The sequence below is a fragment of the Rana temporaria genome, chromosome 1 (genome assembly GCF_905171775.1).
Source record: "Rana temporaria chromosome 1, aRanTem1.1, whole genome shotgun sequence".
Classification (NCBI taxonomy): domain Eukaryota; kingdom Metazoa; phylum Chordata; class Amphibia; order Anura; family Ranidae; genus Rana; species Rana temporaria.
Window position 1 is genome coordinate 615,520,775 of NC_053489.1, and position 72,089 is coordinate 615,592,863.

Sequence of the window (72,089 nt, forward strand, 5' to 3'; positions counted from 1 at the left end):
ATCAGCTAAGTGGGAGTAATCAGACATACAATCCAACAATGATGTATAAATGTATTGAACCAATGTTGTTATGTTATGCCACTGGGAGGAATTATGTGGTACCAATTGAATACCAGCCCTGGCACAAATATAATAAAAGCATGGATGATTTCCAAAAAAAGTAATCTACAGGGAAGGATGTATTTGATAAAATCCTGCTAAAGAGTGGGAAAACTCAGAAGCTAGGCACATATACACCGATGAATCCAAAGTAATGTAAATAATGTTGACACTAAAGATGCTGCTAATGTAGATAAGTCATCTTTATTAAACAAATACAATGAATAACAAGTGTGACACATCCGAAAGACCATCCGAAAGACCATCCCACTCCTCTCCAGTCACAGTGGACTGGAAGTAATGTCACCGGACAAGGTGTCACCAGAAATTACATCCTGCTGCAGGGACCAGCACACAGTGGGGATGCTTCTGGATGATACAAACTGTCTCATTTCGAGTCCTCCACCTCTTTGTCAAGGGCTCTATCCTTCCTCGTAGACTACTTTATTTGGAAACCATCCATGCTTTTAGCATATTTGGGACAGAGCTGGTGTTCGTTTGGTACCTAACATAACGCCACCCAGTGGTCATTATATTGCATTACATCAGTTTTGTACATTGATACATTATTGTTGGACAGTATGTCTAATTGCTCCCATTAAAGTGGAGTTCCACCCAAAAATGGAACTTCACTTTCGGAACCCTCCCCCCTCCGGTGTCACATTTGGCACCTTTCAGGGGGGAGGGGGGAGGGGGGAGTAGATACCTGTTCAATACAGGCATTTGCTCCCACTTCCGGGCATAGATAGGCGGATTATTTGTGGGTATCTATGCCCCGTCTAGCGCCTCCTCCATCCCTCCCACTTTCTTCTGTGAGGCACACAGGTCCCAGAAGACAGCCGGGACCATTCGGATTGCGCAGCGCGACTCGCGCCTGCGCAGTAGGGAACCAGGAAGTGAAGCCTCAAGGCTTCACTTTCTGATTCCCTTAGCAAAGATGGCGGTGGCAGCATCCGAGAGCTGAGGGTGAGATCGGCTTTCGGTGCAAACATTGCGGACGCACTGGACAGGTAAGTGTGCTTATTTTAAAAGTCAGCAGCTGCAGTATACAAAAGCTGCTGACTTAAAAAAATAATTGGCATACCTCCGCTTTAAGTAGGATGTGTCCTAAAGATCTCATGGTTTAGGCACTCTCCAGGACTCCATGGTGGGGTGTAGAGTGACACTAGTTTATGCAGAAAGTTTTATATTACATGGACTATTCTATTACATGAACTATTCTTTTTTAACACTTATCATTTATTATCTATTATCATTTAACATTATTGGGATATCCTTTAAAGACTTTAGCCGACACATCCAATTTTTGGCACCATCAAGTTATTTGTAATCTTATATTGGGTATATTCTATGTCTATGATGTGATATAAGACTTCTAAATATAGGGGGAAAATATAGCAAATAAAAGAAAAATAACCATTTATTGACCACCTATTGACCCTCAGACCCCAGGCATTTTATAGACCCCTTGGATAATCCAATAGATCTTTGCGAGGGTCAATAATGACCACTTTGGGAAAACTTGAGTCCGTTGAAGGGTGATATGCAAAGTACAGCTACCCATTAGTAGGGATGAGCTTTGAGTTCGAGTCAAACTCAAAGCCAGGGTGGCTTTGGCCAATTATGTCTCAGGGGGTTTAGTACACGCTCCCACACTATATAAGGCAGCCTGCGTGGCGGCCTTGTGTAGTGTTTTGCGGTGGTGGTTAAAGACAGACAGAGAGAGAGACAGTGTAATTTCATCTGAGTTAGAGTCAGGCAGGCAAGTCAGTTAGCTTCAGTTACAGTGTGTAGAGGATATATATGCATCCCAGGTGTTGTATATATTTTTATACACTGTATTGAGTTTAGCTAGATCCGTTCCTGTTATTCTCTTCATAATATACTGACAGGCAGGCAGGTGATTGTGCTAGCTGCAATATTTTCACTTAGTGTACTGTGTCCTTTGCACAGTGTGCACCTAAAGCTTACCTGAATACAATTGCTGGTGTTCTCATACAAATACAGGCAGGGACCTCCAGTATTTTGTTTTAGTGTCCTTTGCACAGGACCAGACATTACATTAAAGCCGCAAGCAGTTTTAAATTACTTTTTTCCTATAGAAATTTAATTTTGTTCAGGGACAGTTCTAAACATGGGAAACACGTGCCACTTCACAGGCATACTATAGACACCCAGCAGGTACAGTATTTAAAGGAATATTTCACTTTTTTTTCACTTTAAGCATCATTAAAATCACTGCTCCCAAAAAAACGGTAGTTTTTAAAACTTTTTTTTACATTGATACATGTCCCCTGGGGCAGGACCCGGGTCCCCATACCCTTTTTAGGACAATAACTTGCATAATATTTAAAATGAGCACTTTTGATTTCGAACGTTCAAGTCCCATAGACTTCAATGGGGTTCTAAAGTCCGCGCAAACTTTCGGTCCATTCGCAGGTTCTGGTGCGAACAGAACCGGGGGGGGGGGGGTTTGGCTCATCCCTACCCATTAGCAACCAATCTAAACTGAAATCTCATTCTGGTTGCTATAATTTACCGCAATTTACACAAATCTTTTCACAAGCTGGCAAGGTTACATAATCCAAAAAAATACGTTTATTCAGATTATTGAACCTTCAATCTGACTGTATAGCATGCTGGAAGAAGCTGTAATTATTTCCATCCCGTATGACCATTTTAGTTTATGCCTATATAAGCAATGTGCAGAATGAAATGATCAGGCACAGCAATGACAGAGAAAGGTACATGATATCTGGTTAATTAATGTATGCCTTCTTCTGGTACAACGGATTTAATTGTCATTTAGAATCACAACTCATCATAGATGTGTGCTCAGGAAGTTACTAGTTTTGGGCAGCTTTGCACTTTATTATATAGCGGATACGTCAGGTACACTTGGCCCACCACCAAGAAGACCTCCTTTAATCTGAAAACAAAAATCTACCCAGTGATATAAATTTTCAATAAAAACTCCATGTATAAAATAAATACTGAACAGTGATCTCTAATAGATTATGATGACTATTCACTAAAAACTAAAATGCTAATTTTTAATGTTTAATGTTTTCTTATACTGAATCTGTTGTGAATTCTCTGCTCTTGAATTCCAAGGTTCCTGCAGCCATTACAGGGGGTTCCGACTCTTCCTATTGGATTTGAAATGTGTTTTATATTATGAAGACTGGAACAGTAGGGACATCCATGAATGGAGAAATACCCATAACTGGTAGGTGGGCAGAAACCATGCCAGGAGCTACACTATATTGTCAACAGTATTGGGACACTTGCCTTTACACGCACATGAAGTTTAATTGCATCCCAGTCTTGGTCTGTAGGGTTCAATATTAAATTGGCCCACCCTTTGCAGCTATAACAGCTTTAACTCTTCTGGGAAGGCTGTCCACAAGGTTTAGGAGTGTGTCTATGAGAAAGTTCGACCATTATTCCAGAAGCACATTTGTGAAGTCAGGCACTGATGTTGGACGAGAAGTGCTGGCTTGCAGTCTTCACTCTAAATCATCCCAAAGGTGTTCTATCGGATTGAGGTCAGGACTCTGTGCAGGCCAGTCAAGTTTCTCTACCCCATACTCGTTTATCCATGTCTTTATGGACCTTGCTTTGTGCACTGGTGTGCAGTCATATTGGAAGAGCAAGGGACCATCCCCAAACTGTTCTCACAAAGTTGCAAATACCCTTGTTCACCCATTGGGATCACTTGCTTATGAATATGTGTCCACTGTGGATGCTGCCTTGTGCTGGGTTGTTGTTGCAGATAGTCCTGGAAATGATGCCCCCAGAGGGCATCCAGTTCTCAGCACCATGCCTCCAGTACACAGCTGCTTTGTAAGTAATTCTAGGGGGGCTCCTTATCTTATCCTTTTTGGTTTCTTTTATTGATTATGCCAGACTATATAGGAATTGTTGTATTTCAGTACAGATATACAGTACAGACCAAAAGTTTGGACACACCTTCTCATTCTAAGAGTTTTCTTTATTTTCATGACTATGAAAATTGTAGATTCACACTGAAGGGATCAAAACTATGAATTAACACATGTGGAATTATACATTCCAAAAAAGTGTGAAACAACTGAAAATATATTTCATATTCTAGGTTCTTCCACCTTTTGCAGCAGACACATCTCTAGAACTGGTAAGAGGAGACTGTGTGAATCAGGCCTTCATGGTAGAATATCTGCTAGGAAACCACTGCTAAAGAAAGGCAACAAGCAGAAGAGACCGAAAAGAAAAAAAACGTGCGTCCCATGCAGAAAAGGCTTATGATGTATGGTAGCGGCTATACTGAGTAGACACTCCCCCAAGTAGAGGGTTTTTACCGTAGCCAAAAATACAAGCACAAAAAACAAAAGGTACCTAGTAGGAAGACCCCAGAAATGGGGTTTCGTATGGGTAACAAGGGGCTACTATATGCAAAAAGGGACTATACTCAAATTATAAGAAATTTACAAAATATTTAATATTGAAAAAGGTCGCTACAAAACATAATATACATAGCAGTAAAATTGCATGTGCAAGTGTGTGCATGCGATTGAACTGAATGGATGAACAATAATGCACCTATGGATATAATATGTGCAGATATTAGACATACAAAAAAGACAATGACGAACATACAACAAATATAGACAAACAGTCCAGACGTGAATTTCACATCTGCTGTAATTTCCAATCGGAAAAACCGAATTGATCATGTAAATAAGAAAAGTAACAATAAATACTTCGGAAAAAACAGCAGAGGTGACCCCGCGGGGAGGGGAGGAGAGGGCTGGTATCACGGGGAACAAAAGAAAAAAAAATATATATATGCTGTGGTGTATTTAAAATGAAAAATGGACAACGTTAAAGCGGTTGTAAACCGCATAAACTTTTTTTTTTTTTTTCAAACCTGCAAGGCAAAAGGCATAATCGGCTAGTATGCACCGCATACTAGCCGATTATGAAATACTTACCTCGGAACGAGGTGAACACCACTTACCTGGTCCACGCTGAGCAGGATGTCATCTTGCTCCGGCGTGTCTTCCGGGTATCGCCTCTCCAGCGCTGTGATTGGCTGGAGCGGCAATTATGACACTCCCGCGCGTGGAGATTTAAAATCGTCAGGGTCCAGCGGATGCCGGTCCTTTCGCCGTGGATTCCCCCCTGCGCATGCGCCGCCCGCATTGCGAGGGGAATATCTCCTAAACCGTACAGGTTTAGGAGATATTCTTTATACCTACAGGTAAGCCTTGTTATAGGCTTACCTGTAGGTAAAAGTGAAAAAGTGGGTTTACAACCACTTTACGGAGCCCGCCCAATGGGGTGAATTATGCTCTGTGCTGATATCCTTTGTCCTGTTAATAGCATATATATGTGCCCCAATGATAAATAGATGTGGAACTACTATAGAGAAGGAAAATTCCCTGAAATCAAAATCAAAAATAGAAAAGACCCGGGAGGTCAAAATTGTCTATGTAGTTTCATGGCCATGGATAGTTGAATTTGAACAGTTCCGATGGAGATAATATGCTCCTCAAATAAATATGATAATGAAGCCAACTAAGGATTGGACATCAAAGATGTGATTTTGGAACAATCTTACCATATCCGTGGTTAAGGTCTTGGCAGCGCCAGCATCCAGAGGATGAAAAAATGAGAAACACCTGAGGTGTGGAAGGTGGTGTCAATCTTATCCTTTTAGGAAATCATGCCTGAACCTGTACAGCATTCGAGTGTGTGGGATCACCTGCACTGAGGGGTGCCACTCGTGTGTCCTTCGGATTCCTCTAAGACTGGCGTGCTGACATGCTGGCGCGTGCTGGCGTGTGCTGGCGTATAGAGCCGTATCCTCGTACCAAGCCGACGTGCTTCCGACCCGAACTGACAGGGGGTGTGTCAAACGTCCGGATACTGTGACGTCAACGCTTTTTCGCAACAGAGTCACGTAGCTTCGTCTGGACGTGCAGACGAAGCTACGTGACTCTGTTGACGTCACAACATCCGGACGTTTGACACACCCCCTGTCAGTTCGGGTCGGAAGCACGTCGGCTTGGTACGATTTATCATTGGGGCACATATATATGCCATTAACAGGACAAAGGATATCAGCACAGAGCATAATTCATTGGGTGGGCTCCTTAACTTTGTCCATTTTTTATTTTAAATACACCACGGCATATATATATATATTTTTCTTTTGTTCCCCGTGATACCAGCCCTCTCCTCCCCTCCCCGCGGGGTCAGCTCTGCTGTTTTTTCCGAAGTATTTATTGTTACTTTTCTTATTTACATTATTAATTCGGTTTTTCCGATCGGAAATTACAGCAGATGTGAAATTCACGTCCGGACTGTTTGTCTATATTTGTTGTATGTTCGTCATTGTCTTTTTTGTATGTCTAATATCTGCACATATTATATCCATAGGTGCATTATTGTTCATCCATTCAGTTCAATCGCATGCACACACTTGCACATGCAATTTTACTGCTATGTATATTATGTTTTGTAGCGACTTTTTTCAATACTAAATATTTTGTAAATTTCTTATAATTTGAGTATAGTCCCTTTTTGCCTATAGTAGCCCCTTGTTACCCATAGGAAACCCCATTTCTGGGGTCTTCCTACCAGGTACCTTTTGTTTTTCGAACAAGCAGAAGAGACTTGTTTGGGCTAAAGAACACAAGGAATGGACATTAGACCAGTGGAAATCTGTGCTTTGGTCTGATGAGTCCAAACTTTGGTTCCAACCCCTGTGTCTTTGTGCGATGCAGAAAAGGTGAACGGATGGACTCTACATGCCTGGTTCCCACCATGAAGCATGGAGGAGGAGGTGTGATGGTGTGGGGGTGCTTTGCTGGTGACACTGTTGGGGATTTAATCAAAATTGAAGGCATACTGAACCAGCATGGCTACCACAGCATCTTGCAGCAGCATGCTATTCCATCCGGCTTGAGTTTAGTTGGACCATCATTTATTTTTCAACAGGACAATGAGCCCAAACACACCTCCAGGCTGTGTAAGGGCTATTTGACCAAGAAGAAGAGTGATGGGGTGCTGCGCCAGGTGACTAGCTCTTGAAGCTCATCAAGAGAATGCCAAGAGTGTGCCAAGCAGTAATCAAAGCAAAAGGTGGCTACTTTGAACAACCTAGAATATGAAATATATTTTCAGTTGTTTCACACTTTTTTGTTATGTATAATTCCACATGTGTTAATTCATGGTTTTGATGCCTTCAGTGTGAATCTACAATTTCCATAGTCATGAAAATAAAGAAAACTCTTTGAATGAGAAGGTGTGTCCAAACTTTTGGTCTGTACTGTATACCATGTGGCTGCTTCTGAAGAGTGGATAAATCCACAAAATGTGTTGAGCTAGTTCAATGTCGTGTTACAACCAATCATGTGTTTATAAACTCCCTATGCAATTATTTTATCAGTTACAGGTGAAACTCGAAAAATTTGAATATGGTGCAAAAGTTAATATATTTCACTAATGCAACTTAAAAGGTGAAACCAATATATGAGATGGCATCTTTACATGTAAAGCAAGATAGTTCAAGCTGTGATTTGTCATAATTGTGATGATTATGGCTTACAGCTCATGAAAACCCCAAATCCACAATCTCAGAAATATAGAATATTGTGAAAAGGTGCAATATTCTAGGCTGAAAGTGTCAGACTCTAACCAGCTAATTAAGTCATAACACCTGCAAAGGGTTCCTGAGCCTTTAAATGGTCTCTCAGTTTGGTTCAGTAGGAATCACAATCATGGGAAAGACTGCTGACCTGACAGTTGTGCAGAAAACCATCATTGACACCCTCCATAAGAAGGGAAAGCCTCAAAAGGTAATTGCAAAAGAAGTTGGATGTTCCCGCAGTGCTGTATCAAAGCACATTAATAGCAAGTTATGTGGAAGGGAAAAGTGTGGAAGAAAAAGGTGCACAAGCAGCAGGGATGACCGCCGCCTGGAGAGGATTGTCAGGAAAAGGCCATTCAAAAATGTTGGGGACTTTCACAAGGAGTGGACTGAGGCTGGAGTCAGTGCATCAAGAGCCACCACACACAGACGGATCCTGGACATGGGCTTCAATTGTCGTATTCTTGTCAAGCCACTCCTGAACAACAAACAACGTCAGAAGTGTCTTACCTGGGCTAAAGAAAAACAGACCTGGTCTGTTACTCAGTGGTCCAATGTCCTCTTTTCTGATGAGAGCAAATATTGCATCTCATTTGGAAACCAAGGAGCTGGAGTATGGATGAGGAGAGGATGGAGAGGACAGGAAAGGAAATGGAGAGGCACACACTGCAAGATACTTGAAGTCCAGTGTGAAGTTCCACAGTCTGTGTTGATTTGGGGAGCCATGTCATCTGCTGGTGTTGGTCCACTGTGCTTCATTAAGTCCAGGGTCAACGCAGCCATCTACCAAGAGATTTTGGAGCACTTCATGTTTCTTTCCACAGACGAGCTCTATGGGGATGCTGACATCATTTTCCAGCAAGCTGTAAGCCATAATCATCACAATTATGACAAATCATGGCTTGAACTTTCTTGCTTTGCATGTAATTGTCACAACACTGGTGAACGGGAGTGAACCACAACTGCTGTTAGCAAGGATTTCAATGCACTTCTCTATGTTATGTGAGAATTCAGTATTGGACCCCAGGCGTCACAACAATCAGAAAACAGGAGTTTGGGGGTTCTCTACATCATCTCTCTCTCTCACATATAGGAATGCGCTGAGCTACTAAGGGTGGACATATTACAACAAGCGTCCAACCCCTAGCCTTAAAAGATTACAATGTACGTGAAGATTCCAATGCACTTCTGTATGCAAGTGATTATCAGTACGGTCAGGGCCGCCATCAGGGGGGTACAGGCATTACACCTGTAAGGGGCCCGGAGGTCCCCAGGGGCCCGGATGGCAACCCCCTTAAAAAATTTTTTTTTTTTTTTTTTATGGCCCAATTTTTTTTTTTTTTTAGGTCCGGAGGTCCCCAGGGGCCCGGAGGCCCCGGGTGGCAACCCCCCTTTTTTTTATTTATTTTTTATAAAAAAAATATTTTTTATATATATTTTTATTTTATTTTTTAATAAAGAGCCATTTTTTTTTTTAGAGGTCCGGAGGTCCCCATATATATAATATTATTATTATTATTATTAAAGGGCCCAGAGGTCCCCAGGGCCCCGGATGGCAACCCCCCTTTTTTTATAAAAAAAATTATATTTTTTTTATATATTTTTTTTATATATATATTTTTTTGTCTATATATATATATATATATATAATATCATTATTATTATTATTATTATTATTAAAGGGCTCAGAGGTCCCCAGGGCCCCATGTGTTTATTTTTAATTTTTATATATATATATATATATATATATATTTTTTTTTTATTATTAAAGGGCCAGAGGTTTCTTTTTTTCATTTTTATTAAAGGGCCCAGAGGTCCCGGATGGCAACCCCCCTTTTTTGTAATTTCTTTTTATATATATATATATATATATATATATATATATATATACACACACATACATTTATATATATATATTTACAGGGCCCCAGATGGCAACCCCCTTTTAAAAAAAAATATATATTTTTTATATATATTTATTTATTTTTATTAAAGGGCCCAGAGGTACCCAGGGCCACCGGATGGCTACCCCCCTTTTTTTATATATTTTTTTCTTTATTTCCTCTTTTTTGCCCCCCCCCGCTTCTCAATCCGCGGCAGCCCCCCCCCCCGCTTCTCAATTTCAGGTGGCAGCACCCCCCCCCGGTTCCCCGGTTCTCTGCTCCAGGGGGCCCATGCCTGAAGCTGTGTAAGGGGCCCCATAATTCCTGATGGCGGCCCTGAGTACGGTACCCCAGGCGTCATTCCAATCAGACAACAGGAGTTTGTGGGTTCTCTACATCATATCACTTTAACATAAAGAAATGAATTAGGCCACTAAGGGAGTAGGTATGAAATACCATCAAGCCTTAGCATAGAAAAGTTTAGGCAAACATGTTCAGTAACTTAGGGCACGGGCCCATAAACAAGTAATAACTTATGTCAAGCACGTAGTAATTAGGAATTGTGTTTGCAACTAATAGTTGCATAAAAGAGGCAAATATAGCTCAGCTAATTTGAGGGAGTATGTTCCTTTAAGATGTACCACAGCAAACAGTCATAGACACAACAGGCAGTCCCAAGCAGTATGTTGTTATTTAGCAAGCCAGAGTTATATACAGCAAAGTTTAGAAGCAATATATGAAGCAGGTCTTTCAGAGGCATTACAAATGAAATAATTGCGTTTGCAGGGCTTGAGCTTAGCAGCAAGGAATTCCATAGTGTAGATTTCTTAGGGTGTCTCCAACAATGGCAGCATGGACGTAGGAAAAGGATTTGTTACATGGCCATGATGTTCCAGCCTGACTCGATGACCAGCGTGGGAGCGATGGTACCAATATTGTAGCGTGGTCAGTACGGCTGACAATAATAGAACGGCGTGTATATCTATGCCGTTCTGTTTATACCTAAAAGGCATGTGTGCCGAATGCAGCGCTGATTGCATTCGGCACTTCCGCGTTCCAAGCTGGAACGCACACGGTGCCGGGCGATGACGTCATCACGCGGTCGCCAATGTGTTCCAGCGTGGAACGCAATACGGCGAATGCCGCCGTTTACAGTAATGAGACTATCTCATATATTAGTTTCACCTTTTTTAAGTTGCATTAGTAAAATAAATTAACTTTTGCACGATATTCAAATTTTTCGAGTTTCACCTGTATGTGTTTACAGATCATGTCATTTTCATACAAATCATATGGTATGGATTCAGAGATCCTTTAGGTCACCTATTCACAACCCTTTCCAAAGTGTTTTATGTCATCATGTGATATAGGACTTTATATGGGGATTATGGTGTGGGGTTGTTTTTTTAAGGGTTGGCCCCTTAGTTCCAGTGAAGCGGTTGTAATATATGAATTTTACCTACATACTTATCATTATGTATTACTGTTCTGTACCTTGACATACACAGATATATATATAGCATGAAATTGTCCTAAATGTCTTGGTATGCTGATCCTTTAAAATGGAAGTAAAGTTCGATCAGTAAATCTTTCCAATGGGTAAGCCTATAATAAGGCTTACCTATAGGTAGTGTAAATATTTACACGCAGCCAGGCAAATCACTGGCGCGTGTGCTCTGAAGGAACATGCTTTTCATTCAAAGCCCTGTGCTGTAATCGGTAGCATGCACAGGGGTGACGTCATCGCGGCTCCGGCCACTCACAGAGCCGAAGTTTGCGAACCCAGAAGCAAGACAGAAGAAGATGGGAACCCCTAAAGCACTGACATCTTGGCACTTGAAGAGCTTCATTTTAATGTAAGTTTCACACCACCCGTATGTCCCTTAGATAAGCTTCCGAGAGCTGGAGGGTTGTACTCGGAAAGCCTATCAGAGCCGCTGGCTCTGATAGGCACTTCCGCACAGCCAACCAGCTGCTGTTATTCAGGTGGCCAGTGCTCGCCGTCCAGCCATCTGAATAGTCGGCGGCAGCGGCCGGCAACAATAACATAGATTCATGCAATGCATGAATCTATGTTATTTCAGTGGCAGTGCGAGAGCCAGAGGGGGCCGCCCTCCAGCGGCCACTATAGATGCACTGCCACTGATACTAAACCCTACGGACTAAGACTGGGATGCCATTAAAGTTCATGTGTGTGTAAAAGCAGGAATCCCAATACTTTTGACAATATAGTGTATCTTACCAATGGATCAACCTACTCCTGAAGTATCACTTTGGGCTGGACTGACATTTTAACAAATGCAGTGTACAGCAATCCATAACAATGAATCATAGGTCCACTAAGTAAACAACACTGAACAATGAGAGTATATAATATTTTTGTATACATTTATGTCTTCATTTTATTTAGGGTGATACATACAGTATTTGTTAAAAAAAAAACAGATATATACAGTATATTCCATGTGGAGAAGTATAGATGAAGCTACTTTGGCTATACTTCTCCTATGGATCACAGGAGTGCAGTGATGAGCCAATTTCCTCCACAGCCAAGTGCTCCAGTGAGCGCTGGAGGGGCAGAGCAGCGAGTCAGAGAAGATGGAGAACTGAGCAATCAGCGATATTTGATCCCTCAGTTCCCACTACAGAGCCGACGGGGGACATTTGTTTATTTAAATCTGCTGGTCCATCTAACACTCCCCTCCCCCTAGACTGGCAATGCTTTTGTCCAAATGTGTCTCTGCTGCTCCTTCATCAAGGATGTATTCACACCTATGCATTTTTTGTGCTTTTTGCATTTTGCAGATTTGCACTATAGAACGTGTTCCATAGAAATCCATGATAAATGAACTGTAGTGCAAATCTGCGAAATACAAAAAGCACTAAAAATGCATAGGTGTGAAATCCAGCCTTAGGCCCCTTTCACACGGGGCGGATCAGTAATGATGGCCTCCGTGTGCTCCGTAAGCTCAGCGGGGATTGCTCCGTAGATCCCCGCTGGGCCGGCGGATGACAGGGCGGTCCCCGCACACTGTGCAAGGACCGCCCTATCTTTTCTCCGCTCTCCCCTATGGGGGGATCGGATGAACATGGACTGTATGTCCATTGTACAGGACGCCGTGGCTGGGTCCTGGAAGGACGTTATATTTCCCCTCTGTGGCTTAAAGTAAGACAGGAAGTTGTAGGTGAGAGTGGAGGAGTGTAGTAGAGACTATGCATGGTGAATGATGGACAAGGAAAAGCTGTGAAAGCACTTGGCAGTGTCCTGCCTGGAAGCCTGCTACCTGAGAACTTACCTGCAAGGACTGTTTAACTGCGATAGCAGTTCTGAGCTCTACAAGTCGGTGAGACTGATTATTTATTTTGTTTTTGCTGCTGTGAAGCCATTTGTGTTTAATAAACCTCAGTTTTGATTTAAAAGCCTGTGTCCTGCTATCAAGCTGGTCCCCCCAACTTTACACCATGTTCATCTGATCCGCTCTGCAGACGGAAGAAAAAATAGGGTTTTCTTCCGTCTGCAAAATCGGATGTTTGCAGAGGCGGACGATTACGGGTGTCAGCGGATGTTTATCCGCTGACACCCGCAATCTCATTGGGACCAATGTACGGTATGTCCCTTTTTCATCCACAAACGGATGGATGAAAAAGCGTACATACGGTCCGCACGTGTGAAAGGGGCCTAAGAGCGTAGGTGCTCTAATACAGGAGGTGTGTTACTGGCCATATCACCAGAGAGAAAAAGATCTAAAAAAAGAAAACCAATGTAGCCACCAGGCCCGGACTGGGACAAAAAATAGGCCCGGGCATTTTTGATTGAGCAGTCCATGACATGCTAACCGGCACCTCCGGCTGAGAACATGCGGGGAGGTGGAGAGCACTGGTGGGTGGTTGAGAACACTGGAGGGTGGCAGAGAGCATGGAGGGAGTTGGAGAGCACGGGGGGGGGGGTGGCAGAAAGCATGGGGGTGGTGGAGAACACTGTAGGGGGTGGCAAAGAGCACTAGGGGGGTGGCAGAGAGCATGGGGGAGGAGGAGAGCACTAAGGGGTGACAGAGAGCACTAGGGGGTGGCAGAGAGCCCTGGGTGGTGGCAGAGAGCACTGGGGGGGTGGCAGAGAGCACTGGTGGGGAGGTTGAAAGCACTGGGGGTGTGGCAGAGAGCACTGGGGGGTGGCGTGGCAGAGAGCACTGGGGGAGGCAGAGATCACTGGGGGGAAGGTTGAGATCACTGGAGGGGAGGTTGAGAGCACTGGAGGGGGGTGGCAAAGAGCACTGGGGGGGGTGGCAAAGAGCACTGGGGGAGGCAGAGAGCACTGGGGGAGGCCGAGAGCACTGGGGGCGGCATAGAGCACTGGGGGGTGGCAGAGAGCACTGGGGGGTGGAAGAGAGCCCTGGGGGTGGCAGAGAGCAATGGGGGTGGTGGAAAAGAGCCCTAGGGGGTGGCGGAGAGCCCTGGGGGGAGGCAGAGAGCCCTGGGGGTGGCAGAGAGCAATGGGGGTGGCGGAAAAGAGCCCTGGGGGGTGGCGGAGAGCCCTGGGGGGTGGCAGAGAGCCCTGGGGGTGGCAGAGAGCAATGGGGGTGGTGGAAAAGAGCCCTGGGGGGTGGCAGAGAGCACTGGGGGAGTCGGAGAGCCCTGGGGGGAGGCTGAGAGCACTGGAGGGTCGGTTGAGAGCACTGGAGGGTGGCAGAGAGCACTCGGGGGTGGCAGAGAGCACTACGGGGGGTGGCGGAGAGCACTACGGGGGGTGGCGGAGAGCCCTGGGGGGTGGCGGAGAGCCCTGGGGGGAGGTTGAGAGCACTGAGGGGTGGCAGAGAGCACTGGGGGGGTAGCAGAGAGCATGGAGGGAGGTGGAGAGCACTGGGGGGGAGGTTGAGAGCCCTGGGGGGTGGCAGAGAGCAATGGGAGGGGTGGCAGAGAGCACTGCGGGGGGTGGCAGAGAGCACTGGGGGGTGGCAGAGAGCACTGGGGGAGTTGGAGAGCCCTGGGGGAGGTGAAGAGCACTGGGGGGAGGTTGAGAGCCATGGGGGGTGGCAGAGAGCACTGGGGGGGGTGGCAGAGAGCACTGGGGGGTGGCAGAGAGCCCTGGTGGGAGGTTGAGAGCACTGGGGAAAGGTGGAGAACCCTGGGGGGTGGCAGAGAGCCCTGGGGGGGTGGCAGAGAGCACTGGAGGAGTCGGAGAGCCCTGGGGGAGGCTGAGAGCACTGGAGGGTGGCAGAGAGCACTGGGGGGTGGCAGAGAGCACTACGGGGGGTGGCGGAGAGCCCTGGGGGGTGGTGGAGAGCCCTGGGGGGGAGGTTGAGAGCACTGAGGGGTGGCAGAGAGCACTGGGGGGGTAGCAGAGAGCACGGAGGGAGGTGGAGAGCACTGGGGGGGAGGTTGAGAGCCATGGGGGGTGGCAGAGAGCACTGGGGGGTGGCGGAGAGCACTGGGGGGTGGCGTAGAGGACTGGGGGGTGACAGAGAGCACTGGGGGGAGGCAGAGAGCCCTGGGGGGAGGTTGAGAGCACTGAGGGGTGGCAGAGAGCACTGGGGGGTAGCAGAGAGCATGGAGGGAGGTGGAGAGCACTGGGGGGTGGCGGAGAGCACTGGGGGGTGGTGGAGAGCACTGGGGGGTGACGGAGAGCACTGGGGGGAGGCAGAGAGCCCTGGGGGGAGGGTGAGAGCACTGGGGGGAGGGTGAGAGCACTGGGGGGTCTTGGAGAGTCCTGGGGGGGTCTTGGAGAGCCCTGGGGGGGGTCTTGGAGAGCCCTGGGGGGGTCTTGGAGAGCCCTGGGGGGGGTGGCAGAGAGCACTGGGGGGAGGTGGAAATCACGAGGAGGCAAAGAGTATGGGAGGTGGAGGAGGAGCAGTGGGGGCGTCTGCATATAAAAATCTTTTTCTCTATCGTCTCCCTTCTGCAGTATTGGAATGCCTGCTGCTTTTACTGTACCTCTCGCAGCCTCAGGCATTTCAATACAGCAGAAGGGAGATGGAGAAAAAGATTTTTGATATGCCGCTGCCCCCACTGCTCCTCCTATCCAGGTTACAGGAGCGGGGGGGGCTGCACTTACGTTTTCTGGAATCCGGTCCGGTGTTGTAGCAGCAGCCAGCAGGTGTCGGCTCTGGCTCCTCCCCCTCACAGTCACACCCCAGGGCCGTGGAGAGGCCGAAGGCTTCTCATCTAGCTCCTCCCCCTCTGTGTTTACGTCCACCCGGGCGGCCGCGGAGAGGCTAGATGAGCGGCAAAGCTTGTGCCCCGCGGCTTGCAGCCTGGCGGCATCTCGGTGCCCGCGGCCCACCGGGCGTATGCCCGGTTTGCCCGATGGCCAGTCCAGGCCTGGTAGCCACCATATCTAATGATTGGCAAGCTGCAATATATTACATTTATGTTTTTGAGTTTAATACCACTAATTACTGTTATGCTGAACAGGGACTTTGTATATAGCTCTAAATAGCTGAAGCTCAGATTATACACACAGATGAATTAGTCAGGGGAGACATTTCCTGTCCCTTATGATTCCATAAAAAGGGAGGCAGCCTAAAGAGAAAATAATGTTGATTTGCTTTTAGTTTGGAAAATTCATAATGCGCTACAAAGCCAGTGTTATGGTGGTTATATTGTGTATTAGGCCTCATGCACACGCAGTGTTTGCCCCGCTCTTCTGAATACCTTCTCCTGGCAGGAGAAAAGCAGTGTTAAAAACAAGCCTAAATACAATATTTGTTTTTCATTTGTTTAGGCGCATTTAAACGCTTTCCCCCGACTTGTTCATTTCCTGACTTAGTTGGGGTAGGTGATACACTTTGGTGGGGGTGGGTCAGCCACGTCCCATGACCTTTGACCTCTGGGAACCTGCCTTCTGACCTTTGACCTCTGGGGGAGGTCCCTGTTCCAAGCATTTTGGTATCCATTAATTCCATTGGCCAGAATGTGAATTTATATAATTTATATTTTTATACTACTGTAACTTCAAGACTCTACATGGGATACAGTGGATTCTGGTCCATCAGTACATCAGTCCATCAGTAGACACCCCCCCCCCATAAAAAGTAATTTCCTGCTTGTGTGATTGGCTTAGACCCCTTTCACACTGCGGCTGTTTGCAGGCGCTATTGCGCTAAAAATAACACCTGCAAACCGACCTGAAACAGCAGCTGCTGTTTCTCCAGTGTGAAAGCCCCAAGTGCTTTCACACTGGATCAGTCCTGCTAGCAGCATCTTTGGAGCCGTGAATGAGCGAGGTGTTTACCGCTCCTCCACCGCTCCATCCCATTGAAAGCAATGGGAAACCGCGGGTATACCTCCGGCAATGCGCCTCTGTAGAGGCGCATCGCGGGCGTTACTAACCCTTTTTTGCCTGCTAGCGGGGTTACAACTGCACCGCTATCGGCTGAATACCGCCCCAATTCCGATGGCAAAGCGTAGCTTTACCGCCACCGCACCTCCCGCCCCAGTGTGAAAGGGGCCTTACTGATTAATCCTAAAATACAAATCAGATTCGGGGCATCCCCTGCAACAAAAATTTAATTTTCTCCCATCACCTTCCAGGACAGCACCTGAGAGATGATGGCTCCTCCCTGCAGGAAACACAATCACATGACAGATTAAAAGGCCCCACCCATCCCCTTGTTCCCCAGTATTGATTGTGTTTCTCCAACACAAAGACATGTTTTTTTTTCTAAAACCTAGAGACCGGGGAGGGTCGAAGGTACCCCTGTGAGACAGGTCTAGGGAGGCCAGGGAGGGCTGAACTAACCTGTAGGCCTTCGGGTCCACTCGCAGGTCGCCCCAAGGGAGCATCAGCGCTCTGTGCAGCGGGGAGGCAAGCCATCGCTGACTGCTCGATACCGCCGCCACTTTCAAATCGCCCGGGTGAACGCCGCGCTCCAAGCCTCGTTCTGAGAAGGGAACCGCGTCACAGGATCCCAGACCTGCCACTTCGGGTTGGCTTACGCCTTCCCACCTGTGACTCTTATTCCGCGGGTCCTGCAGAAGCTCAGCAGGTCTCCCGGAAAAATTATTCTGATAGCCCCATGGTGGCCAAGAAGAACTTGGTTTGCAAACCTAAGATCCATGGCGGTAGTAGAACCGCAAAACTTCCGTACAGGGCAGATCTCCTCAGGCAGGGCCCAGTACTTCATCCAAAGCCGGAAATCTTTCAGCTGGCAGCTTGGTTACTGAGCGCCAGATCCTGAAACGTAAAGGCTGCTCAGAGAAGGTCATCAGTACGCTTCTCCTGAGCAGAAAACCAGTAACTAGAATTTTTTTTTTAAAAATCTGGAAGACCTTCTATTCCTGGGTTAAGGATAGACAGGTCACCGCAACTTCTATCCCAGTTATCCTGGACTTCCTCCAGGAGGGGGTAGACCTGGGCTTGAAAGTTAGTACCCTGCGGGTCCAGGTAGCGGCCCTCTCAGTCTATCTCGATAGAAGATTGGCTAAAGAGGACCTCATTAAACGTTTTTTGTTAGCAAGTGAGAGAGTCTCTCCAGTCAAAACATTTAGTTGTCCGCCTTGGGACTTGACAAGGGTGTTAGAGGCGTTATCTATTCACCCATTCGAACCTATTGAAGAGGTTTCACTTAAATGCCTAACCCTAAAATTGACTTTTTTGTTAGCCATTACTTCGGCCAGGAGGGTAGGGGATTTGCAGGCGCTATCCATGAAAAAACCCTTCCTGAGGGTACAGGCATATAGGATCACTCTCAGAGCAGACCCCCTGTACCTACCTAAAGTGGCATCCTTATTTCATAGGACGTAAGACATTATATTGCCGTCCTTTTGTTCTGAACCAAAGAACATAAAAGAAAGAAAGTTTCACTGTCTAGATGTTAGAATGTGTCTTCTCACTTATCTGGAGAGAACTAAGAGCTTTAGGAGGTCTAATCATCTATTAGTTCTACATGATGGACCCAGGAAGGGACTGCAGGCTTCAAAAGCCTCAGTCGCCAGGTGGATTAGAGAAGCTATAGCAGGGGCATATGTAGGCACGGGAGTGGCAGCTCCTACTAATATCAAGGCTCATTCTACCAGATCCTTAGCAACTTCCTGGGCTGAAAAAGCAGGGGCCTCCTGGGAACAAATCCGCAGCGCAGCCACCTGGTCCAGCCATCATACATTCCTGAAGCACTATTGTGTGGAAATGTTGTCACAGCAAGACTTAGCCTTTGGTTGAAAGGTTCTACAAGCTGTGGTCCCACCCTGAAGGTAGGCCTGTGTTTCCTTGATCATCCTCTCAGGTGCCGTCCTGGAAGGTGATGGGAGAAAACCTACTTTAGACTTACCGGTAACGGTATTTCTACGAACCTTCCAGGACGGCAGGCCTACTTCCCGCCCTAAGTGGAGGGAAAAGGTAAGTACCTATAAGGAACTACGTTCCATGTGAACCAGTTTAGGATTACTCTAATACATACTGGGGAACAAGGGGATGGGTGGGGCCTTTTAATCTGTCATGTGATTGTGTTTCCTGCAGGGAGGAGCCATCATCTCTCAGGTGCCATCCTGGAAGGTTCGTAGAAATACCGTTACCGGTAAGTCTAACGTAGGTTTTTGGTGAGATACATGGAAATCATGTCTAAAGGGATGCAGACCCTGACACTTTCCTCATTAGAGCACCGTAAGTGCAGCACCTGATTGATAATAATATAATAACTCCTATTCACTCTCCCTGTGCACATGAACACAGACAAGCAAACAACTATTTCTACAAAATAACAAAGGGTAGGAATCAGAGCTGCACAATTCTGGATAAAATGAGAATCACATATTTTTTTTTGCTTAGAATAAAGAACATGATTCTGAAGATTTTTTTTTATTTTAAAGATTTACAACCCCTGAACATTAGGTTATCAAACAAGATGGCAATAAAATAGGACATAATACTCTTTGCTTCAATCAAATTTAAAGAAATGTAGTGAAAAATAATGTAATGTGTTAAGAAAGGAAAAAAAAATTAACATTAAGTTATTTTAGGGTCTTTTTTTTTAGTGCTTGCCGAAACCAATTACTGATACTTACCACAACTTTTTTGTTGACACGTCTGCAATGGAACAAAACATTGAAAAGTTATTTTACAGATTCCTAGTGTGGCTGTCACTGATCGTCTGTTCCCTGTGTTAGGGAACAACGATCAGCGATGTCACACGCACAGCCACGCTCCACCCACAGTAAGAACACTCCCTTAGGACACACTTAACCCCTACAGCGCCCCCTCCTGGTTAACCCCTTCACTGTCAGTGTAATTTTTACAGTAACCAATGCATTTTTATAGCACTGTTCGCTGTAAAAATGACAATGGTTCCAAAACATTTTCTAAAGTGTCCGATGTGTCCGCCATAATGTAGCAGTCATGAAAAAAATCGCTGATCGCCGACATCACTAGTAAAAAAAATGTTTTTTTATAAAAATGCCATAATACTATCCCCTATTTTGTAAACGCTCTAACTTTTGCGCAAACCAATCAATAAACGCTTATTGCGATTTTTTTTTAATCAAAAATATGTAGAAGAATATGTATGAAATGTTTTTTTTATATATTTTTTGGGGATATTTATTATAGCAAAAAGTAAAAATATTGCATTTTTTTCAAAATTGTCACTCTATTTTTGTTTAAAGCGCGAAAAATAAAAACCGCAGAGGTGATCAAATACCACCAAAAGAAAACTCTATTTGTGGGAAAAAAAGGACGCCAATTTTGTTTGAGGGGCACGTCGCACGACCGCGCAATTGTCAGTTAAAGCGACGCAGTGCCGAATTGCAAAAAGGGGCCAGGTCCTTTACCTGCATATTGGTCTGGGTCTTAAGTGGTTAATAAAAGCAAGAAAAAAATACTTTTTTTTTTTTACTTGACAAGGTTGCGTTAAACTATTTACAGACAGGTGTTCATCCCCTTGATCTGTAAATGAACAGAAAGATACAATGTTTCTTTTTATCTCTCTTTCAGCGCTGAGCAATGTTGTTGATAAACATTGCCGCTGCCTCTGCACTTGTTACTTAAATTGTGAAAATGCTGGATTAAGATGGTGTGGGGGGGTTTGAATCGAGATCACAATCTTTTTATGATTAATTGTGCAACTATAGTAGGAATCTGCAACAACGTTTGTTAAAATCCTTGCAATGTACATTCATCACCCATAGGGGAATGCATTTTTCTCAACAATAGTGTAGTTACTTTTTAAACTTCCCGAAACTCACATTTAAAATAATCAAAAAGCAAATGAAGGAAAACCTAATATTAGGAAAATGGGCTAATGAATTATCTGTTGTATGAGTTTTGCATTTATACCCCCAAGATTTGCTAATTAAAGGTAAAAGGTTTTATTTTGCATTAAGGGCCTCTGATATATTTCTAACTGTAATCACAACCCCTGGTTCTAGACACGACATAAATTCACTTTATGTAAATCAAGTGTTAATTATCCGGCATTTCTGTGGAATATCATTTTTTTAATTAGAAGGCTGCGAGTGAACCTGCGCGCCTGTTGTGGAGCCAATTATCATAAATTGCCCTGTAACAATTAACAATATTGGTGCTGAGTTGCATGTATTTAAATGTTATAATTATGCTCAGCTCTTTTGTTAATTGGGCTATCTGACTCTTTATTTTTATGCTGCTCATCTGCTCATTACCGCAGCCATTTAATTCAATTAGCACCTTAATTAGAGGAACAGCCATGTCGAATGTAGTAGGTCTTGTCGTTGTGTGAAGCTTGATTAACAAAGACAAACATACCATGCAAATCAGGATGAAACACTTGGGGGCGGTGGGGAGAGGCGCCGGCGGGCCGTTGGAGTGGAAAGATGGCATGTCTTTATTTTGTAAATGACTACAACCAAGACAACAGATAGGTGGCATGCAGTAAAAGTTATGGGCGGCTGAAACTTAAGTTAGCAGGACTTGTGGTCTTCAACCGCCATAAATTATGGATGTGTCCTTTCATCTCCATATGTAGGCCCGGATTCAGATACGAGTTACGACAGCGTATCTCCGGATACGCCGTCGTAACTCTGAGTTGTGAGGTCGTATCTATGCCACTGATTCATAGAATCAGTTATGCATAGATTTCCCTAAGGTCTGACCGGCGTAAATGTCTTACACCGTAGTATCTTAGGCTGCATATTTACGCTGGCCGCTAGGTGGCGCTTCCGTATATTTACGCAAGGAATATGCAAATTAGGTAGATACGCCGATTCAGAAACGTACGTCCGCCAGACGCATTTTTTTTACGTCGTTTACGTTAGGCTTTTTCCAGCGTAAAGTTACCCCTGCTATGAGGCGTATCCTATGTTAAGTATGGACGTTGTTCCCGCGTCGAATTTTGAAAATTTTACGTTGTTTGCGTAAGTCGTTCGCGAATAGGGCTGGACGTAATTTACGTTCACGACCAAAGCAATGACGATTTGCGGCTTAATTTCGAGCATGCACACTGGTATTCTTTCACGAACGGCGCATGCGCCGTTCGTAAAAAAACGTCAAATATGTGGGGTCACAATTAATTTAAATAAAACACGCCCACATCATCCACATTTGAATTAGGCGGGCCTACGCCGGACCACATACGTTACGCCGCCGTAACTTAGGGCGCAAGTTCTTTCTGAATACGGAACTTGCGCCCTAATTTACGGCGGCGTAACGTATCTGCGATATGTTACGCCCGCCGATAGATAGGCAATTCTATCTGAATCCGGGCCGTAGTGATTTTTTGTGCAACATTTTCCCCAAAAAAGTGGAAGGTTGTTCCCTTCCTTTTGCTCCTTGGATGAATTAATCCCATTAAACTTCTGATCCATTCCAGTTTGGGGTCTAAGAGGACATTTTTTTTTAAAGTGTGTTCATTGTGGTTTGTATAAATTTTTTTTTTTTGTCAAGTCATGGTGATGCAAAAGCAGCTTGAAGAAGGTTGATGCAGTTTAGATATGTGCAGTTCCTTTCGTTTCAAATTGAAATTCAGACAAATTTTTACAATATTTGAAAACTCGGATGTATCCAAATTTTCGAATTACAATAGTAAAAAATTTAAATGAATCCGAAAAAAATGAAACAACATTTTGGATAAAATTCGAATTTGAATGTTTTTCAAATCAAATTTGTATTTTCAAATTTGATTATTTTTCAAATTGAAACTCGAATTTGGGTTTTCAAAGAGAAAAAAAAATTGTATAGAAAATAAAGGGATGAAAAAAGAAAAGAATAAAACAGAAAATTAAAGAATATAATATAATAGAGTAAAACAGAACAGAATAGAAAATAAAAGAATAGAAAATAAAAGGAAAAGAAAAGAGTAGAAACAAATAGAATAGAAAATAAAAGAGTAAAACAGAACAGAATAGAAAAAAAATGAATAGAAAAAAAGTAGAATATAAAATAAACGGATAGAATAGAAAATAAAATAAATGAATAGGGATAGAATAGAAAATAAAAGAATAGAATTAGAATAGAAAGAATATAACTATATTCTGAAGTTCGAATTTCAAAGAGAATAAATTCAAAACAATAGAGAAGAATAGAATATAAAAGAATAGAATCGAAAAGTATAGAGTAGAAAAAAAGAATAGAACATAACATTCTTTCGAAATTCAAGTTTCAAATAGAATAAATTCAAATTTTAAATGGAATAGAAAATAATATAATAGAAAATAAAAGGATAGAACAGAAACCAAAAGAATACTATAGAAAAAAACAATAGAATAGAATGGAATAGAAAGAATTCAACCATCTTTCAAAATTTGAATTTAGAATTGAAAATATTAAAATATAGAAAACAATAGAACAGAACATAAAAGAATAGAATACAACAGAAAAAACAATAGAATGGAATAGAAAACTATAACCAACTTCCAAAATTCAATTTTGAATAGAATAAATTCTAGGATGGAATTCAATTTGAATGCAATTCAAAGGGAATTGGAGACACATTCGAATCTGTTAAAATTTTCTGAATTTGGTCAACTAAACAAATTCCTAAAACAAAATACATTTATTTAACTAAAATAATTTTTGTAAATAAAGAAACACAACAAATGTTTTCGCTCTGTGCCTGTCTAATGCAGTTTAACCACTTCAGCCCGGAATGTTTTACCCCCTTTATGACCAGGCCATTTTTTGTGATAAGGCACTGCGTGACTTTAAGGCCTCGTACACACGGACGGACTGTCCGCTGAAAAAGGTCCGCCGGACCGTTTTCAGCGGACATGTCCGCCCGGAGATTTCTGTCTGATGGTTGTACACACCATCAGACAGAAATATGCGCATACACGATACGCGGTGACGTGGCCGCGCCGTCGCCACGATGATTACGCGGCGACGTGGGCGGCCCTGGAAGGTCAATGCTTCCACGCATGGGTCGAATCACTTTGACGCATGTGAGAGATGGCGGCCGAGCGGACATGTACGGTGAGTCTGTACAGACGACCGAACATGTCCGACAGACAGGCTTCCAGCGCACATGTTTCTTAGCATGCTAAGAAATTTTTGTCCGCTGGAAACCTGTCCGATCCGCTGGAAAATTGTCCGGTCGGCCGTACACACGACCGGACATGTCTGCTGAAACTGGTCTGCGGACCAGTTTCAGCAGACATGTTCGGTCGTGTGTACGGGGCCTAAGCTGCAGCTGCACGTTCATGTGAAATTGTACCCAAACAATATTGATGTTCTTTTTATCCCACAAATAAAGCTTTCTTTTGGTGGTATTTGATCAACTCTGAGGTTTTTATTTTTTGCACTATCAACAAAAAAAGACTGTCAATTTTGAAAAGAAAAACAAATATTTTTTACTTTTTGCTATAAAACATATCCAATAATTTTTTTGCGACATTATGGCGGACAAATTGGACACTAAGTGACACTTTTTGGTTGGCGAACAGTGACACCAATACAGTGATCAGTGCTAACAAAATGCGCTGTCACTGTATAGGAAAGGGAAGGGTTTAACATGAGGGGTTAAGTGTGTTACTAGGGAGGTGCTTCTAACTGTGGGGGGGGGGGGGTGAGGGGTGCTGTGACTGGAGGAAGAGAGACTGTGTTCCTGATTAGTAGGGCTGTGTTTCTGATCTGTCAGTGTGAGCAGAGAAGCTGATCACATGAATAAAGAGCCACGTCATCGGAGACGCAGCACGCCAATCGCTGTGCTTGCATCATATGACATCGTCCCAGAACAGTAGAGCCACCCCACTGCCATCATGTCATTTGCCTATATGGTGGGCTGGAGGTGGTTAAAGTGGTCCTAAAAGTAGAAGCTTTTATACCTTAATGCGTTAATGTAAAAAAATATTTTGTGTGCAGTGTCCCCCCTTATACATACCTGACCCTCATCCTGATTAAGTGATGTGCGTAAGAGCACCGGTTCAACCGGGTCTCTCTCTCCTTATTGGTCCAATGTCGGGAGCGAGGTTGCTCGAGTGCCCCATAGTAGGAGGCTTTCTATTGGGGGCACTCGACAGGGGGAGGAGCCAGGACCACCGACAGGGGACCCAAAAAGAAGAGGATGGAGGTCAAACCATTGCACAGAGCAGGTAAGTTTTTTTTTAAATACAACCTTTAGAATTACTTTAAATAACAGATGTTATTGCAAAAGTAGATGCATGGAGAGGCCTTGAACTTCATCGAATGACGCACGATTACTGAAAGGCTGAGTGATGGTTGCCTGCCAGTTCTGAATTCACAAGTTTATTCAAGAGAGATCCGGTGCTTAATCCTGTGTGACACCCTGGCTGCTAGGCTGGTGAGAGAGGCCTATCCAGGTGCACAATACCCACTCTGGGTAGAGTGGCAACGAAAGTTACATTGCTGGAAGCAGGATTGTTTCCGAAAAAAAGTTATACACCTGAACCTACTATCTATTACCCCTCCACCTCTTCAACTACTACTTTTATTCTATTACCCCGTTGGGGATTAAAGCACAGAAAAAGAAACCTAAAGTGTGGACATTGCAGTTCTTCTCAACTCTCAACCTATACCCTAGACGGCAAAGGAATAGAGGTAACATGCCACCCAAAACAAACTAGCAGCTCCTTCGGGGGTAGTGCTACCCCCGTCTGTGAAGCCGACAGCCACATTGAAAGAGAAGCTGCTGATTGAGCCAGTGAGCCCCCAGGACCATCCAATGAGTAAGCACTGACCAGTCCCTGCCCCCTCTCTCTCTCTCTGCCCCCCTCTCTCCCTCCGTTTTGTCCCCACTCACTTTCCCGACCCCCCTCTTTCTCTCCCTGCCCTCTTTTATCTCTGCGCTCTCCCTTCACCCTCTCTCTATCTGCCCCCCTCTTTCTTCCCTTCCCCTCACTCTTGATCAACCTGCCCCCCTCTCTCCCTCCCCTTCTCTCTCTCTCTCCCTGCCCCCTCACTCTCTCTGTCTTCCTGCCCCCAACACTTTCTCTTTGCCCCCTCTATCTCTCTCTGCCTCTCCCTCTCTCTGCCCCCTCTCTTCCTGACACCTTTCTCCTGCTCCCTTTTTCCCCTGCCCTCCTCCCTGCTCCCCCTCTCCACCCCCTCTGTCCCGCAGGTTGCAAAATTAATGACGGAGGGAGGGGGGTGACACCAGGCTTTACCACGCCAGGTGACACCTACCCTAGTGATGCCACTGACTGAATGTGAAACTTAAAATAAGGTTAAACAAAAAGTATGCAGTGTTATGCACTAAAACGTGCATTGCACCACTTCCTGCCAGGGTGGAAACTGACATTCACCCTCTGCGTTTCACTGTGCAGGCTAGTGTTAACCCGGCCCAAAGCAATGCGTTTCTAATGCTGCAATTATGCTATAGTCAATGAGTTCCCTCATTTTAACCTCAATCCAAGTTCTGTGCAATCCACTGCAGCCAGAATCAGATAACCTTCTAAAACAGGTATGAATGTGATTGTTGGCGTTGGGAAAGTTTTTATTACTGACGATTTAGACTTTTCTGCATATGAGAGGCAATAAGTATCCTGCAGTGGGTGTGTTTAGGAATATCTTTCCTGCATCACAGGCAGGGGTTCTCAGATTGCAAGATTATTGATAATGGCAGTGGGGTGGATTTATGCAGCAGCCATGCAACAGCAATGCCTGGATGAGAAAATAACTTGCATTCCCATATATTAATCTTCAGGTTTAATTTTTAACCTTGCATGTACCTTTTAAATGTTATATCTAAAGATGACAGATTTGTTTAAATACCTGCTCCTCTCCAAAACGTAAAACTTGCAAATTTGTTGCTTTAGTGTGAATTGCAACTTGTCATGGATTTGACACTATTACTTGCTCACTCCTATTATCTTCTAAGAAGAGACACATGTTTAAATATCACCCCAAATAAAAAAAATTGAATATAACATTTTTTATTTTCATCTTCACAAACCAGCCTATGATCTCACTTTGACTGAGGGATTAAACATTCAGAATGTAACCAAGCTGATTTCAGCACCCTCTGCTGGTGGAAATGTAACTGACATCTACAGGCAAAGACCATTAACACTAGTAACCAAGCCTCTTTCTGAAATTTGGTGTTTACAAGTTAAAAACATTTTTTACTAGAAAATTACTTAGAACCCCCAAACATTAAATTTATATATATATTTATATATATATATATATATATATATATATATATATATATATATATATATATATATATATATATATATATATATATATAATGTTTGGGGGTTCTATATATATATATATATATTTTTTTTCTAACACCCTAGAGAATAAAATGACGGTCGTTGCAGTACATTCTGTCACACCGTATTTGAGCAGCGGTCAAGTGCAATTTTTTTGGGAAAAAATTTACAGGTTGCATGTTTTGAGTTACAGAGGGCTAGAATTAGTGCTTGCTCTACCGATTGCAGCGATACCTCACGTGGGGTTTGAACACCCTTTTCATATGCAAGCTTGTGTCACTTTTATTCCTATTACAAGGAATGTAAACCTCTCTTGTAATAAAAAAAAAGCATGACAGGACCTCTTAAATATGAGATCTGGGGTCAAAAAGACCTCAGATCTCATATTTACACAGAAATGCAAAAAAAAAAAAAAAAAAAATTGTCATTTGAAAAAAATAAAATGGCCCTTTAAGAGCTAAGGGCCAGATTCACAAAGGAGATACGACGGGGTATCTCAGATACTCCTTCGTATCTCTCAGAGTATCTATGCGACTGATTCATAGAATCAGTTACGCATAGATATCCCTTAGATCCGACAGGTGTAATGGACTTACACTGTCGGATCTTAGGATGCAATACCGCGGCCGCCGCTGGGGGGAGTTTGCGTCATAAACCAGTGTCGGGTATGCAAATTAGGAGTTACGGCGATCCACAAAAGATTTTTCCCGTCGTTACGTCGTCGCAAGTGTTAGATTTCCGTCGCAAAGATAGGGCACCTTTAACATGGTGTAAAAGTACTCCACCATGTTAAAGTATGCCCGTCTTTCCCGCGTCGCTTTTAATTTTTATTTTTTTTATTTTTTATTTTTCCCAGCGTAAGTGCTTTGTTGACGTCGCGATTCTGAAAACGTCGGCGCGTCGTAATTTCGTGCAAAGCACGTCGGGAAATTTGCGATGGGAGCATGCGCAGTACGTCTGGCGCGGGAGCGCGCCTAATTTAAATGGTACCCGCCCCATTTGAATTGGGCCGCCTTGCGCCGGACGTGTTTACGATACACCGCCGCAAATTTCCAGGTAAGTGCTTTGTGGATCGGGCACTAAATCTGAAAAATTGCAGCGGTGTAACGTAAACGGGTTACGTTATGCTGCGCCGCGGCTACGTGAATCTGGCCCTAAGGGTGGAAGTGACATTTTGACGTTGCTTCCGCCCTGCAATGATATGGAGACAGGTGGGGGCCATCTTCCCCTCACTTGTTTCCATACCAAGCAGCAGAGAGGACCTGATCGCCTCCGCCGCTACCGACAGCTCTGGTAAGCGGCAGGGGGGGGGGGGACAAGGTAGAGCGGTGGGAGGGGGGTCCTCTTCTGCCTCCAATAAAAATGATCTTGTGGCAAATCCGCTGCAGACCACTTTTATCTGAAAGTGGACCTCTCGCTGAAGAAGCAGATTAACGGGGTTATAGCAGTTAGCTGCTGCCATAACAATGGTATTCCTCTTCAAAGTAGTGACGTAAACCTGCGGCGGGCAGTCCGTAAGTGGTTAAGCCCACTTTAGCCTAAGACTACATTCACCTGGCTGCATGCATGCAGGTAGCTAAATGACGCTAAAAGGGAGCAGCAAGAATCTGCTATGGTCTCATAGAAACTGACCTATTAGCTGTAGGCCAGTTTGTATGTGGCTAAAACGTTGCGGCCAGAAAATTTCAACCCAGGACACACACTGTGTTCAGGGTCGGTTGGAAGTCCTATTCTCAAGTACAGTATCTCACAAAAGTGAGTACACCCCTCACATTTTTGTAAATATTTTATTATATCTTTTCATGTAACAATACTGAAAAAATTACATTTGCTGTCCCCTCAAAATAACTCAACACACAGCTATTAATGTCTAAACCGCTGGCAACAAAAGTAAGTACACCCCTACGTGAAAATATCCAAATTGGGCCCAAAGTGTCAATATTTTGTGTGGCCACCATTATTTTCCAGCACTGCCTTAACCCTCTTGGGCATGGAGTTCACCAGAGCTTCACAGGTTGCCACTGGATTTCTCTTCCACTTCTCCATGACGACATCTCAGATCTGTTGATTGTTAGATACCTTGCGCTCCTCCACCTTCAATTTGAGGATGTCTCACAGATACTCAATAGGGTTTAGATCTGGAAACATGCTTGGCCAGTCAATTACTTTTATCCTAAGCTTCTTTAGCAAGGCAGTGGTCATCTTGGAGGTGTGTTTGGAGTCATTATCATGTTGGAATACTGCCCTGCGGCCCAGTCTCCGAAGGGAGGGGATCATGCTCTGCTTCAGTATGTCACAGTACATGTTGGCATTCATGGTTCCCTCAATGAACTGTAGCTCCCCAGTGCTGGCAGCACTCATGCAGCCCCAGACCATGACACTCCCACCACCATGCTTGACTCTAGGCAAGACACACTTGTCTTTGTACGCCTTACCTGGTTGCTGCCACACACACTTGACACCATCTGAACCAAATACATTTATTTTGGTCTCATCAGACCACAGGACGTTATTCCAGTAATCCATGTCCTTAGTCTGCTTGTTTTCAGCAAACTGATTGCTGGCTTTCTTGTGCATCATCTTTAGAAGACGCTTCCTTCTGGGACAACAGCCATGCAGACCAATTTGATGCAGTGTGCGGCGTATGGTCTGAGAACTGATAGGTTGACCCCCGCCCCTTCAACCTCTGCAGCAATGCTGGCAGCACTCATGCGTTTATTTCCCAAAGACAACCTCTTATTATGACGCTGAGCACGTTCACTCAACTACTTTGGTCGACCATGGCGAGGCCTGTTTTTAGTGGAACCTGTCCTGCTATATGGTCTTGGCCACCGTGCTGTAGCTCAGTTTCAGGTTCTTGGCAATCTTCTTATAGCCTAGGCCATCTTTATGTAGAGCATGAGGTGCCATGTTAAACTTCCAGTGACCAGTATGAGAGAGTGAGAGCGATAATACCAAATTTAACACACCTGCTCCTCATTCACATCTGAGACCTTGTAACACTAATGGGTCACATGACACCGGGGAGGGAAAATGGCTAATTGGGCCCAATTTGGACATTTTTACTTAAGGGTGTACTCACTTTTGTTGCCAGCGGTTTAGACTCTAATGGCTGTGTTGAGTTATTTTGAAGGGACAGCAAATGTACACTGCTATACAAGCTGTATACTCACTACTTCACATTGTAGCAAAGTGTCATTTTTCCAGTGTTGTCACATGAAAAGATATAAAAAAAAAATATTTACAAAAATGTGAGGAGTGTACTCACTTTTGTGAGATACTGTAACTGCTCAGATGAACAGTTATATGCAAATAGTAGCCCTTCATTTGTAGAGAGCACACATTTGACTGTCCCAGATGACAGCTTCTGCCGGTCGCACACAGAGTTTGCAGGCAGTGTTTAGTAACACCGATGAGAATGTATTGATTCTCACCAGTGCCTCTGGTCTCGTCCATGAAACCATGTAAATGTAGCCTAAAGTGGCTTAACACAATAAAATATGGCTATACAGTAATGCTATATGAATCTATTTGTTTGTGTTCTTTTACCTGTTAGACATCTGCACACTGAAATATTTTGTTTCGGAATTTCGTTTTTTGTCTGAAAAATAAATTTATTTAGTTACTCCCGAAATTCGTTTTTATTTATTTTAGTTTTTCGTTAAAAAAAAAAAATGCATTCGTCCGAAAATCCAAATTAATTCAGGTCGAATCTATCATTGAAGGCTTATGGTATCTGTCGAATGTTCTAAGAAGATTCGACGGAATCTTAAAGAAAAAAAAAGAAAAGAAGATTCGACGGAGCAACGAAACTGTACAATGCCGCAATCGTACATTTCCGGTCGAATGTTCCGCCTACAAGCTATAGAAGAATTCTAATGTTGTATGACTAATAATAATTATATTTATTAATTATTAATAAAGTCAACCAACATTAGAATTCTTCTATAGCCTATGGGCAGAGCATTTCACCATAAATGTCCGCTTGCTGCGATCGTATGTTTTTAGCTACTTCGTCAAATCTTCATGTCTCCCTATGTCGAATCTTTTCTCTCTATGTCGACTCTTCTTCATGTCTCTATAATGTTGAATCTTTTCTCTCAATGTCAAATCTTTTCTCTTTATGTAGAATAATATTAGACTAATAGAGTTACGGTTAGGCACATTAGACCGCAACGAAAACGAGAATAAAGCATTTGTTTATGTCGGATCTTTCAGTTTTCGTTTTCTGTGCTTTCTTTATCGTTTGTTAAAACGATAATGAAAATACCTGAAATTCGGACGAAAATGCATTCGGACGAAAACTAATGCCTAATACCTGTATGGGGTTTGCATATATTTGGATAAACTACTATGAAGGCTACTAGTAGCCCTTTTAAACAAGATAGCATTTATTTTGTTACTAGCCCTTTAAAATAAAATACATTCCCGTGTTCACAAGGCAGCGGCCATATAGAGAACAAATGAAGTTAGTACTCATTTTGTTTTGTGCCAGTCCATTTGAATCTTTATTCTCTGCCTATTAATTCAGCTAATTAGAATTAAATGAAGCATGGTAAATTGCAAGATTAACCAATAATTAAGCAGGCAGAGCGCTCATGTTTAATACACATGGCTGGCTCTTTTTCTTCTGTGATGGCAGTGTGTCATGACTCTTATTTCCAGCAAAGACATGACTTCTGCACTGGAGCCCATTCCATACATCGCACTTTCCCAGCTAATGTCTTCTGAAATCATTATCATTTTTCCCACTTTTTATCCCCTTTGTGCAATACGTTTTGTGGAAGGATCTTGTCATTATAGAGGCACATGTACAACCATTAGATATGTATTGTTGGAAAAAACAAAAGACGTCATTAAAAAGCCTTTTGGGCTCCTTTAGTCCCCCAGCAAATGGCCATTACAACCAATTAGCATGCTAAATTTCAGTTCTATGCTCACTATGCTACTATAGCTGTGCCAGCCCTGTGACCACTAATATTTCTGACCCTAATATTTGAGTTGTCTTAAAGGCAACTTGTCAAGACAAAAATGTGGGTGCTGCCATTATTGACTTGTTTTTGAAGATGCACAACCTGGAGCTGTTCATATCTTTACTTCACTACTTAAAGGCCAAGTTCACCCTTTTTGTTTTTTCTACATTTTAGCTCCCCTAGGTACAAATATAGCATTAATGTACTTCTTTTGCAAAAAATAAAACAGCTTTCCATGTATTCTACACACACTTACCTCACTGTCTTCATGGATCTTTAAAAACCCTGCTCCATTACTTCTGCCTTACTTCCTGAATAGACTACAGGTCATGACACAGGATGGAGTTTACCAGCTGAGCGTAGATGGGGCAGACACCTAACTGACATTTTTGACACTTTTTTGGGAACCAGTGACATTATTACAGTGATCAGTGCTAAAAATATGTACTGACATTGTACTAATGGCACTGGCAGGGAAGGGGTTAACAGCAGGGGTGATGAAAGGTTTAAATGTGTTTCCTCAGTTTGTTTACTAACTGTATGGGGGGATGGGCTGTCTGGGATAACACACAGGATCTGTGTGTCATCCCCTGTCAGAATGGAGATCTGCCTTGTTTACAAAGGCAGATCCCCGTTCTGTCACTACGAACCCGCTGATTGGCTCCCCCACTGACCAATTGGAGCGATCGCACGCCCACAGATCGCCTTGTACCAGCCCGGCGATTTACACAGATGAGCCTGCTGCGGCGGGTGGTTGGAAAGTGGTTAAAGGAATTGTAAATTTTTGTTGTTTCACTTTAAAGGGGTTGTAAAGGTACAATTTGTTTTCCTAAATAGCTTCCTTTACCTTAGTGCAGTCCTCCTTCACTTACCTCATCCTTCCATTTTGCTTTTAAATGTCCTTATTTCTTCTGAGAAATCCTCACTTCCTGTTCTTCTGTCTGTAACTCCACACAGTAATGCAAGGCTTTCTCCCTGGTGTGGAGTGTCGTGCTCGACCCCTCCCTTGGACTACAGGAGAGTCAGGACGCCCACTAATACACAGCTCCTTTCTCTATCTGCAACGTAGAGAGCGTCCTGACTCTCCTGTAGTCCAAGGAAGGTAATAGAAGCTATTTAGAAAAAAAATCGTATTTAAAAAAAATAATTGCATTGATACATGTTTCCCAGGGTAGTACCCAGATCCCCATACCCCTTTTGTGGCCAATTACTTGCATATAAGCCTTCAAAATTGGCACTTATTATTTTTACTGTTTGGCTCCTAAAGACTTCAATAGGGTTTGCCGTTAAGGTTAGAACATTTCCCCTGTTTGGGAGCTCTGCGCTCTGAACCAAACAGGGGAGTGTTTTGACCATGTCTGTTTCATACACAGAACAGCTGAGAGCAGGACATCTATGCACTGGAATTATACTGTGCTTGATTTAAATCAGTACCTTGCAATTTATGCCACACTACACCATCCCCACGCTTGAACTGTGAGAGCATTGAACTGCTACTATAGTTTACTGCTGCCATAAGCACTATATTAAGAAAAAGCATCCACTACACTGCCTGCAGGTTCATACATAGACTTTCATCTAGTGCACCAATGCTCTTAAAGGGCTTCAATGATAGCCGGCAGAAGAACCCTATTGGAGACTGCACACTCTTCTCTCCCCTTAGCCCCATCAGTTTCATCATCTACATATGATCTGTGACTATTCAATCAGCTTAGGCTGAACATTGCCACCCACAGTTTATGTTAGCAGTAGAGCCCTCTCTGTTGGTAGTTCCAGTACCATTACTTCTCCTGGTTAGAATGCATTAAGATGAAAAAACACAAGGGTTTACAACCAGGAGCAAGGAATCGGCATTTCTGGGTCCCATATGTGACTTTATTATTACTACCACATTCAGAACGAAGCGTGGATCACACGTCACTGAGAGTCTGATAAATCCATCCGTATATGCTGTAGACATCTTGGTGCGGGGGCTTAGCACAGTCACATATGAGTGCAACATTTTTATACCTTTTCAATTTTTAATAAAACGTACTAAACCATAAGAGCTCTCCTTTGTGTCCTTACTTTCCCATATCCTTGGTTGTTGACAGAGGGGGTTCCACTGCGGAGAGACGTCTCCATTCAGGATTTATTTAATGATTGCTGATTTATCTTACAAAGTGCATTTGACCTTAAAAAGTGGTCAAACGCCTCTGGTGAGTTGGCATTTTGAGCACTCATGGAGAAGTCTTTGAAGAACTCTCTAATCAGAAGAATCCGTTTGTTTTTATGGTGTTGGGATTGTCACATTTGGACTTTTCATATGTTTGCAGTGAATTCATGATTTAAAACTATTGATTTCTAGCTTGAATTCACCACTTGATTTACAGCGCCAACACCTTTTACTTTTTGTTTCAGTATACATCCAGCCAACTGTTATTAACTCTGCACTAGATTACGGTCTGCTCTGTTGTCGAACTCTGCACTAGGGATGAGCCGAACATACCCGCGTTCGGTTCGCACCAGAACGTTCGAACAGACCGAATTTTTGCGCAAACATTTAGAACCCCATTGAAGTCTATGGGACTCGAACGTTTGAATTCAAAAGTGTTCATTTTAAAGCGCAATATTCAAGTTATTATTGGAAAACGTCTTTCAGAACCCGGGTTTTGCCCCAGGGAACATGTATCAATGGAAAAAAAAGTTTTAAAAACTGTATTTTTTTCTGGAGCAGCGATTTTAATGATGCTTAAAGTGAAAAAAGAAAAATTCCTTTAAATATCGTACCTGCTGGGTGTCTATAGTAGTGGCACATGTTTAGAAATGTCCCTGCACAACATGAGATTACTCTCAGAAAAAAGTAATTTAATACTGCTTGCGGCTTTAATGTAATGTTTGGTCCCTGCAATATGGATAAAAATCATTGAAAAAAATAGCATGAGTTTCCCCGCCACCACTCCCCCCAGGTCATTACAAGACCCAGTGCCAATCCTGACCTCCCTGGGGCCCTAAGGAAAATTACATGGCACATTAAAAATGAGAATCGGGGGGCGCTTATGACAGTGACATGTCACATTAAACAAAGTTGAGAAGCGGGGGAGGGGGTGTTCTGCTGTCGTAAATGACTCAGCCAGCGAGTTTTGAAGTGGGGTGAGGGTGCGAAAATGACTTCTCACCAGGCGGGGCCTCTAGTAATTTGGGGGGCCCTTTGCAGCTTTGCGGGGCCTTAAGGGGCTTGCATAGTGAGCCTATAGCGAGGATCGGCCCTGACAAGACCTTGTAACAGCAACTGCGTTTATGGGCAAATAAACAGCACACGTGCAGTAACAGCAACTACGTTTATGGGCAAATAAACAGCACACGTGCAGTAACACCGAGTACGTTTAGTTGTAAACTAAACAGCACACAGGCAATATAACACGTTAGAACACTGCAGCTAGCACAGTCTACTGCCTGACAAATAGGAATAGCTGATCTAGCTAAGCTATACAGTGTATAAATATATGTACAACTCCTAGGATGTATATATATCCTCTACACACTGTAAATTAAGCTAAACTGATTAGCCTGCCTGCTCTATCTATCTGGTAGAAAAGACACTGTCTCTCTCTCTCTCTGACTGACTGATCTGCTCTCATTAACAACCACAACACACTACACGCGGCCGCCTTGCAGGCAGCCTTTTATAGTGTGGGGCGTGTGCTAAAGCCCTGAGCCATAAATGGCCAATTATGGCTCTCCGTTTTCTGCACGCTGTGATTGGCCAAGCATGCGGGTCATAGTGCATGCTTGGCCAATCATCAGCGCGCAAATCCGCAGTGAATTATAATCCGTTGCGCGTCACTCGTATTTGGCGCAGACGACCCGTTTTGTTAAAATTTCGTCAAACGTACGAACAGACGATGTTCGAGTCGAACATACGTTCGAGTCGAACACAAAGCTCATCCCTACTCTGCACGTGTATGCCTGCCAGCATGGGTTGCAATCTCAGCTTTTCAGATAACCAGGGGGCCTGAACTCACATATTAATTGCGTCACTATGCCTCGACATGTTTCGCATACCAATGCGCCATCATTATTGTTTATTGACTGCGTACTCTATACCATTGGAAAGCAGCATTGTTAGTCTGGTGAGAGGGCAGAATACCTCCCAATTTTAGAACTTTATAATGAGGTACACTTCAGGGTGCATGTATCATGGTGTGATATTCACTATCCCAATCCATCCCCCTCCCAGCACAATTTCCCCACCCAAATCCTTTTCCGCCCCTCCAAATTTCCCTTCTCGTACAAATCCCTTTCCTCTCCAAATCCGCCCCAGCACAAATCCCCCAAATCCTGCTTACCAGCATAAATCCCCCCCCCACCAAATTCACCTTCCCATCACAAATCCTCTCCATCTGAAGTACAAATACCCTTCTTCACTAAATCACCCCCCCCCCCCAATTTCCCCTTCCAGTACAAATCCTCTTCTCCCCTCCCAAATCATCCCTGCAGAACAAATACTCCCCTCAATCCCTCCTTCTAGCACAAATCCTCTTATCCCCCCACCTAAATTCCACTCCTGGCACAAATCTGCTTTCCCAGCAGAAATCCTGCCTTACCCCCAAACCCCCCTTCTAGCAAAAATCCTCTTACCCTCCCAAATCCCCCCTAATACCCCTAATCCTCCCAAAAACTCCACTACCAGCAAAAATCCTCCTCCAATTCCCTCTTTTCTAGCATAAATTCTCTTATTTTACCCCAAATCCCCCCTACCATCTCAAATCCTCCCGCAAACCCCACTCTCAGCAAAAATTGCCTACTCACCGCTCCTTCACCGCTCCATAGATGCGGCTAGCAGGACTTTTTTGTACCGTCCTGCTAACGCACCACTCCAGTGTGAAAAGCCCTCAGTGTGAAAGGGATCTTAAAGGAAGTTGAGCATTGTCAGACATACTGGTTGCATCACCAGGTGGAAAAAAAAGACCAAAAGTAAAAAGCCCCAAAAAAGATAACTAATGCAGCTGCAATAAAAAAAAAATATGTTTTTGAGTTTATTGCCACTTAATGACTCCTTTAAGAAGGCTTTAATGCTTTCCATTCTTTTATTAAACAAGGCAGAGTTGTTGTTGTTGTTTTTTTTTTATAAAAACGGTTGTTGTTTTTGTGAAACAGCTCAGGGGATGGTGGCCTGTTTAGATGCACATTCTACATAACATCGGTAATAGCAAACTCCCAACTCATCTAGGATGATTATTTGTCCCTCTATAGAATCTATTGTTCTGTTAAGCATTAAAGTGGAAAGTCTCTTTGGCTGTGGCTGCCATTGTCTCTTATTTATGTCCTGGTAAAGATGTACAGCGCTATGACAGGTCACATTCAACAAAACAGAAATATGGTTTTCACAGATTGTCTGAAACACATTTACAGCTGTTGGAATTTATTGCTTTGCGTGCTTTAAAATCAATGTTTCAATTATTCGGAAGGAAATGGATCAAGTCCTCTCATATTTACCCCCAATTTTTTTTTTTTTGGAGGGGAAAATGTACTTATATAAAATAAATTTTATACGCCGAGCATCCTCGCACGCAGAATATACTCCGCTAAGGCTGTAAAGTCATAAACGCTCCTGTCCCTGCAAGCCAGAGATATTGACTCCCGGGAGGGGGGGTGGGGGGGAAACAATGACATGAATAAAATAAAAATAAAAAAGTTAATTATCGTTTGTGTTTGTAATTTAATTAAAGATGCTGTAAAGTTTTAGTGTGTTTTTCTCCTCTCTCTCTTACCCAGGTGATGATGTTTAAGGTCTCTGAAAAGCTATTTGTGCCGGTGAGATTAAAGTGCATTTTAAAATGTTCCTCGAGCACTTTCACATTTGTTGATAGATTTTTAAATTAAACTTTGAATTGTAATCTAAATTACCTCCAACAATTCATGGTCCTTATAATGAACTCCCACCATTCCAGCTGTCATCCCACGATGATATACTGTAAATGGTAACCGCCGTGGGCTTCATTGAATAGTGTTTTAGCATCGCGGCATTATATTAGTTGCATACAAACCTCACGCGGAAATCAAAGTACCAGTATCAGGCTGACTTAAGGTATTATTAGAACCTCTTCTCTATCATCAGATTTTGACAACAGGCGTAATGCTTTTTTCTCCTGCGTTGAATTATATCCAAACATCGCATTCAACGTTAGGGTAAGGAAAAAAAATATATCTAGCTTAAATCATTTAAGACGCCAATGCGAATGCTTGAATGCTAAGCGAACTCAGTAATGATATGCATTGGTACAAAGCTGAATTGGTTATTTCCTAGTTATCTCACAACATCACTTACTAGAACAGCTAAATCAAATAAAATTAGATCTTTTGTTTAAATAAAATATTATGGGTATTATGAAAATATTGTTGATTCTATTTAATAGGAACTTTGGTGTTATTTTATTTATATAGCTCCATGTTACAGTGGAGTTTACAGCACATATACACACAAGTGAAAGTTCACCATAAAGTGCTATTGTTTTGTATAATAATCACTTATAAAAAAATATAAAAGACTTACGACATATAATCAATGCTGAAGGAGCTTGGGGGAGTGGCTTTGATTCACAAGCAGCCAATCAGATGCTTTGATACAGATCCTTCCCTTTGGCAGGGATCACATGACCACTTCTTCAGCCCCTGGGGTTTTGATGTAAAAGAGCTGCAGGGAAAATCTAAAATGTGTCTTTAATGCATATTTAAACTCCAAAAACAAAAAAGAAAACATATTGCAGCTTGGCAGTCTTTAGATAAGGTGATTGCATTTGTTTTTATTTTTTATTTTAGGCTTGTCTTCCATTATGTTCAGCTGATGATTCTGCCACTACCCCACGTCAAGCCCTAGGATGACAATGCTCACTCACTTTTCTCAGGATCATGGACGTTCGCAGGTAGGGGCAGGGGGGGGCAAGCCGCCTCCCCTGGAATCAGGGATCAGCATGGTGTCCACCATAGCCGTGCACATGGTTTGTACATGCCTGGAATCTGCATGCTGTACATAGCATACGCCTTGAATCTGCACCCTGTACATAGCACACGCCTGGAATCTGCACACATCAATTCTGATTCACAAGAAGTTTGCAACAAATTATCGGATTATTTCATTAATAAAATTGAAAAAATCTGTGAAAGTATCCAGCAAAAAAGAACTGTCATCAACCCCTCCCCAAATCACAAATCTAATACCCACATAAAACCACCGCAATCAACTAACTTCTCCCTTAAACCCATTTCCATCAATGCCACTAAAAATATAATCGGTACTCTGCGAAACAGCACAGCGCCCAATGATATCATCCCCACTAAACTGCTGAAAGAGTGTGCCGATATATTGGCACCAACTATCACGCAGCTCATAAACCAATTGTTCAAGGAGGGCACGGTGCCCACCTTGCTGAAACAAGGTATAATAAAACCAATTTAAAAAAAAAACACCCTCGACCCCAAAGATCCAAACAACCGTCGACCCATAACAGGCCTAAATGTCTTCTCCAAGGTAATGGAGAAAGAAGTTGTACAACAGTTACAACATCATTTAGACACCCATAAATTACTCGATACGTTCCAATCGTGTTTCCGTCCCGGTCACGGAACAGAAACAGCGCTGCTCAAAATATGGGATGACGCCCTCGAGGCAGCAGACGAATCTTGTCTTCTGGTACTGTTGGACCTAAGCGCTGCTTTTGACACTGTAGACCATGGATTACTACTGACTCAGCTAGCTGAAGTAGCCAGAGTCACGGAATGTGATTTAGCTTGATTCGCCTCCTTCTTGGAAAACCGATCACAAATAGTGAAACTGGGGCCTTTCACTTCTGAAAAACGCACGCTGTCTTGAGGAGTCCCTCAGGGATCCCCTTTGTCGCCCGTACTGTTTAACATCTATCTCCGCCCTCTTTTTGAAATCATTAGTAACCAGAAGTTACTTTACCACTCTTATGCAGATGGCACACAACTGTATTTTCGCGTATGCAACAAAAAGGATCATTATCTCGGACTAGAGAAATGCCTTACTTTGATAGACAACTGGATGACAAAGAGTTATCTTAAACTCAACGGTTCAAAAACATAACTTCTCCTGTTTCACGCCAACCAAAAAAATTATCCCGCGACAACATGGACACCCCCGCCCATTTTGGGTAAAACGATCACCCCTAGCACCAAAGTCAAAAGTCTTGGAGTCCTGGAGTCATTTTCGACACCATCTATTTTCGGCACAAATAGGGACAGTAGTCAGCGGATCGCACCATCTGTGCGCCTACTACGCAGACTCACCCCCTTTATCCCGAAAGAAGACATTGCAGTCGTGGTGGGAACAATTATCAATTCCAGACTTGACTATGCAAATGTCCTCTATCTCGGACTAGAGGAGGAGAGGACACCCGGTAAGTGTCACGGGCCACCTGGGTGGGGGGTGTTGTGAGTGTGCTGTGAGCCACCTGTGGGGGGATGTGCTGTGAAAGTGCCGTGAGGAGCCACCTGCATGGGGGGTATTGTGAAAGTGCTGCAGGGGGAGTGGGAACTGCTGTAAAAGCGTTGTGAGTCACCCGTGGGGGGGGGGCGTTTGCTGTGAAAGGGGGGTGCTGTGAAAGTACAGAGAGACACTTGTGGTGCTGATCTATATACCATCTGTTGTGCTGATTTATATACTATCTGTGATACTGACCCATATACCATATCTGTAATGCTGAGCTGTATACCCTATCTGTGAGGCTGAGCTGTATACTCCTGACACTATGGGTGGAAGCAAGTGCAATACAGGGGACAGAGTGGGTGGATTATTGGAAGTGGGAGGGATCAAAAAGGAAGGAAGGACGGGGTCTTCACCCAAAAGACATTATATCTATCCTTTGTATTTAACTGACAGTCTTTCTTTGACTATGCAATACAGTCTGTCACACTAGGTAGAATTCATTTGGGAAGTCCTATGTGCTACCATTTTAAATTACTTGGTGGTTATGATCATCATATTATTCCTATGTTGTATCAATTCATATATGTGTGCAGTAAAAACGTGTAGGAATTTTAAAGTGCTCCCAGTGTCTGTGCAATATTCTTAACCTTCAAACAAAACTGTAACATACGAACTGAAAATTAGTTAAAACTATAGTGCAATAAACAATAGTGAACAAATTCTTACATAACTGTGATGCCACGTACACACAGGGGCGGACTGACCATTGAGTCACTCGGGCACTGCCCGAGGGCCCCATGCCACTAGGGGGCCCCATCCGGGTTGCCAGGCTCAGTAAAACCAGGGACAGTATGTAAAAATCTGTGTTTTTTTTAGATCTGTCCCCGATATGTCCGAAAATGACATGCTTTTAATGTGAATATCCCAAGATTTTAGCTGCCCGCCTCTGCACTACCTCCTGGCGTGGTGGCCATCTGTAAGCCAGAGGGGCCCCATACTCTTCTATTGCCCGGGGGCCCCATGAGTTGTCAGTCCGCCCCTGCGTACACACGACCGTTATTCATGTCATTGAAAAAAACAACGTTTTTCTCAACGTGATTCCTCTCAAGCCTGCCTTGCATATACACGATCGTGAAAAAAAATGCTCGAGCAAAGCGCGGTGACGTACAACACGTGCAACGGCACTATAAAGGGGAAGTTCCATTCGAATGGCGCCACCCTTTGGGCTGCTTATTCTAATTTCACCATCTCATAACTTGCTTCTGAGCATGCGCATTTTTTCTCCCCTGTTAAAGCCTACACACAGCCGTTTTTTACGACGTGAAAAACGTTGAGAAAAATGGTCTGGAGCCTATATACGACTGTTTTTCCCGACCAATTTAAAAAATTGCATTTTTGTCATCATGAAAAACGGTTGTGTGTATGTGGCATTACAGTCTGTTCATATGCATACAGTTCCATGTTTTCAGTTTTCAGTATAAAAAAGTCCATGAAACACATATTTTTTGTCCGCTTTAAAATAATCCTATAGGTGAACTGCTATATCCAACAGTATTAACCATCCACCCTATTTTGCAGAAGGCTGCGCACCTTCTGTTCCGATCTATATTCTAATATAGATTAGATAAGCTTGTCAAGTTGTCAGCAACCCTCTCCTTGATCCTAGGATTTCCTGTATGTTTGTTGTATATCTCTGTTCTCCTTCCTCCTCTCTGTGTCCAAAGTGTGGTCACATATAAGGCAAGAAACTCCTCATAGTGTAAACAGTATTAAATGCTTTACATTAAAATTAATTAGAAGCTTTTACACTCACATTTGGTATATACGAGAACACGTGGTAAGTAAGGTGTACTCCTCTTAGGTACTTCTGGTCCAGCTGTGACACAGAAGTGACATCACCTCACTCCTTCTGACATGTTGCATCACACCACACGTGACTTCATCAGGGTAGGTACCATGTTTTATTCAGTACATTTAAAAACGTAAAACAAATAGTATAAAACAGTCCAATTACTGTGTAGCGCCTGGTTACTTTCCAGAACCGGTGCTAGTGTAAATTTAGAGGGGGTCAGAGAGTTAAATAACTCTGACCATGTTAATTGGTTCAAATTTGAAGCTTCTGTCTCAGCTTTGGCTGTGCTGTGGGCTCATTCTGTCGTTTCTGGGGTGCTGATCACACCCCAGGCCGACAGGTGGCAGCAGTGGAGTCAAAGATTGGGTACTTTTTCCCAGCAGCCTATCAGGAGAAGTTTCCCTCGCTGTGCATGCTGGGAGGGGGTATTTAGGAGGCAGATTCCATTGGTCTGGGTCTTCTTTTCGTGTGGCGCCCACCTTCAGGGTAGCCATACCACGGCACCCCGGCAAAATGGCCTTCCGGGCCGGAGTATGCGTGCCATGCGGTGTTCCGGGTTCCCGAACCATGTTGGTCCGGAAAATCTGAGCTGCGGCTGGGGCCCAGTGATCGACTGGGTCCCTAATCTAAAGAGGTCCCAAGCGTTAGTCCTGGTAGAGGAAGCTGTTCGGTGGAAAGTCTGCCTGAGGAGTGCCAAGAGAGGCTGGGGTTCCAAGAGGGTTTCGACCATCCACCGGGGATCAAGGTAACCGGGTGCTGAGAGGCTGGACGTCGGTCGCCTATTATACGGTAACCTAGCTACAACTACCTGAGGGAGATCCAGGTGTCAAGTCTGCTAAGGAGGATATTCTCCGCTGTTCAATCATAGGGAGGGTCTGTGGCAGAGACTTTTCCCTGATTTCCGAGTGACATTCTGGCTGCCAGGCTGGTGAGAGAGGCCTGTCCAGGTGCGCTATACCCACTCTGGCTGGAGTGGTGAAAAGAGAAAGTGTCGTTAAAAGCAGGACTGTTTCCCTATTGCTTACACCTGAATCTGCTATTTTCATTTCTACTAAATCTCTATTCTTCACCAAGTTCTACCGTTTTTACCCGGCTGGGTAATAAAGAGCACAGAAAAAAACACCTGTTGTGTGGACATTCCATTACTGCAACTTTCACCAAATACCCCTAGACGGCGGAGGAACACGGGGTAACATGCCACCCAAAACAAACCAGCAGCTCCTTCGGGGGTAGTGCTACAACTGGATCACTCACATACTAAAACAGCACTGATTTTAAATAAAATGACAACTGTGTGTTAAACACCACAAGAAAGTCTTTTGTGCAGTGATGATAGTAGGAATAGTTCAAAACATCATGGTTGATAATAAACCAGTTGTCTCAGGCCTCGTACACACGACAGAGTTTCTTGGCAGAATTCACCGAGAAACTCGGTCAAAACCCGGATTCTGCCGAGAAACTCTGTCGTCTGTACAGTTTTGGCTCGATGGAGCCGCCGAGGAACTCGACGAGAAAATAGAGAACATGTTCTCTATTTTCTCATTGTTCTCGTTGTTCTATGGGAGAAGGCGGCCCGCCGAGCTCCTCGGCGGCTTCATCCCAAAACTCGACGAGGAACTCGACGTGCCAAGCACGTCGAGTTCCTCTGTCGTGTGTACGGGGCCTCAGTGTGCACCACTCCCCCAGGGGGTCAAACTCACCAGAAGTCTCTAATGAGATACACTTAAGATCAGTGTTCCTCAGCCAGTTTTGCTCTTAATTCTCACTATCCACAGAGATCCAAAGGTAAAGGGGCTCCAACACACATCTTGCAGTGTAGAGCCCAGCACAGTCCATTCACATCACACTGCCCAGTCCTTCTCTACAGACAGACATGCCTCCTACTACACAACACAGGCAGTGTTGTGTAGTAGGCTATATATATATATATATATATATATATATATATATATATATTAGAGAAAACAGTAAAAAAAAAAAAAAACTGATTGCAGTATATAAAGAACAATTACAAAACAATCATAGCAACTTGGAGATGACATATTGAGGTATAGAACAGTTGTCCATCATAAAGATTTGTTTGAAAAGCAACATGGTGGGGTAAATTGGCAGTGGATGAAATAAAACCATCTAAAAAGAAAATGGTGCATCAAAATTGTCCTGACTTACGTCAAAGACTCTGTTTGGGTTGAGATCTATGGGTACAGGCAGAATAAGGGCAATGTCACAATACCACAGGTCCAGAAATGTTTTTTTTTTTTTTTGGTTAAACATGGTACAGCTGGGTGTGATATGGGTTTGGACAACATTTTTTTTTTTTTGTACAAAGCATGGTGATTTTCTGAAGAACACCCGCATTTCATAAATATACCTGTTGTTTTAACACACCCACCCTCTTCTGGTATCAGTTGATACCATGCATATCCGCTCAATGGGTGTTCTACATGTAAGCTGGAGAGCACACAAGGTAAAGTAATCATAAAAATACCACCACACATAAAAATGTGTCTTCATCAGAAAATAGAGAGGAAACAAAACTTAGCTAGCATGCAATAATGAAATCAATATATTAAAAAAATGACCTAAATGTAGCACAAAAAAGTCACCACGCCTACACCATGAGGCCTCACACACCGTGGTTCAAGACTAGATTCCTGGGAGGGTTCTGTTCTGCAGCAGACCCTATTATAGGGGCCCAATCACTTGGAAATCTTGTACCAGACCACCCTACCTATGGGACTTCCGCCATCAGCCACCACTGTTCTCTCTCCCCAACTGACTGCTATTCTATCCCATTTCTCCAGCTTACAGGCACCATGCTGATCTGACTAAATCCAGAGATGAACTCATTAAAAAAACAATGTGATGTTTTTCTGGTTATAAACAGTACATCTGGGCATGGGTGTAGGAACCCTTACAAATCTGGGGGGGACAGCATTTTTACTCGCCAGGTATATTCTTATCCAGTAAACTGGGAGTTGCTAGCGGCCGAATAGCGCTGCAAAACGACAGTAAAGCGCCGCTAAAAATAGCGGCGCTTTACCGCTGATGCCTCAGTGTGAAAGTAGCCTTAGGGCCCTTTCACACGTACGGACTGTATGTTCGCATTTTCATCCGTCCGTTTGCGGATGAAAATGGGACATACATGGGTCCCTATGTGATTACGGGTGTCAGCGGATGAATATCCACTGACACCTGTAATTTGTCCGCCTCCGCAAAGATCCGCATTTACAGACGGAAGAAATCCTATTTTTCTTCCGTCTGCCGGATCGGATGAACACGGACATACGGTCCGTGTTCATCCGATCCCCCATAGGGGAGAGCGGAGGAAACACAGGGCGGTCCCTGCACAGTGTGCGGGGAACGCCCTGTCAGCTGCCAGCTCAGCGGGGATTTTACAGAGGATCCCCGCTGAGCAAAGCGGACACACGGAGCGGAGAATTACTGATCCGCCCCGTGTGAAAGGGCCCTTAGAGTGCCGCCTAATCAGTGGCAATGAGTGCAGCCTCAACCTCCTTAATGAGTTTGCATTGATTTCAGCATGCATTGCATGGAACACTTTGCACATGCTGAAATCAATACAAACTCGTTAAACAGACCACATTCATTGAAAGTTGATTAATATACAGATCATGATTTTGCAATAAAGTGATCCATACTGCAAACTCATTAAACAGTCTCCACCTTCAGTGAAATTCCATGTACTGCAAAGTTTGCAAAACTTGAACTGTCGATGAAGGGAGAATGTTGAGTTTGCAGCATGGATCACTTTATTGCAAAATCATGATCTGTATATCATGATAAGAGTATTTTATTCATTTGTACCTGCTATCCTTTGCAGGGGGTTCCCCTCGTGCTTCTCTCTCTCCTCCTGTCATCAGACAGCCTCCCCCTCCCAAGAGAGGACCCAGTGAGCCGCACGGAGGGGGTGGGCGGAGCTTTAGGCTCCGCCTCCGCCAGTCATGTTTGTAATCCATTAGTCATCAGCCGCTCCGTACTATCCCCCGCCCTCCACCCCTCTACATTGAACTCCGCCTCTCCAGCCCTCTACATTGCCGCTCCCTCCTACTACCCTCAGCATTTGTATGTATAGCGGCAAAGCAGAGGGCTGGAGAGGCGGGGCGGTATTAGCATTCGTGAGGAGAATAGTAGGAGGGGGCGGCAATGTAGAGGGCTGGGCCTCCGCGCTGCACACAGACAAAAAAAAGAAGAAGCAAAAAACAGGTTGAGACAGTGCCGCGGCCGTTTTACCTGGGGGGGATTTTACAATACCTGTCTCCCCCGCATTATTTCCTGGGGGGGATGCGTCCCCCCATCCCCCCCGGTTCCTACGCCCATGCATCTGTGTGTGACATGGGTTTGGACAAAACGTATTTGTTACAAAACTTGTTGATTTTCTGAAGAACACTGAGAAGCTTAGGCTTGTCTTAACACCCTTTATTTAAACCACCACAAAACCTTGCCCCCCAAGAAGACACATAGACCATTTTAAGTTGGAAATAGGGCAAGGCCACAGCTTTATTGAACATAAGTATAATAACCTTCAAAATATCAGTAACCATGCCAGTCACGGTTAAACCCTTAAGCATATACAATAAACCGTAAAGTCTAGGAGGCCTGTCTCCACTATCAGTGCGAGACAGGCATTAAACTTACCCGTAATTAAACTTGAGGGCATAGCCCATAAAGTAATGCCAACTGTTGGCATGGTAAAACTGCAAAGAAGCTGTGACGGAAACACACAACGTGCAGGTGGGTGGGCAACTCGTGTGATGTCAAATTCTCCCAAGAGTAGTGGGGCGTGCCTTTTGTAGAGTTCCGGCCCCATCCAGTCACCTTGTGCAATTGTAGCCAATCCCAAAGGAGCCACTTCCGACTTCCTGCCAAGCATCCAGCAGTCAAGGCTCCCTTTCCATAGAGCAGGGTGGGTCAAGGGGCCTTCAATAATCTAGCTGTTATTTTAACACCCACCCTCTTCTGGTATCAGTAGATATTATGCATATCCACTCAATGGGTGCTCTACATGTAAGCTGGAGAGTAGACATGTGCATTCGTTTTCGTCCGAATGCATTTTTATACGAATTTCAGGTATTTTTGTTATCGTTTTAACAAACGAAAACGAACGCACAGAATACGAAAACCGAAAGATCCGAGCTAAACAAATGCTTTATTTTCGTTTTCGTCGTTCGAATGTGCCTAACCTTAACTCTATTAGTCCAAGATTATTCTACATAGAGAGAAAAGATTCGACATTATAGAGAGAAAAGATTTGACATAGAGAGAAAAGATCACTGCTGGAATTGGGTGGGGGAATGTTATTGGCTGATTGTAACCAAAGAGGAGGAGCAGTAAAATAGCTAGAACTAACTTGACATTTCAACATGAATCACAAAGATTCGACAAAGCATCAAAAAACTTTGAATCTGTCATTGAAGGCTTATGGTGTCTGTTGATAGTTCTAAGAAGATGGAGCAGCTAAACTGTACGACACTGCAATCATACATTTCCGGTCAAATGCTCAGCCCATAGGCTATAGAAAAATTATATTGTTGGTTGACTAGTAATAATAATTAATAAATATAATTATTACTAGTCATACAACATTAGAATTCTACTATAGCTTGTAGGCGGAACATTCGATCGGAAAAGTAGGATTGCAGCGTCGTACAGTTTCGCTGCTCTGTTGAATCTTCTTCTTTGAACATTCGACAGACAGTCAGACACCATAAGCCTTCAATGACAGATTCCACCTTAATTCGTTCGGATTTTTGGACGAATGCAATTTCCAACGAAAAACGAAATAATTAAAAACGAATTTCGGGAGTAACTACCGTATTTATCGCGGTATAACGCGCTCTGGCGTATACCGCGCACCCCCAAAGTGGCAGCCAATCCTGTGGGAAAAAAAGATTTTTTGTTTTTTTGTACTTACAGTTTTGGTGTCTTGCGCGGCGTCCATCTGCGGCCTCGTCGGGTCCGGCGTCCTTCTGCGGCCTCGTCGGGTCCGGCGTCCTTCTGCGGCTTCGGGTGTCCTCTTCGGCGGGTCGGGCGTCCATCTTCGGCGGGTCCGGTGTCCATCTTCGGCGGGTCCGGTGTCCATCTTCGGCGGGTCCGGTGTCCATCTTCGGCGGGTCCGGCGTCCTTCTGCGGCGTCCTCCCGCTCGTTTCCCGCCACGACTTTGAATACTGCGCCCGCATATAGCGAGCGCAGTACACTCGTGAATCTTCGGTCAGGCTCGGGTGCCTCTCGCACTGACGTCCTGTACGCTCAGGACGTCAGTACGAGAGGCGCCGAGACTGCCCGAAGATTCACGAGTGTACTGCGCTCGCTATATGCGGGCGCAGTATTCAAACTCGTGGCGGGAAAGCGGGTATCGGCGTATATCGCGCACCCACGATTTTGCCCTGATTTTCAGGGCAAAATAGTGTGCGGTATACGCCGATAAATACGGTAATTAAATTAATTTTTCGGACAAAAAACGAAAATCCGAAACGAAATATTTCAGTGTCCACATGTCTACTGGAGAGCACACAAGGTAAATTAATCATACAAATGCCACCACACGTACAAATGTGTCTTAATCGGAAAATAGAAAGGAAACAAAATTTAACCACTTAAGCCCCGGACCAATATGCAGCTAAAGGACCAAAGGTGTTTTAACTGGTAATTGCACGTTCATGCAATGTTGTACTGAAACAAAATTTGCGTCTTTTTCTTCCCACAAATAGAGCTTTCTTTTGATGGTATTTGATTGCCTCTGCGATTTTTATTTTTTGCGATATAAATGGAAAAAGACCGTAAATTTTGAAAAAAAAATATTTTTCTTATAACAAAAAGTAAAAAATATTGAATAAACTAAATTTTAGTCAAACATTTAGGCTAAAATGTATTCAGCCACATGTCTTTAGTAAAAAAAATCGCAATAAGCGTATATTTATTGGTTTTCGCAAAAGTTATGGCGTCTACAAACTAGGGTACATTTTCTGGAATTTACACAGCTTTTAACTAGGGCGGTGATCAAGGGTTTAAACCTTTATTAGGGGGGATAGGGGGCTACCCTGGACCTAAAGGACCTAAAGGGGCCTAAAGCTAACTGCCCTAACACTTTTTTCTGTCACAAATTACACTAAATGCAGTGATCAGAAAATAAATGATCACTGTGACAGGGGGCTGGGGGGGGTGATCGGGGGGTGACTGGGGGGGGGGTGGGTGCCTATGTGTGACTGTGTCAGTGTACTGTTAAGTGCAACTCACAGTTCTAATGTCTTCTCTCTCCTCAGCGAGAGAGATGACATCACTTTGGGGTGGAGGAACTTCACTGGCTTCAACCTGATAAAACACATTTGGGATGTATTAGAGCAAAGACTGCAAGCCAGACCATCTACTCGTTCAACATCAGTGCCTGACCTCACAAATGGACTTCTGGAAGAATGGTCAATCATACCCATAGACAAACACACCTAAACCTTGTGGACAGCCTTCCCAGGTAAAGTTGAAGATGTTAAAGCTGCAAAGGGTGGGCCAACTCAATATTGAACCCTATGGACTAAGACTGGCATGCCATTAAAGTTCATTACTTTTGGTAATTTAGTGTATATGTGGAAGCACTCTTTCTCTTTATCAAGAAAATCAGACCAGACATCGTTACTTAACCAGAACTTCTTTTACTGAAGTAAATCATTGGTACATACAATTCCTTAGTTTTTAATCACAGAATGGTTCAACATTCCAAAGAAACATGGCGTTATTTATTCGTTCTTGGTTGTGACTGTGGTGCACATAGCTTTTTATTGGGCTTGTTCCCTGACCAATGGATAGCAAAGATTCGGTTTGCTATCCTTTACCAGGGTTCCATTATGGAGTAACTCATATGAGCCACATCCCTTCCACCTTCTGTCTTCACCCAGCCATGTTTTGCAGCCTCAGCCATCTTGCCACTTCTGAAAGCTGCTGATGCTTACAGTATGTTCCAGCCTGAAGCCTGACAGCTGCACTTCCTTTAAGAACTTGGCTTTAACCAGCCACGTGCCTGCTGAGCTTTGCAGCCTCATGGTGATCCTATAAAGGGTTTATATGGGTTCGTAACAGGCCTTGATCTACTTTTATCTAGTGAGTGCATTTTAATTGTTTTTTTTTATGCCTTTTTAACAAAATTGCTACACTTAGATGGAGGCGCCCTAATTTGAGAGGAGCTGCATCCATTTTACCTGGTGTTCTCTACCACTCTCCTGGCCCTTTTATGTGCCCCGTTCAATGACAGCTGGGTTCCAGTCTGCGCAATAGCTTATTCTTTTTTCTATGACATGGTCTAATGCCTAACAAATTTGTTACAACACACATGTATACAGAGGAACATACCAGTTTCAGAAAACAACATAAATATGACCTCTGACACCTGAGATAAAACCCCCGGGGAGCACAACCAATATGTTCTACTGCCCTGAAATAGGAGGCATTGAATGTCATCTTCTCTTAGGCCCCGTACACACGACCGGATCTATCCGCTGGGATTTATCCACGGATCAGTTCCAGCAGATAGATCCGGTCGTGTGTAGGCCCGAGCGGACAATTTTCGGCGGATAAAAATCCAGCCGACGGATTCCCAGCGGATAAAAATTTTGTAGCATGCTACAAAATCTATCCGCTGGAATCCAGTCCAGCGGACTGATCCGGTCGTCTGTACAGACTCACCGGATCAGTCCGTCCGCTCCCCATCCCTCGCATGCGTCGTAATGATTCGACGCATGCGTGGAAGTATTTACCTTCCAGCGTCACGCACGTCGCCGCGGCGACGGCGCGACACGTGACTGCGGATGTTTTCCGCGCGGATTTTGATCCAATGGTGTGTACAAGCCATCGGATCAAAATCTGGAGGAGGAATGTCCGCTGGAAACGGTCCGGCGGACCGGTTCCAGCGGATAACCCCTCGTCTGTACGAGGCCTAAGAGATCAAACAGCCAAACTCTCAATGCTCCAGTCACCTCTACCCCACCTCCACACCACATGCACTGACATGCTCTCTTTTAACTTGAGAAAACCTACCAATCACAGAAAAAACATGCAGCAAAGGGAACTCATTAAGCAGAGTAATTGCATTCCCTTAAAGACCCTCAAACTGATTTACACGTTCTATTAGTCTTGGTGACCATTGTCAATGAGAGAGAGTGAGAGAGAATGCAAACTGTTGTTGTTTCCACCTGAATGGGAAAAAGTGGATATCTTCCAAGGAGGACACTTGCTCGGGTGACGACTGTCAAAGGTAGAATTTCCCCTAATTTTGGAAACATTTACACTTATTTCTTGTTGGGTCTCTAAGGACAGGAGGTGCAAATAAACATGACTCAAGGGGCTATGAACAGCAATGAAATCTAAACCGAGGTTCTCTCTCTTCACAACAAGCATGCTAAGAAACATGTCCGCTGGAAGCCTGTCCGTCGGACATGTTCGGTCGTCTGTACGACTTACCGGACATGTCCGCTCGGCCGAAAGCCCTTGCATGCGTCGAAGTGATTAGACGCATGCGTGGAAGCATTAACCTTCCAGGGTCGCGCACGTCGCCGCGTCATCGTCGCGGCGATGGCACGGCCACGTCACCGCGTATCCTGTCCGCGGGGATTTTGGTTTGATGGTGTGTACAACCAACAGACCGAAATCTCCGAGCGGACATGTCCGATGAAAACGGTCCGCGAACCGTTTTCATCGGACATGTCCCCTCGTGTGTACGAGGCCTTAGAGATGTGATCTCACCCTTTTCAGAGTTTACAGAATATTATGCTGATGATTGAAGACTCAAAATTTTTAATCAGTTTCAACGTTGGTGTCAATATACTGTACACTGTTATGTTGATAGGAGATGCAAAATGTGTTGTATTATTTTCTAACCTTAAGTGAGATACCATCTGTTGATTGGTAGCCTTTTTTTAAACTCTTTATTTTGTGAAATGCTAAAAATTATAAACAAAAGTTTTATTTAAATGTGTATCTATCCCTGAGAGTTTAGGCACCATATAAAAGGTCCCACTTTTTCCTTTTTCTGTGAGTCATTGAGCTAAAAAAAAAGTAAACCAAAGGCCTTTAAAAGTAGAAAGAAACATGTAAAAGTGGACCCCACCCTCCCCCTCATCTGGTACTTACACCATTACTGCACTGTACATGCCGTATATAAATAAACACATTTAATAAGACCTGCCTGCCTCCTCTTTTACTGTGTTGCCTCATGCTAATGAATTGATCTTCCTCCTCTGGTATCCTGCAACACCATTTTCACAAGATGACATCATCGGTAGCTGCCAGCTTCTTCTTCCTTATTCTATGCTGGCCCACCAATAGGGTCACTCCTAATCTTACACATTCACCCTACAAGATCAGAGCAGCTGTCCCACTTAACGCATGGTGCATGCAGTAGATCTGGTACAGAGCATGTGCAGTACAAGATCTGGCACACCTTGTTAGTGATCAATAAAAAGCCACCCTGATCTCACTCTCATATGGTGCATGCACAAGATAAGGTGAGATTACCCCGAGGCATATAAAAATAAATTGTAAGTTTAACCCAAAATGTTTTATCAGTAAATGTCTTTTACAGTGCCTTGAAAAAGTATTCATACCCCTTGAAATTTTCCACGTTTTGTCATGTAACAAGGAAAAACATCAATGTATTTTAGTGGGATTTTATGTAAACGACCAACACAAAGTGGCACATAATTGTGAAGTGGAAGGAAAATGATAAATGGTTTTCCAAATTTATAACAAATACATTTTTGAAAATTGTGGTGTGCATTTGTGTTTAGACCCCTTTACGCTGATACCACTAAATAAAATCTAGTGGATCCAATTGCCTTCAGAAGTCACCTAATTAGTAAATAAAGTCCACCTGTGAAACCCTCAGAGGTTTGTTAGAGAACGTAGTGAACAAAAAGCATCATGAAGACCAAGGAACACACCAGACAGGTCAGGGATAACGCTGTGAAGAATTTTAAAGCAGGGTTTGGATATAAAAAAATATCCCAAGCTTTTCAATCCATCATCCAAAAATGGAAAGAGTATGGCACAACTGCAAACCTACCAAGACATGGCCATCCACCTAAACTGACAGGAGAGCATTAATCAGAGAAGCAGCCAAGAGGCCCATGGTAACTCCCCCGTTTACGACCTTCCATCCCATCCAAGACAGCTTATCGACACTCCAACCAACAGGACCCGATCCATAAGAATTCCCCCCAGACACGAGACACACAGCTCTGTGCTTCTGGTTTCAAATGTAATACAACTTTAATGGTTTCTTTCAGTCTTATATACAGTACAACAGGTTACAGTAATCACAGGAACAAAACCACACCCCACCCATACATCACACGATGAGCTTCAATCCACATCCCTAGACAGACGTTCTGTCTTCGCATACAGCTTGACCGAAAGGTATTCACACCTCTGAGCATCAATAGGCTTAAAGCAGTGTTATCACACAATGAAAGGTCTTCCGGGAGCCTGACTCAATTAGCATGTCACTAGTCAGGGCTAATCATAGAATGAGTCATTATTGACTGGTTGGGTCACAATTAACCAACATCTTGCAGTATCTCAAAATCCTGCAATACGAACTATCAGTGATGTCCCATCTCATGTAATACATAAATTATGATTCACTTGCCACCCCATGCCCAAAGGGCACAGGGTGGACTCAGACCCAAGAGTTATCAGTGACGCTGACACAGGAGTATCCCCCATCCTCACAAAGTCTCTGGGTGTCCCGGGTCATTCCGTTACAAAAGCCATTGTTGAAAGAAAGCCATACGAAGTTCCATTTTCAGTTTGCGAGATTGCTGGATTGTCATCAGCCTTCCTGTATTCCTGAGCCTCTGTGTCAGGGAACTCCTGTAAGACGTTTTGCACATAGACGTGCGCAAGCGCATAGCCGTTGCCATAGAATGGCTCACAGGCGCGCGCATGCGCAATTGCGGGCACGCATGCGCACAGATACGCGCACACGTACAAGCCTAATTTAGTTTGGCGCCAGACAGCCTATTTAAAGGGAGTCTGGGCTCTTGTGCCTTGCTGACTGATCTTCAGCTTGTTCTTGAATCCTGCTCTGATCCTGTATGTCTTCCCAGTATTCTGACCCGGCTTGCTCTTGACCTTGGCTCTGTGTTCTGTTCCTGTACTGATGTCCATCCCTGACCCGGCTCCGTTCCTGACTCTGGCTCTGTCTATGATTCGGTACCTCACTGCCCGCTTGCTGACGAACCTGACTATCCCTGAGACCTTGCTCCTGTCTATGTTCCTGGTTGCTGTTAACCCTCGGTTACCTGCCTGGCTATCACCTGTTCCTGCGCAAATCATCACAGTCTGCTCCAGACCGCTGAACCCTGCCAAGCTGTTCTCCCGGGACCCCCAGCTCCAGGCACTCGTGTCCCTCTTGTCCTTCGGCTTCCTCTGTCTCACCTTCAGCAGAGCCAGGACAGGAGATATAAGAGAGGCCGACCTCATCAAATCAGTCTCCCATCCGATCCCTGACATGTGCATGTGCATGTTTCATTGGATTTCCTATTATTGACTCGGCTTGCCTTTGACCTGTCTGCCTGTGTATGACCCTGGCTTGCATTATGGACTTTGCGACTACTTACCTACTACTTACCTGCCTTCCTGCATATGATATTGGCTTGTTCCTGTTCTTGCTACCTGCCTTCACTACTAACTGATCCATCATGTATGACCCCTGGCCTGGCTTCCACTACCGTTTCCTGTGTGCACTGTTGCCAAGTACCTCTGGAGTTCCTGAGAGACATCTGCCTTACTGTGTATTCAGCCTGATTTTAGTGGATTTTTAGCAAAAATATTGTTTTAACCCCTTCCATACAGAGCATTTTCACCCCCTTCCTGCCCAGACCAATTTTTAGTTTTCAGCGCTGTTGCACTTTGAATGACAATTGCGTGGTCATGCAACACTGTACCCAAACGAAATCTTTATGTTTTTCCCCCCCCACAAATAGAGCTTTCATTTGGTGGTATTTGACCATCTATTTTTTGCGCTATAAACAAAAGAAAAGCGAAAAATAAAAAAAATAAACACTATTTTTTACTTTTTTATTTAATAAATATCACAATTTAAAAAAAAAAAAACATTTTTTTTCCTCAGTTTAGGCCAATACGTATTCTTCTACATAATTTTGGTAAAAAAAAAAATCTCAATAATCGTATATTGATTGGTTTGCGCAAAAGTTATAGCGTCTACAAAATAGGTGATAGATTAATGGCATTTTTATTTTATTAATTTTTTTACTAGTATTGGCGGCGATTTGCGATTTTTTTTACTGTGACCGTGACATTGCGGCGAACACATCGGACACTTTTGACACGTTTTTGGGACCATTCACATTTATACAGCGATTAATGCTATAAATATGCATTGATTACTGTGTAAATGTGACTGGCAGGGAAGAAGTTAACCACTAGGGGGCGTTGAAGGGGTTAATATCTTCCCTAAGGTGTGTTCCAACTGTAGGGGGGAGGGGACTCTCAAGGGGAGGAGACCGATGTGTGTTCCTCTGTACTGGGAACACACATTGGTCTCCTCACCGCTGACAGGAGGTGGATCTGTGTGTTTACACACACAGATCCACACTCCTGCCGTGATTACCGGCAATCGCGGGCACCCGGCGGCAATCGCGGCCGCCGGGCACCCGCGCCCTAGATCGCCGGGAACACAGGACGTCATATGACGTCCACCCGGATCGGCGAGGGGTTCCTGCCGCCGTCATTTCCCTATTGCGCGGTATGGAAGTGGTTAATAAACATTTGCGCAAATAACGTGGGACCTTAGAAATTAGTAGCACCTTATTTTTATTCTACTGGTCATGTGCTTCCAGAAAATATATGATTTGGGGGGTCTTTTACAAACTTTGAAAGCTATAAGTGAAATATAAAAAATCTAAGGAAAAATTCCAAAAATGGTCTGGCTACCTGAGTGTACAAAATGGAGCACAGGGCCTGGCAGCGAAAGGGTTAAAACGACATTTTGTATACTGAAAAAAGGGACTTTCTAAAGGTGCTACCTTTCAAGGAATGACAAAGACACGTTGGAAGGCGGACCGCAGGTCTGCCTGAATTTGTAGGAGGAGTCGGGAGGTATTTAAACCCGCCCGACATCCTCCTTCCTGTCGGCTGTTTTTCACGTGTCCCACCCACCCTTCCCTTTTTTCTTGCATTTCTTCTCTCTTTTACTTCTACTTGGGTATGCCCCCTTTTAGGCATATCGACAACGTGACCCCGGCACACCCCAGGTAAACTTTCCGTGTTTTCGTCCCAGACCTTTCCCTAGTACGATTACCTGAGACTCTGAGTACAGGTATATTTACTGCTAAAAGCATGTATTTCTTCACACATATCTTTCCTCAGCATAATACAAAGTGCCTCCACTGTGGGGACACTAATTTTTTAGTGTTAGGACCACAAATTACAGGGTGCCTTGGCGCGGCTCTGTGGCTCACGCATGCGTTTGCAAATGCGTGCGGACAAAACCTCTGTTTTTAACGCATACTGTAGACAGGTTAATTTGGTTGTTCTGCAGGCTGGTCGGTAAGGAGGCTTGGTTTTTCCCTGGGCATTCCCCAGGTTTTGTTGTTATCTGTGTTAGCCTTCCTATGCCACTTACTGCGATTGCCAGCAATAGATGGGGGTGGTGGACATGTTTTTGTTTCACCTGTGGTGTTTGTATTGGTCCAGCAGTACACCAGCACCTATGCAGCCATTGTGCTATATGCTGGGTGTTTGGTGTGCTCCTGTACCTTTAAGGAGGGGTGGCTCCCCTTCAGTTCACCTGCCCTCATCTATCCATTAGAATGCGTGTGCCTCCACTGTGGGGACACTCATTGTTTAGAGTTAGGACCACAGATTACAGGGTGCCTTGGCGCGGCTCTGTGGCTCACGCATGCGTTTGCAAATGCGTGTGGACAAAACCCCTGTTTTTAACGCATACTGTTAGACAGGTTAATTTGGTTGTTCTGCAGGCTGGTCGGTAAGGAGGCCTGGTTTTTCCCTGGGCATTCCCCAGGTTTTTTTTGTTAAAATACAAAGTTAAAATCCAAAAATAAAGGAATATATGGTGGGAAATCAAGTGCAGCTCCATACAACTACATATACAGAGACATATCTATGTGTTAAATTGATGACATTGAAATTCTATTTACACAGCAGTGAACGGTTGTGTTGAATATTGATGTGATCACAGGTCTACGCGTTTTGCATTTTGCTTCATCAGGAAAGGTGAAGTGCTCTTAAACGAGATTGATAACATTAGATTCACAGGGGTAGATTCTGGTATGAGATATGACGACGTATCTCCAGATACGCCGTCGTATCTCTGAGTTTGCGGGGTTGTATCTATGCGCCTGATTCTTAGAATCAGTTACGCATAGATTTGACTAAGATCCGACCGCCGTAAGTCTCTTACGCCGTCGTATCTTAATTGAAATTTTAGGCTGGCCGCTAGGTGGCACTTCCGTATATTTACGCAAGGAATATGCAAATTAGGTAGATACGCCGATTCAGAAACGTTCGTCCGCCCGGTGCATTTTTTTACGCTGTTTACGTTAGGCTTTTTCAGGCGTAAAGTTACCCCTGCTATATGAGGTGTATCCTATGTTAAGTATGGACGTCGTTCCCGCGTTGAATTTTGAAAATTTTACGTTGTTTGCGTAAGTCGTTCGCGAATAGGGCTTTGCGTAATTTACGTTCACGTCGAAAGCATTGGCTTTTTGCGGGTTAATTTGGAGCATGCGCACTGGGTTACATTCACGGACGGCGCATGCGCTGTCAGTCAAAAACGTAATTTACATGGGGTCATGTTTTATTTACATAAAACACGCCCACCTCTTCACAATTTGAATTAGGCGCGCTTATGCCGGCAGATTTACGCTACGCCGCCGTAACTTAGGGCGCAGGTTCTTTGGTGAATACAGAACCTGCCTCACTAAGTTACGGCGGCGTAACGTATCTGAGATATGCTACGCCCGCACAAAAATAAGCCATTCTACCTGAATCTACCCCACAGTGTATATACATCAATAGCCATATAGGAACACAGATCCAAACCCATAAAAATGAAACATTATAGTACAACCAAGATGGTTTGATGCAGTCTATAGAGGGAGGGCGGATCTATCCAGATAACCATATAAAGTCTCTAAACCCAGAAATCTAGGATATTAAAAAACATGTCTGCAGGTAAAAAAAAGTCTGGAATCCAGGGTATCAACAAGTAAAGCAAAACTAGAAAAATATTGGTATATAGCAGACATCTATATGGTATGTGATGGAAGCACCTCAGAACATTCAAGGTAAGATGTAGCCACTAAGACCATCAAAGATAAATGTCTCCAGTTTATTTTGTCATATTAAAGTATAACAATTTTTTTTTTTTTTTTAGTTTTGGATAGAGTGGAATAGGATTAGAACACCTGTCAGGTTTTTATTGCCTCTTCTCTATTTATTATGTTTACCATAAAACAAAAGTACAAATTCTGGATTGTCCTCAGACCATCAATAGTGGGAAATCTTCCAATGTGGATACCCGTTCTGGTGACTCTGGTGACAACCAGGGATTTCTTCACTTTTAAGGGATTTCCTCTCACTTCCTGTTTTTGACTATGTGACAGAAAGTGAAAGGAAATCTCCCCAATGGGTCAAAGATGGCCAAAAATAAACCTTACAATGGTCATACCCCTCCCTTAGGCCCCATACACACCATAGAATCTATCCGCAGATAAATCCCATCAAATGGGTTTCTGCGGATAGATCCTATGGTGTGTACACTCCGTCGGATATCTATCCGCAGATAAATCTCCCCTGGAATGGATTTCCAGCAGATAAATATTTGTCGACATGCACAGAATATCTATCTGCTGGAATCCATTCCAACGGATGGATCCGCTCGTCTGTACAGACTTACCGGATCCATCCGTCCAAAGGGATTCCCCGCACGCGCCGTAATGAATAGACGCATGCGTGGAATTCCTTATATGACAGTGTCGCGCCCGTTGCCGCGTCATAATAGCGGCGACGGCGCGACACGTCATCGGCAGAGGATTTCAGCGCGGATTTCAATGCGATGGTGTGTACACGCCATCGCATTGAAATCCTCTGAAATCTTAGAGAGGATTTATCCGCGGATACGGTCCGCTGAACCGTATCTGCGGATAAATTCTATCGTGTGTATGGGGCCTCACTCTATCGAAAATGAAAAAAGTTTCCTCTTTATTTTTTTGTGTTTTTTTATCAGAAGAAAGGTTTTTATTAAGCCACCTCAAAAACGTACAAAAAGCTTACAGTGCAATAGCATTATACAAGAAAGAAAGAAAGAAAAAAAGAAAACCATACTATGAAGACTTCTCAAATTGCATAATAGAAATACAAATGTAGAAAGATGAGCAAAATATTAAAGTACAGTAAAGTATTTTGCTTCCTTAAGGTAGCACTGACATAAAACATCAACTAATACAGTAAGATCTATAATGAAACAAAGAAAAGGAAAAACAGAAAACAGAAAGAAAACCAGAGACCTTGGAAAAATTGTTTCTAATTTTTACTGACAGTCTACTGACCGGAATGGCACTAGCTGATTGGAGAAAAGCCAATGTAACACCATTATTTAAAATAGGACCAAAATACATCCCAGGGAATTACAGACCAGTTAGCCTAACATCAATAGTATGCAAGCTATTGGAGGGGATAATAAGTTTTGAGTTTTCTATAAAATTGTTGTCTGGTTAAAGCAAACTCACATCAAGGAAGGACTTTAATAAAATGTTGGGAGTATAACTGAGAAACATAGCATATACCCTGCTCCTCTCATGTCTGGAAACCCTGAAGTTTATATAAGCCTGCCATGCCTTGGTGGTCTTTAACTGTGGCCTACAGTTTCTGCATTAATGTTAAGGTAGGACTTTCCGTTGAGATATTAGAAAACCTTGCCTCTAATTGTGACAGTAGTACACGGTCTGACATCCCTCCCAGTAACAGGCTGCCTGTTACATGTGCATATGTTCTCGTCCGAATGCATTTTCGTCCGAATTTTCGAGTATTTCCAGATTCGCATCCGCAACGATAACGAACGTGCAGAATCCGAATTTCCAAAGATCCAACATAAAAAATGCTTTATTTTCGGTTTGTTGCGACAACAGTTCGATATAGATAGAAGTTAAAAACATGCGTTCGCTGCAAGCGGACATTTATGGTCAAGTGCTCCGCCCATAGGCTATAGAAGAATTCTAATGTTGGTTGATAGTAATAATAATTTTAATTATTACTAGTCATACATTAGAATTCTACTATAACTTGTGGGCGGAGCATTCGACCAGAAATGTGCGATTGCAGCGTCGTACAGTTTAGCTGCTTCGTCTAATCTTCTTAGAACATTCCACGGACACCATAAGCTTTCAATGACAGATTCAACCTTAATTAATTCGGAATATTCGGACGAATGCATTTTTTAAACAAAATAAATAAAAACTAATTTTAGGAGTAACTAAATAAATGTATTTTTCGGACGAAAACTAAATCCCGAAACAAAATATTTCAGTGTGCACATGTCTACTGCCTATTGGATCATTGTGATTATGCAGCCCCCAATGCCCCAGGTGCTGGAGCTGGGAAGCTAAAAAGTATAGTTTAGGGTTAGCAACCGACAAACCCACTTGGTCTTTACTATACTGAAGCATAGTCCATTTTATCCTAGCTGATTTTTCTTTCCGCCATATAAGGTCTCCAAATAGCGTTTCAATATGTGCCAATCAGTAGCGAGGTATCCACTGTGGATGTATCACATTTAGTTTTACTTTAACCCTCCTAGCGGTAACCCCGTGCGTGACTCGGGGTTGATTTTTTCGACCAAAATCGGTAACCCCGAGTCACGCTCGGGGTAGCTGTGCAGAGCCTGCAGCGCGCGCTGGCTTACCTTCTACTGGATCCAGCGATGCCACCGCGCTGTGTGAGCGAGCGGGACCTCGCTCGATTCACACAGCGTCCTCCTGTGCCGTCGATCTCCGTTCCCTGCGACGTTACGACGCACGGGAGCGGAGATCGGCGCCAAATTCAAAAAAGTAAACAAACACTATACATACAGTATACTGTAATCTTATAGATTACAGTACTGTATGCAAAAAAACACACCCCCTTGTCCCTAGTGGTCTGCCCAGTGTCCTGCATGTTCTTTTGTATAATAAAAACTGTTCTTTCTGCCTGCAAACTGTAGATTGTCCATAGCAACCAAAAGTGTCCCTTTATGTCAAAAATGGTTTTAGATCAGCTAGAAAACAGCGATAATAAATTATAATCACTTGCAGAATTGTGCGATAGCGATTTGTGGGGAAATTCGTCATAAAAAAAATAATAATAATGACAGCAACAATTCTGCAACTCAGCAAATTTCAGTGATTTTGAGTTGATGACATTATTGAATAATTTTTATTAGAATTATATTATTATTTGTTATAATTATTTATAATTATTTATTATATTATAATTTATAATTTTGTTTTTAAAAAAATGTCATACCCGGGATGCCTATTAGATTCTTGTTTGGTCAGATTTAAGTGAGTTATTCCTAAAAATTACAGGCCTACAGTATAAAACGCCAAATTTCCTTGCAAATAATGGTACCGCTTTCAGCATCTTTTTTCTGAAAGATTAATACAGCCAGGGAGGTTAAGGTAATAACTCATTGATAAATAGAAAAAAGGAGATTTCACAAACCTAAAACACATTATTAAAAGAGAAGTTTTTTTTTTCTTCGCTATTTAAACAGTACTTACCTCGGTGGATGCAGCATCACACTGATGCTGCATCTGTCCCCCGGCCTCTCTGCACTGAGAACCAAGCCATCGAACACCACCGATGGCTCGGTTCTCACTCCTCCCTGAGCAGAGCGTCAGTCAGCATCGCTTCTGCTCTACTTCTCCACGCTCATTGGAGCACTGAGCTTTGGAGGGGCGGGGAGCGGCCGTCTCAGTGGCTCGTCACTCCTGGAGTGCTGAGCTGTGGAGGGGCGGGGAGCGGCCGTCTCAGTGGCTCGTCACTCATGTGACCCAGAGGAGAAGGCCAGCCTAAAAAGCTCAGGCTGGACTTCTCCTTTAAATAATCATACAAAAACACATAACATGTGAGTGAATCAATCCATGTGAATCAATCATTATTGTGTTAAAAAGTCCCAATACACAAAAATAAACTTGAAATAAAGTGACAATGAAGGCAAATTCTGATTATTGTGTTAAAAAGTCCCAAAACACAAAAATAAACTTGAAATAAAGTTACAATGAAGGCAAATTCTGATTATTGTGTTAAAAAGTCCCAAAACACAAAATAAACTTAAAGTAAAGTAACAATGAAGGCAACTTCTGATGCAGCATCTAGAAATCTGCGATGGCAACTGGTCAGTACTTTATATCCAAAACTGAGAATTAAGCTAAAAGCCAGATGGCCTCTTACCGCACACAATGGACCCCAAATTATAGGGATCAAACTCGCCTGATATGCACAGTAATCAGCTGTGATGTTCCACCAGGTCTGCTCAAAACATTAGCCTCTCTCCTCCGTCAAGGACAACAGGACGTTTTGATAAGTTTCCCACCTTCCAGTCACTTTGCCTGATGTTCCTCCAGTAGAAAAAAAGGAACTTCATGGTGCAGAAAATAATGGTAGTCTATTAAACAAAATTCTTAGGCCTCGTACACACTATAGGTTAACCAGAGGACAATGGTCTGATGGACCGTTTTCATCTGTCAAAACCGATCGCATGTGGGCCCCATAGGTTATTTAACCATCGGTTAAAAAAAAGCCAACTTGCTTTAAATTTTACCGATGGATTCCTAACCGATAGGTCAAAACCGATCGTTAGTAGACACAACCATCGGTTAAAAATCCACGCATGCTCAGAATCAAGTCGACGCATGCTTGGAAGCATTGAACTTCGTTTTTTTCAGCACGTCGTTGTGTTTTACGTCACCACGTTCTGACACAAACGGTTTATTAACCAATGGTGTGTAGGCGCGACGGACCATCAGTCAGCTTCATCGGTCGTGTGTATGCGGCTCTAAGCACAGCAAAGAAATACAATACAAAACACAGCTACAAGCTTTCAGACTGTCAGCTGGTGCGTGGTGACGTCACAAGATTTTCTCCAATCTTGTGAGGTGACAAAGCTTGTGGCTGTGTTTTGTATCGTATTAATTCACTGTGCTTAACCACTTAAGGACCTTGCCTGTTTTTCAGACTTGGTGTTTACAAGATTAAAACAGTTTTTTTTGCTAGAAAATTACTTAAAACCCCCAAACATTATATATTTTTTTCTCTAACACCCTAGAGAATAAAATGCAAAAAATGTTGTCACACCGTATTTGCGCAGCGGTCTTACAAGCGCACCTTTTTTGGAAAAAATTCACTTTTTTTAATACAAAAATAAGACAACAGTAAAGTTAGCCCAATTTTTTTTTATAATGTGAATGATAATGTTACGCCAAGTAAAATGATACCCAACATGTCACGCTTCAAAATTGCGCCCGCTCGTGGAATGGCGTCAAACATTTACCCTTAAAAATCTCCACAGGCGACGTTTAAAAAATTCTATAGGTTGCATCTTTTGAGTTACAGAGGAGGTCTAGGGCTAGAATTATTTCTCTCGCTCTAATGAGCGCGGTGATACCTCACTTGTGTGGTTTAAACACCGTTTTCATATGCGGGCGCTACTCACCGATGCGTTCGCTACTACGCGCAAGCTCATCGGGACAGGCGCTTTAAAACGATTTTTTTTGTTTTCTTATTTATTTTTATTTATTTTATTAATTTTTATACAAAAAAAAATGGGTCACTTTTATTCCTATTACAAGGAATGTAAACATCCATTGTATTAGAAAAAAGCATGACAGGTCCTCTTAAATATAAGATCTGGGGTCAAAAAGACCTCACATCTCATATTTAGACTAAAATGCAAAAAAAAAAAATTCTTTTTGTCATTTGAAAAAATTACAACAAGAAAATATGCCTTTAAGAAGCATGGGCGGAAGTGATGTTTTGACGTCGCTTCCGCCCTGCTATGCTATGGAGATGGGTGGGGGCCATCTTGCCCTCACTCCTATCTCAGCCGATAACGGTGATCTTGCGGCGAATCTGCTGCGGAGACCACCGTTATCGTTTAAAGGACCGCTCACAGGAAAGATGGATATCTCGGTTGTGACAGCGGCTGCTGCCGTTACCGAGATATCAATCTTTAAAGTGATGACGTATATACACAGTGAGCGGTCCTTAAGTGGTTAAGAAATGTTTGCACCATGAAGTTCCTTTTTTTTCTAAATCCCTTTGTAACGGAATGGCCCGTGATACCCAGAGACTTTTGAAGGATGTGGGGTACTCCTGTGCCAGCTTCACTAATGACTCTTGGGTCTAGGGTCATCCTATGTCCAATAGGGGCATAGGATGACTGAGAAATGATATCTCGGATTACATGAGATGGCACAGTAATGATAATTAATGTATTGCAGGAAATAAGGAACATATGTTGGATTGTTTTAGCATGGAACAGTAATCCACAATATATTCCTTAATGTCTAGAAGAACTAATTACAACCGGTCAATAGAATGACTCATTCAATGTGGGGACACATACTGTTGAGGTGTTAATTGAGTCTGACTCCTAAGATATTTCATTGTGCTATGCTAACTAACCCTGTATTGTGTGAAAGTTCTATTGATTCTAATATGTGTTGTGAGTTAACACACTCTAAATGTCATGATGTCTGCCATGACAGCTATAGTAATTGACTTATATTCGGTGCCAGAAAGTCTGACTTACATCTAAAGGAATGTGTATTGAAGTTCCTTGTGTCATGTTGTGGGTGGAGTTGAGTCATTGTCCATATTTGGTTGCTAACTGTATAAGAAGAGCTGAGTTTACCATTAAAGTATTAATTTGTTTGGAACCAGAGAACAGAGCTTGTGTCTCGTTATTCTGGAAAATCCATATGGATCGTGTCTGCTGGATTGTGGAGTGTCGGATAAGCTGTCTTGGGTTGGTGGAATGGAATATCGTAAATGGTGTTAACCCCTGATCGTTACACCCTTATACCTATTCGAGGAGTATCGGGCAGAGTGACTGGAAGGTGAGAAACTTATTAAAACCTCTTGTTGTCCTTGACTGAGGAGAGTGGCTAGTGTTTGGAGTGAATCAGATGGAACATCACAGCTGATTACTGTGCATTTCAGGCGAGCTTGATCCCTTTAATTTGGGGTCCATAGTGTTTGGTAAGAGGCCATCTGGCTTTTAGCTTACTTCTCCATTTGGATATAAAGTACTGACCAGTTGCCATTGCAGATTTCTAGGTGCTGCATCAGAAGTTGCCTTCATTGTTACTTTACTTAAATAGTGCCTTTATTGTCACTTTATTTCAAGTTTATTTTTGTGTTTTGGGATTTTTTAACACAATAATAGTTGATTCACATGGACCGATTCACTCTCATGTTATGTGTTTTTGTATGATTATTTAATAATGGGTTTTAGGTTTGCGCAATCTCCTCCTTTTTTTCTATATATGTATATTGAGTATTTACTTCTTGGAGATACCAGCATACATATACACATATATTTGTTACTTCATTTTTTCACTTATGATATTGTATTTCATACAATATTGATCACATTATTAGTTTGATGAGCACAGAATAATTAAATTATATATTAATAGCTCATTGATAACTTCCATAGAGTTGACATACAGTACTTTATATCCAAATGAGACACACATTTAAAGTAAAAAAAAATGTATTGCAACATTGACAGGTATACCAAAAGAAAAGGCCTACCTGTAAAGGATCAGTACTCACAAATAACTACTGTTTCCCAGACTGAATGCTGATTTGTTCCTGAGAAATGTTACACCGAAGTCCCGCTGGGAGACAAACAATTCTGGAGTGGTGACTTTCTTTTCCAATGATTCTTATCGAAGAGACATTTTGACAGATAATAAGGTTTGTAACAACACAGGTACAAGTTTAACAACAGTGTTATAACAGTGAGTGTCAGGTCATTATATTCTCGTCATTGCACAACTATACCATATCAGAATTACTATCCAGGACCGTCTCTGTTTGGAGAACAAGGGAAAAGTCTGTGAGATACCTAGAACTCACTGATCGAGGAGGATTATTTACTGTTAGCATAGCAACGTTGGTATTAACAATTATAACAGTTTAGAACTATAATGCTCATAGGATTCTAAAAAGCATAGGTGAGGAGGAGGGTAAGAGAAAGAAAGAATCCTGGGAAGCATCTCTTATGCAATAGAATCAAATTTGCTAACATTAGGCCATAATAAAGACACATTACCAAATTTAAACTAGGCTTGGGGTAACCTTAAGGCCCATTTCACACTGGGGCCGGAGGTGTGGTGGCAGTATAGCTCTGCAGAGGCGCATATTATCGCGGTTTCCCATTGTTTTAAATGGGAAGGAGCGGTGAAGGAGCGGTATACACACCGCTCCTCTCACCGCTCCAAAGATGCTGCTTGCAGGAGATTTTTTTCTCTCCTGCCAGCGCATCGCCTCAGTGTGAAAGCCCTCAGGCCTTCACATTGAGAATGCTGGGCAGGAGTTTTTCAAGCGGTATTTAGGCGCTATTTTTAGCGCTAAACCGTCTGAAAAACTCCTCAGTGTGAAAGGGGCCTAAAGCCTTCTATTAAACTTGTAGGAACCAGAATCAGAGCAAAGTTAGAAATTGTTTGAGGGAATGAAGAAGGGGAAGAAATATCCCTCATGGTGACTGAAGATATCTAATCCAGGGTTTCCATACTATGTTGTTGGTTGTGAAGGATACTAGTCAATTTTTCATTTATCATGATCCAGAAATTTTTATTTTTCACGAACGCTAAATTTATCACGGGGAAGGTCTTTGCTGCCAGGAAGATAAAAAAGGTGAGGATCCTGAGATAGATCAGAAAATAAGGCCGTCTTGATGTCTTTGGGTGTATTCAGTCTAGTCATCGAATAAACCGAATTGAAAATTCTTATCCAAAACTGTTTGACTTTCAGGTACGTCCACCAGATGTGAAGCATGGTACCCTCCTGGCCACACCCCCTGAAGAAGAGAGGTAATGCTTCCAGGTAGATTTTGGCTAATCTCGTCGGAACTAGATACCATTGTGACAGTACCTTATAATTCACCTCCACCAGGGAAGTGTTTAGAATTCTCTTGTTCACTATGGAGTGGTGACTTTCATGGTCCCTCAAGTCTCTTACTAGTTCCTCCTGCTGGTCTACACACGTCTGGTAGTGATGTGGGAGGAAAGCTGCAGATGAACCTGGAAATCAAAACTCCTCAGCAGACTTTTGAGGGACAATTTATCAGGATTAGAAAGGCACTGGTATAGCAACAGGGTCACTTTAATTATTGGAACTATGTAAATAAGTGCCTTTCACAGTGCTTGGTGGTTGTTTGAGTAGCTGACACAAGTTCTGGAAATTTTGGACCATAGATCTGCCATAATAAGTATTCCTTTCAAACCATAGATTGATGCAGAAGGACCATTTGGTCTATTCCTTCTACACTACATTCTTACTCATCCTACTCAAAGAACATCAACTGCTTTTTTCCCAATGTCATCGCGTATGATGGCTCCATGTTTCCTGAGAACGGAAGTTACAAAAGACAATCACTGGGCTCACTTCAAATAAGAATTAAATTACGCTTCCCCTTGTGTTATGTTTTTATCTCCCTCTGAGACAACCGCAACTACAGTATACACCTTGCAAAGAGTTTGCCTACGTGACTGCGTTCACAATGCCCTTACCTATGAATTTCGCACCCTCTTCCTTCCTGTTCCAAGCAGATCAATAGCTTTTGGAAATGTGAAAAGGCTGCCAAAGAACCTAAACAAAGAAGCGCACTTGTAAGTATCCTGCTTGTATCAGCTGATAAATGGCCCCCTCTTTAAGGAACTTATCTCTTAAGGACTTGCAGCATGAGAAATGGCATCATTTGTAGTGTTTGCTCTGCTGGACGACTGAAGCAGGATCCATTTAAAAGATAGTGAGATACTGTCGACAGCAATAGACAGGGTAATTGCAGAGCCACTACTGTGGTATAAATTACATCACTCTAAGTGGTGGAATGGCCTGAAGAGAACGAAAAAAATTCTGACAATTTACTTGTCCCACTGCCCTTTTGACTGCTTATCGGAGCCGAGCAGAAGAAAAGAGCCGAGGGTGAAAAAATTAAGTATTGATCAAATTAACAGTTTTTACCGATCTCTTAAACAGAAAAAAAAGGAGTGGAACAATTAAATTTAGAACACAAAAGACTAGGCAGGATAACTCTTGACCCCGAGATGGCAAAGCTATCTGAAGTAGAAAATACAATCGTGCTTCGGAATTGTCTTTCTATTACAAATGTAAGTGATGGGGGTTTGTTGAGAGTAATAGCTTACTTAAAGGCTGCCTGGTGAATGAAGGAACAGGATCACATCTCCTCTGTTTGTTCTAGATTTCTTTTTTTCATGTATTGTTTTAGCCAGGAGGTTAATAATGGGCCAAGAGGGTGCATAGCAAAAATTGGGCTCCGTGATTAACTTAGAATAAACCCATTTCATAATCGGCAGGCTGCAATCTAGCCAAATGGTCCCCCCCTCCTTGCTGTGTTACCTTGATATATCTATTAACATTACATGGACTGCAGCCTAACCTTACAGAGGAGCTGTCACAGGCACATGACACAATATTAGATCTTTTTGTTTTTTCCTAAGCATCATTTAAATAGTAGATGCAAAAAAAATAAAAAAATAATAATAATTCAATATGTTCACTATGCAGTAAAATACATATAGTGTAGTGTACAGAATGGAGTGGTATGAAACAGAGTATATAGCCTGCAGTATATAATGTATACAGGGCTGCTGATAGGGGGGGATCACCAGTCCTCCTGTAGGGGGCCCGGGCACACAGGGGGGCCCAAACAGCAGGGGGAATTAGTGTGGTTTGGCGGAGGGGCAGTTTAAGAAGGATGCCCTGTGCAGTTTCTCCCTCTCCTGCCGGCTTTCAGCTGCTGCAGTGAGACAGACACAGGGCATCATTCCTGTTATTGCTTTCCCCGACACCGATTCCTCTCACCTGTTCTGCCCGCTTGTCACTATGAATATATATATATATATATATTGAAATAAAAATCTCGCGCCAAAAAATATATAAACTAAAACAAGAAAGGTGTATATAGAATAGCTGCTCCCCAAATAATTCAAATAAGAATAAATTCAAATAAGAATGGACATGTGAAAGAAAATTGGTAGATAGGGGGCGCTGCAATTAATGAAAAAATCCAATGAGAAGTGGCAGTAAAGTGCCTGTGCAAACAAAGCAAAAATTGGGAAACCTGTGAAACCGTAAATTAGCAATAAGTAAAATTCCTAATAAGGATATTAGTACCTATCATATGTGTACCAAACAACAAGTGAATAAAGTGCATGTGCAATTTATAAACAAGTGAAATGAGTGCATGAACCTTAAATGTAAATCACACAAAAAACTTGAACATATGTGCACTATACAATAAATATGTTAAATTAAAATATATGTGCACTGAGTACCCCAAAAAAAGGGGGGGAAATCAGCATAAAGATAAAAATAAATATAAAAATAAAAACAAAACAAAAAAAACAAACAATGTTTGTAAATGTGAAAATTTCACAAAAATGTAAACCAGTGAAGAGTCACAAAGAAAAGTCCATAATCATAAATGGTATGTGTCCATAAATTCCTTAATCTTTACTATTTGTGTGGTAAGTTGCAGAGGAGCAGGAATTACACCTTCACCAATCCTATCACCCAAACGTGCATAAAGGATGGCCCCTTACCGCATGGAGTTGACCTTTTTAACTAAAAAAAGATCAAATAAGGCTTTGCTGTCACCATGGACAGATTGTGGATGGTCTGAGGTTCCTATGGGTCAGCTTAGTAGAACATCATAAAAAATATAAAACAGAGAGATGCCGCCATAGCATATTATCATTTATTAAAATGGTTTAAAACAAAGCAGGTGACGAGTGGAGGCTTACTTTGCAAGTGCCCACATCCCGGCACTGAGGCTTTGGGCTTTAATCAGAAAGGTAACGATCCTGAGGACCTGTTCCGTGGAGAGTGATGTCCGCGCTGGGGTGTTCTACGGCGTGCGTTCCACCTTGCAGAAGCCGAGAACCAGCTGGACAGGAAGCTGTGCGTGGTCTGCGTGTCGCCTCTCTACTCAGTGCACATATATTTTAATTTAACATATTTATTGTATAGTGCACATATGTTCAAGTTTTTTGTGTGATTTACATTTAAGGTTCATGCACTCATTTCACTTGTTTATATATATATATATATATATATATATATATATATATATATATATACCGTATTTATTGGGGTATAGCGCGCTCCAGTGTATAGCGCGCACCCCCTAAAGTTGCCCCGAAATTCCTGTGGAAAAAAGATTTTTGTACTTACAGTTTGGTGTCTTGCGAGGCGTCCATCGGCGGGCTCGTCGGGTCCAGCGTCCGTCTGCGGCTTCGGGTGTCCTCTTCGTCGGGTCCGGCGTCCTGCGGCGTCCTCCCTGCTCGTTTCCCGCTTTCCCGCGCCGAGTTTGAATACTGCGCCGGTATATACCGAGCGCAGTACACTCGTGTATAGTCGGGCAGTCTCGGCTACACTCGCGCTCACGTCCTGTACGTCCAGGACGTCAGCGCGAGAGGAGCCGAGACTGCCCGACTATACACGAGTGTACTGCGCTCGGTATATACCGGCGCAGTATTCAAACTCGGCGCGGATATCGGCATATATCGCGCACCCGCGATTTTGCTCTGATTTTCAGGGCAAAAAAGTGCGCGGTATACGCCGATAAATACGGTATATATATATTTTTTTCTATGTAAAAAACTAATAAAAAGGGCTAATTCACACACGTTCTCTGTTATGTTTGCGTCCACTAATAATTTTAGTGTATTTTTTGTGAAAATATGGTCTTGATATATTGGGGGGGGGGGCCTGCCAGGTAGGCTGTACGGGGGCCCCGTGATTTCTAACAGCAGCCCTGAATGTATACAGTATGCAACACACACAGTGCAGTGTATAGAGTGTGATAATGCACATCATGTTACATACAGTGCAGCATATGGTGGTCCACGGTATGTAAAATACAACATAGCATATTGCATGTGAGAGTCCTGAGTATATAATGTACAACCAGCATATGGTGCATATTGATATAGAGCGCATCTAACATACATTTCAGCAAATCGAGTCTGATGGTCCAGAGTGTAACATAAAGTGCAACTAATTGGGCTTGATGGTTCAGATTATGGAACATACAGAGCACCAAACTTACTGCGGTGGTCCATGGCATGCAAAGTACAGTGCAGCATATGGAGTGATTGTTCACATTGTCCACAGACCACTATTTGCAGCACGGATACCTATATTCCTGGTTGCTTATTCTCGGTAGTGTGGATCAAAAACTCTTTTGTCATGTGTAGGATGGTGGTGAAGGATATGTGCACTTCTATCAATCAAATCAAAATAATTGAGATATACACGGACCACTTTCATTCAATGTATTTTAATGCTAGTTCCAACATTCCA